Below are 71,689 nucleotides of genomic sequence, written 5' to 3'. Positions count from 1 at the left end.
CCTCCCTCCCTCCCTCCCTTCCTTCTTTCCTTCTTTCCTGCCTGCGTGTCTGCCTGATTGCCTGCCTGCCTGCTTGCCTTGCAATCATAGTTCACTGTGGCTATTTTGTTGTTGTTGTTGTTAGAGACAGGGTCTCATTATGTTGCCCGGGCTGGTCTCGAACTCCCAGGCTCAAGCGATCCTCCTGTCTCAGCCTCCCAAAGTACAGGTGTGAAACACTGCCCCTGGCTTAGTGCTTTATTCTTGACTCATTCAATCCTTGATGGGAGGGAGAACGCTGGCTCTGGAGACAGGTAGCACGTTGTGAGGAAGGAACCCAGACCCTGTGGAGAGGCACTCAGCTAAGGTCGCAGGGGACAGCGAGACCACTCACCCAACACATAGCGAACGAGCCTTCAGAAAACTCCATGCCCAGCTAATGCCAAGAGAAGCAGAGATGAGCTCTCTGCCAAGCTCTACCCAAATTGTACATTTATGCACACAGTATGTGTTCCTGTGTTAGTTGTTATGTTATGGGTTTGTTATGCAGCAATAGATAACTGGAATAAATAACCTTGAATCTCAGCCCTGCCTTTTCCAGCTGTGTGAGCTTGAGTAAGTCACTTAACATCTCTGAGTCTCAGTGGCCTCAACTGTGGAATAATACAAATAATAACAGAAGGAGAATCATGCTGCTATAAAGACACATGCACACGTATGTTTATTGCGGCACTATTCACAATAGCAAAGACTTGGAACCAACCCAAATGTCCATCAGTTATAGACTGGATTAAGAAAATGTGGCACATATACACAGTGGAATACTATGCAGCCATAAAAAGGGATGAGTTCATGTCCTTTGTAGGGACAGGGATGAAGCTGGAAACCATCATTCTCAGTAAACTATTGCAAGGACAAAAAACCAAACACCGCATATTCTCACTCAGGTGGGAATTGAACGATGAGAACACATGGACACAGGAAGGGGAACATCACACACCGGGGCCTGTTGTGGGCTGGGGGGATGGGGGAGGGACAGCATTAGGAGATATACCTAATGTAAATGATGAATTAATGGGTGCAGCACACCAACATGGCGCATGTATACATATGTAACAAACCTGCACGTTGTGCACATGTACCCTAGAACTTAAAGTATAATTAAAAAAAAAAAAAAACAGAAAGAAGATAGATATCTCATGAGAAATTCTCATAATACCCAGAAAGGGGAACTCATTTGTGAAACATCCCCCAAAGACAGCAAGCAGAGATGTGCAGGCTTGAGCCCGAGGTTTGTGCAATACACAGTGCAGGGGTTTTTGTTCAATACTCTGAAACACTCCCTAAGGATCCAAGCTGGGTTGTTGTGGTGTTGGATGTGGTGGTGTCTGAAGAAATAGTCAGTATCCAGAGGCTTAGTGCTTCCAGGCCCATGATCCTGAGCCGGTTCACCAAAGGGCCTGCCTCCCCAAGCCATGGCCCAGGTGCCATGCAGGCCCATCCCACCGCAAGGAGCTCAGGGCCTTGAAAACTTCACCTCTGGGACCACCACCACCATTGCGGTCACACCCTGGACTTGCAGTCCTTATATCAGCAGGACTCAGGGGGTATCAGGCCCACAAATGCTGTTTCTAATCACCTTCTGCTCACCTTCCAATTCCCACTGAACCCATTCTGAACCCTACCTAGGAGCTACAGACCCTTCACCCCTCTTCCAGCCACAGTGGAGGGGCTGTGCTGCAGACTCAACACGCGATACTGGCAAGACATTCACCAGGCTGTCTCATTTCCCTGATCTATAAAGAGGGCAGGGTGACCTTATTTGCGGCGTTCTCATCAGGATTAAAGATAATAATAACTACACAGTCGCTGGCCCTTCTAGTAGGTGCTAGAAAGCTGGAGGTCGGGAGGACTACACGGAAGTGCTCCTGCAGACGGAAGCTTTGCTTCCACGCCTCCAAGGACACTCGCCAGCCCTCTCCAGCACCCAGGCAGATCTGGGCTAGGCTGGAGGCGTGGGTCACCACCAGATCCCTTGCTGCCCACGGTGTGTGATGCTGGCTGTTGCCGAGCAACAGGCCTCCGCTCAGGCCCTGAGCCCCAAGGTCAGCTGCCCACCAACTGGCTTGCTATTTCTGGGCTGTGGGGGCTGCCAGTGCTCCTGGATTCCTTGCCTCGATGGAGCCTCGTGGGAGGAGAAGCATACCCTGGGCTCTGCTTTAGGAAATCCATAAGTTGCCAGGCCCCTTTTATTTTTTTATTTTTTTATTTTTTTTGAGATGGAGTCTCGCTCTGTCCCCCAGGCTGGAGTGCAGCGGTGAGATCTCGGCTCACTGCAAGCTCCGCCTCCCGGGTTCATGCCATTCTCCTGCCTCAGCCTCCCGAGTAGCTGGGACTACAGGCGCCCTCCACCACGCCCGGCTAATTTTTTCTATTTTTTCGTAGAGACAGGGTTTCACCATGTTAGCCAGGATGGTCTCGGTCTCCTGACCTTGTGATCCGCCCACCTCGGCCTCCCAAAGTGCTGGGATTACAGGCGTGAGCCACCGCACCCGGCCTGCCATGCCCCTTTTAGAGATGATCCGGGAGAGGCTAGAATGAGAAATCCTAATCTGTCACCAGGTTTGGGGCCCAGAGAAGGGGAGGGGCTCACCAAGACACAGAGCAAATCAGTGGTACAACATGGGCTGTGGAACATAGATCTGATCTCCTAATTCCCATCCCCACTGGCAAGATGATGCAGACAGCTCAGAGAGGTCAAGGGACTGACTCACAGTCATGCAGCAAGTAAGGGGCAAAGCTAGGATTCCAGCCAGGTCTGTCTATTCCAAGATGACTGTAGCATCCTTTATGTACCCTTGTGATTTGCAGGTGGGACTCCTTGGAGACTCAGGTATCTGCAGAAGTGTCTCAGGGCCTCGGAGGGAAGGTAAAAGAGACGCTGAGCTCACAAGTGACACTCTGGTATGCCGTCCTCATTTTCGTCTATTTTATTTGGGTCTCACAAGGAAAAAAAGAAAGGCTAAAGTGTTTTGGGGAAATTGATGATCCATTCAGCGCCTTAATTGCATCAATGTGAAAAATGAGGCTCACAGAGGGGAAGGGACTTGCCCAAGATGCACAACAAGAACTGGGAGCCAGCCAGGCACGGTGGGTGGCTCACGCCTGTAATCCCAGCACTTTGGGAAGCCGAGGCGGGTGGATCACGACGTCAGGAGATCAAGACCATCCTGGCCAACATGGTGAAACCCCGTTTCTACTAAAAATACACAAATTAGCTGGGCATGGTGGCACGCACCTGTAGCCCCAGAGACTCAGGAGGCTGAGACAGGAGAATTGCTTGAACCCAGGAGGCGGAGGTTGCAGTGAGCCGAGATGGTGCCACGGCACGCCAGCCTAGTGACAGAGTGAGACTCCATCTCAAAAAAAAAAAAAAGGAACTGGGAGCCAGGATCCCTGACCTCCCCGCTCCCCACCATGGGTTCCCATTGCTCCCCATCTTGTGGATTGGAAACAACACGTCCAGAGGACCTACATGCTGCCAGCTCCTCCATAGGGACTGTGCAGCAGCTACTAAATGCTGAATCACTCCTTTTAAACCGGCATCATGAGACTTCTTTCATCCCCATTCCACTCCCTAGTAGCATCTTGTCCCTTTTTTTCTCATGCATCTTGGACTTGGTGCACTCAGAAATGACCATGTGATTTATTGATTCACTTATTCATCGCCAGCCTCTCCCCAGCTAGAAGGCCAGCTCCAGGGGAGCAGGGACCAAGTCCCTCTTGTTGACACCTGTCTCTGCCTCGCCTGCACTAGGCTTGGCACACAGTAGGTGCTCAGGAAGAGAAATGATAAAGATGGAGCCTCACAACACCGCTAGAGGGGACAGTTGTCATTTTTAGTCACCCAGTATCCTACTCCCCTTCCTAATAGTGCCCTGATCTCCACATCCTGTGGAGTCTTAGTGATTTGCTACATCTCCCAAAATATAGTTCTCCCCTCCTCCTGCAGTATAAGTTAATAATAATAAATAATAATAATAACACTAACATTTATTGAGTGTTTTCTGAATGCCAGGTACTAATGTTCTAAGCACTTTACATAGATATTTCATTGAATCTTTACCATAACCTTAAGCCCAGACACAGATGCAGCTCCCAGCTCTCTTCCAGGGAAAAAGCAAGGCTCAGAGAAACAGAAACTTGCTAGGAGGTAGCAGACTGGGATTTGAACTGAGATCGACTGGTTCTGGGGGTGCCAGGCCTTTTTACTCCCTTACGAGTGCATTTGCCTTAGGCCCTGCCTCTCACTGCACTCATACAGCCGAAGCGAGATGTGTGACCTCACCATCTCGCCATATGGGACTTTATCGTCTGAGTGGAATGATGAAGGGTGGGAGAATTAGTGGAGATGCTAATCCCATAGTTGGGGTCCTGACAATCAGGTAACTTCTTTTCTGGTTCCTGCCTGATTCCAAGCCTGCCTCTCCAGCCTTTGCATCAATTTTGTATTCCCTAATAATCTCCCAATAAATTCTCCATTCTCCCAAGAACCAAAGATTCTAACAGGTACAAGAACAAGAGGGGACGTGTCAGTTAGCTCCTATTGTGCAACGAAACATCCCCTAAATTTAATGGATTAAAACAATAAGCAGACCAGGTGAGGTGGCTCACGCCTGTAATCCCAGCACTTTGGGAGGCCCAGGCGGGCGGATCACCTGAGGTCAGGAGTTCAAGAGCAGACTGGCTAACATGGTGAAACCTCGTCTCTACTAAAAATACAAAAATTAGCTGGGCGTGGTGGCGGGTGCCTGTAATCCCTGCTACTTGGGAGGCTGAGGCAGGAGAATCTCTTGAATCCAGGAGGCAGTGGTTTCAATGGGCCGAGACAGCGCCACTGTACTTAAGCCTGAGCAACAGATTGAGACTCCCTTTCAAACAAACAAACAAAAACAATAAGCAATTATTTCTAACAATTGCATGGATCTTCTGTTCTAGACCAGCTCATCTAGGATGGCCTCGCGCATCTGTCTGGCACAGCTGGGAGGGCTCACCTCTGTCTCATGTTGCCTCTCACCCTCCAACAGGCTAGCTGAGGCTCATTCATGGTGGTCTCAGCGTTCCAAAGAGCGGGGTGCTTCCAAGCCTCAGCTTGCATTGTTTGTTATTGTCGCCATTGGCCAAAGCAAGTCATGTGGCCATGACCATTGTCGGGGTAGGAAGAGATTTCCAAAGGGCATAGAGAGAGGAATGGGATCGCATGGCCATTTTTACCATGTACCACTGCCGGGAATTACTGGAGGTGGTGCTGTGCTGATCACTACTGTACAAATGGGGAAACTAAGGCATGGAGCAGGAAAGCGGCTCTCCCAGCAACACATGGTGAGTTGGACACAGAGAGGAGGCTTTCGAAACCCTGTGGAATCTCTAACCTCAGCCACTGTTTAAGGCAGGGCTTGGTTTTTCTCACTCTGATGGGAAACAAGCTGGTACAACAATCTCTCTTGCAATAAGGAAAATGCAACAGTGAAACATTTGTTGTGCAAAATTAGAGTCCCATTTCCTGTGGGAAGTGCTGACCTGGGATAATTGCCTTTATGCGCGGAAAAATAAGAGAGGGACCTGAAAGTGTTTTCCGGAATCCAGAAAGGTGGCTTTCTTTAAAAAATCAATTACCTATTCCCACTTCAGAGAAAACACTTCACAGACGCATTTTACATTCTAAGTAGAATTCAGTGCTCTCGGCTGAATTCTACCTGAAAATTCTCAAGGACTGAGCGGCCAGACAGAGGCCCCCAATTACCTCTGCTATCGACGTTTCAGGTGCAGGATGCAGTGGCCATCTCAATAATGAACTGCTTTTTTTCATCCAGAGGAAAACTCAAAATTGTAAAATAGGCCTCGGACTTGGCTTTCCCTCCCACACCTGAACTGCAGTCGACCGGGCTGACGCCTCCCTGGCGCATGCTTAATGGTCACATAGGAAAGGCACTGAAGGGACTCCCTTCATCTAGGTCTGCTGCTTCGGTGTTGGGCTCAGGTTCCCTCCTTCTCATTGTGGGGAACTGGCCGATGATCCAGTAGCGCTGGTTTTCTCATCTGTAGAATAGGGGCAGTAACAACACACCTAGCAGCGTGCAATCGTGTCACAGTGTCGTGTCACAGTGAGGCTTTCCAGGCTGCAGTATTTTGTCTGAAGGCAAGGACGAGGGAGCTAACATTTGTCAAGCACTTCATATGCACCTTGGGCCTCCACCTCCCCACAGTCCCATCTGGGCTCAGTGGGCAGCGAGCGAAGGGTCAGGCTCAGGAGTAGGACTGCCCAGGTTCAAATCCCAGCTCTGCCAGTCACCTGCTGGCTGACTTCAGGCAAGTGGGTTAACATCTGTGTGCTTTGCTTTTCTCATCTGTACAATGGGGTTACCCATGGTGCCTAGCTCCTACAGCAGATGCCCGCAGCGAGTATGTTAATACCTGCCAAGGGCTGGGAGAAGCATATGCGTCCTTGTCCCCAGGGGACAGGAGGAGGAGTATGATGGAGGGTGGAGATGGGAGAGGAGGTTAGCTCCACGTCTCACCTGTTGAGCTGAGGTGCCCTTGGACAGGTGGGTGGAGGTATGGGCACATTTGGGGGAAGCGGGAAGGCACAGATGGGTAAAAGGCATGGAGATGTCACTGGCCCTGCAATAGGGTAGGGAAAACCGTGATGGGCGCCCATCTTCTCAGAAGAAAGTACTATGTGACTCTAGAGAAAACAGTTTGAGATGCTGATGGGGTGGAGGTGAGCCCTGGCCTCAACCACAGCCTCTTTATAAAGGAGGTCTCTGAGAAAGGGAAGGACGACCCTCATGCTGGTGCCTAGGCTGAGCCAGCAGCCCTTGGTTCAAGTCATTCCCCACTCATCGAGCCTCAATTCCTTTAAAATGAGGACCACAGTGTGTGGTTTCAGGGGGGGCTGTGGAGATTAGAAGTGCACCCAGTACATCGGGCATGACACAAAGAAGGTGTTAAGAGTCAACAGCTGTGCTCCCAACACCCCATTCTCCCCTCCTCCCCAGGACGAGGGAGCTAACATTTGTCAATCACTTCCTATGCACCTTAGGCCTCGACCTTTCCACAGTCCTGTCTGGGCTCAGTGGGGCAGCAAGTGGAGGGTGAGGCTCTGCAGTAGGACTGCCTAGATTCTATTGTCATGGCCAACCTGTCGGCCACTCCTGGAGCTCTCCAGGCTCTGGCCACTTCTCACGTCTCCACCCTGACAGCCCGGCCCAAGAACCTCCAGCCCTTCCGAGTTCATGGGGCTCCTCCTGGCCCATCTGCCTGCTTCTTCAGCCATCTCCATCCCAATCTATTCCTAATATAGAAGCCAAGGGGCCCTTTGAAACTGGAAGCCAGATCCTGCCACTCTGCTCAAAACCCTCAAAGTACCCCTCCCTACTTTGGAGGAAAAGCCAGGGACCATGCAAAGGCCTGCAAAGCCCCTGATCTGATGCCTCCGACTTCCCTTCTTCCCCTTGCTTCCTCTGCTGCAGCCAGCCTGGCCTAGACGCCCCCAACCCTCCACTCAGGGCCTCTGAACCTGCTGCTTCCACCTCCAGCCACTGCCTGGCTCACCCCAGCTCCAGTCAGGGCTCTGCTCAGCTGTCACCTCTGCAGGGAACCCACCCTGACGGCCTGGCCCTCCATATCCCATGACCTGACTTCTCTCTTCAAAGCTCTCCCTGCCTGATGTATACGTATATGTTTGTTTACGTATATGTATCTCCCTGTACCGGGCTCCACGTGCCGACAAAGCAGGGACTGGAGGGATGGATGATTCTGAACCCCCAGGAGCTGGCATGGCCTTGCTCACCATGGACCCTTGGGGACTGTGACTACAACAATGGCTGTCACTCACTGACCTTTGAGAAGGAGCTGGACTCCTGACATGCACCGTGTCCCCATAACTCTGAGAGGTCAGTGACAGTGCTAGTCCCCGGTGGACAGAGGATGAGCTGCCCTGAGACACTCTCTGGGTAGGAGGAGGCACCTGGTTGTGCCCACAGGGGCAGCTCAGGCCGTGAGTCCAAGCTCAGGAAAGCTCAGAAGGCAGCAAGGCAGCGCCCAAGGGAGCACCTGGAGCCCCGCGCGTGTGCAGACAGGAGGACGGGGAGGCTCAGCCTCACAGGGTCATCATTGCCTGGGTGGGGCTCAGGCCCCAGGCAACAGCATCCGGAACATACCAGGGCCTGGGCTCCTCCCAAGCTCCGAGCGTCACCCATGCAGGCTTCTTTCAGAGCCAGTGGGCCGGGTGAATGGGTGGTGGGACCTGTCAGGGCAATTAGAGAGCACAAAGCTGAAGAGCTGGCAGCTTAGGACATGACCTGGGGAAGTTTCTCTGGGCAAACACAGAATAAAGGCTTTGCCTGCCCCTCACTGCTGCCCGGTGCCAGATTATGTAATGTGTTGATGCTGCAAGTGGCGTCCTCACAGCCCTCTGAGAACTCTGCCTGCACCCCAGGAAATGAGTCCCAGAGGAATGACCCAGCTGACTGGACACCCCCCAACCTGCCCAACTGACACGCATGCACACACACACACGCACACACAGACACCACTGTCCAAGGGAAAGCAGAAACCTGGCTTTGGAGTCATTCACTCACAAACTCTTTACTGAGCACCTACCATGTACCCTGCACCCTACTAGATGCTGGGGATATGGCAGCGAACACAGTGGACAAAAATGATGCCCCTGGGGAACTGGCATGTGGGGGGAGAGACAGACAAGAAGCATGACACGCAGGTGGGATGTCACATGGTGATGGTGTCCTCTGGAGAAAAACAAAAACAAAGCCAGCAAGGAAGACAGAGGCAAGGGTGTGGCTGGGCAGACATCAGGGCAGGGGCAGGGGGAAGCAGTGCAGGAGAGTGAACAAGTGCAGGGGCCCTGGGGCAGGCCTGTGTGTCCTTGCCATAACACAGCAGCTCGGGGCAGGGTGGGGGTGTGGGGAGGCTGGAACGGCGTGAGTGAGGGGAGAGGAGAGTAGAGGATGTATGCATGGTGAGGACTCGGAGGGATGGACACCACTGCAGGCTTCCAGCCAGCAGACCTGAGGGCAAGTCTGGTCCTATCAACGTGCACAGAGTGGCGGCTGCAGGTCTCTCATCTACAAACAGATCTGGGGTCCCCTACCTCCTGAGGCCATGCTCCCTCCCATCTGCAGCCTGCCCATCTATTACTTCTCCATATTTGCTCCCTCCCCTGCAACTCACCTGTGCTTTCATTCTGAGCTATGGGCAGGAGGAGGTGACCTCCTGCTCCCAGTGGTCCAGGTCTGGCAGGATGGACAGCACCATGGCTGCTGGGAGAAGGAAGATGCCGCCAGGTGGGCAGGAGGGGCCCAGGTACTGGCAATCAAAGGTCAGAGCTGGTAGCAGACTCCTGGAGCTGGAAGGACCCTTCTGGACCAGCCACCCCTACTTTTCCCCTCCAGCTTTTATTTGTTTATTTAAATGATGTCTCGCTCTGTCACCCAGGCTGGAGTGCAGACGCACGATCTCAGCTCACTGTAGCCTCCGCCTCCTGGGTTCAAATGATTCTCCTGTCAGGCTCTTGAGTAGCTGGGATTACAGGTGTCTGCCACCATGCTTGGCTAATTTTTGTAATTTTTTTTTTTTTTTTAGTAGAGATGGGGTTTCACCATGTTGGCCAGGCTGGTCTTGAACTCCAGATCTCAAATGATCCACCTGCCTCGGACTCCCAAAGTGTTGGGATTACAGGCGTGAGCCACCATGCCCAGCCTGCCCTCTAGCTTTTAATTTGAATATTTTTGTACTACAGAGAAGTTAAGAGAATCATGCAGTGAATACCCTTACACCCTTCGCCAAGGCTCCCCAGTTAGCATTTTGCCACATTTGTGCTGTTCTCTTGGTAGGCAGGTATGTGGCTGAGGTGGGGCAGGGTGGGAGAGAGCGAGAGAGATATCATAAAGCTTCACCCCTAAAAACTTGGGCATGCATCCGTGTATCAAGCAGAATACTAAAACAAGCGGCATTCTCCCACACAACAAAAATACTAACTAAATACCAAAATAACCAAAATGTTTAACATTGTTACAAGGCTGTCCTCATACAGCTCATATTCTAGTTCCCCAAATGTCTTGATAATGTCCTTTATAGCAGTTTTACTTTTATTCTTTTCAGTACGGGATTCCATCAAGGATCAGGCACTTCCTTTGGTTGTTACATTCCGTTAGGGTCTAATCTGGAATGAATAGTCCCCACTGTACCATCCCCCCCACCTTTCTTTTCCTTTCATGACATTGACATTTGTAAAAGAGACAGCCCAGGTGTCTTGTAGAATGTTCCTCAATTTGAGTGTGTCTGATTGTTTCCTTGTGATTAGACTTGGCTAAGCCTTCTGGGCACAAAATCTGCAGAGGGGAGGCTGCGTCTCCCATTGTGTTATATAAGGAGGGGCCTCCTGCCAGTTTGTCCCATCATTGGTAATGCTAGGGTGTGATCATTTGACTAATGCGTTCCCAAAGATCTCTCCATTATAAAGCTAATCTTTCCTTTTGTACGTAATAATTCATCTGTGTGATGAATTATGATATTTGAGATATGTGAATATCCTGTTTCTTCACGAAATTTCACATAGTGATTTTAGCAGCTATTGATGCCTTGCCTGAATCAATTATTGCATTAGTAGCTGCAAATACAGATTTTTCCATTATCCTTTCTACGTTCTTCTGTAAAGTTTTCCTCTCCCTTCCCTCTCCCCTGCTTTTGTAGTATCATCATACACAGATTAAAAAATTGTTATTATTGTTCGATGTGTTGTAAATCCATTATCATCATTGTTCTTATTTGATGCTCAAATTGTTCCAAGTTTGGCCTCCAGGTAGGGGCCCCTTCAGGTGAACTCTTATGTCCTTCCTACTTTTTAAAAACAATTTGATTGAGGTAGAGTTGACACATAATGAATTGCCCATATTTTAATATACAACTTAATAAGTTTTGACATATGTGTACACGCATGAAATCATCACCATATTCCAGGGAGTGAACACACCCGTCACCCCAAAGTCTCCTCAGGTATCTTTGTTTTCTTGTTTTGTTTTGAGATGGACTCTTACTCTGTTGCCCAGGCTGGAGTGCAGTGGTGCGATCTCAGCTCACTGCAGCCTCCGCTTCCTGGGTTCAAGTGATTTTCATGCCTCAGCCTCCCTAGTAGCTGGACTACAGGCGCCCGCCACCACGCCCCACTAATTTTTGTATTTTTAGTAGAGATGGGGTTTCACCATGTTGGTCATGCTGGTCTCAAACTCCTGGCCTCAAGGGATCCACACACCTCGGCCTCCCCAAGTGCTGGGATTACAGGCGTGAGCCACCGCCCCCGGCCCTCCTCAGGTATCTTTTTAATAGTCCCCTGCAGCCCTTCACCATCTTGAAGGAACAACTGACTAGCTTTCAGTTACTATAGATTGGTTTGCATTTTTTAGCGTTTTATGTAAATAAAATCATACTTTTTGTGTCTAGTTCCTCTCCCTCAGCATTGTTACTTTGAGACTCACCCATGTTACTGCATGTATGCCTAGTTTTCCTTTGTGTTCTTGAGTAGCATTCGGCTGTGTGGATATACCACAATTCTTTTATCCACGCATTGATATGCGGATGGACAGATGGGTTGTTTCCAGTTTGGGACTATTACAAATAAAGATGTACTTATCTAAGTCTTTGCATGTACATGGATTTCCTTTTCTTTTGAGTAAGTACCTGGAAGTGAAATGGCTAGAGTTTATGGTTAATTTTTGGAAATTGCTGAAGTGTTTCAAAAGTGGTAATACCATTTTCCATCCTACCAACAGGGCACAAGAGTTCCAGTTCTTCCTCCTACTTACCAACATAGGTGTGTAGCAAGTAGCACCTTATTGGAGATTTGATTTGATTTTTTTTTTTTTGAGATGGAGTCTTGCTCTGTCACCCAGGCTGGAGTGCAGTGGTGCGATCTTGGCTCACTGCAACCTCTGCCTCCTGGGTTCCAGCAATTCTCCTGCCTCAGCCTCCTGGGTAGCTGGGATTATATATGCATGCCACCACGCCCAGCTAATTTTTGTATTTTTAGTAGGGGCGGGATTTCACCACGTTGGCCAGGCTTGTCTCCAACTCCTGCCCTCAGGTGATCGGCCCACCTCGGCCTCCCAGAGTGCTGGGATTATAGGTGTGAGGCACCGTGCCTGGCATAATTTGATTTTTCAATTTAAATTTAAGATGTATATAAATTAAGTATAAAACAATTAAATTTAAATTTAAAACTTTTAAATTTAAGTTTTCTTGATGGCAAATGATGTTGAGCATCTTTTTATGTGTGATTTGCCATGCTTATGGTCTCTGGTGACATGTCTGTTCAAATCTTTTGCCAGCTTGTGGGGGGATGTTTTATTATTATTCAATTTTGACAGTTCTTTATATTCTTGATACAAATTCTTTATTAAATATATGCTTTGTAAAGATTTTCTCCCAGTCTGTATTGTCTGTTTATTCTCTTAACAGTGTCCCTTGAAATGCAGAAGTTTTTAGGTTTTTTTTGAGACAGAGTCTTGTTCTGTCTCCAGGCTGGAGTGCAGTGGCACTATCTCGGCTCACTGCAACCTCTACCTCCCGGGTTCAAGCGATTCTCCTGCCTCAGCCTCCTGAGTAGCTGGGACTACAGGTGCGTGCCACCACACCCAGCTAATTTTTGTATTTTTAGTAGAGACGGAGTTTCACCATGTGGTCCAGGATGGTCTTGATCTCTTGACCTCGTGATCTGCCTGCCTCAGCCTCTCAAAGTGCTGGGATTACAGGCATGAGCCACTGCGCCCGGCCGAAATATAGAAGTTTTAAATTTTGATGTGGTTCAATTTATCCATTTGTTCTTTTATAAATTGTGCTTTTGCTGTCATCTAAGAGATATCTGCCAGTGCCATCAGGATTTTCTTCTATGTTTTCTCCTAGAAGTTTTGTCATTTTATACTTAATCTTTGATCCACTTCAATTTAACTTTTGTACGCTGTGTGAGGCATAGTTTGAGTTTATTTTTTTAAATATAGTGATCTGGTTGTTCTAGCACCATTCGTTAAAAACGCTAGCCTTTCTCCACGGCATTGCCTTTGTAACTTCGTCAAAAATCAGTTGTCTAAATATATGTGGATCTAATTTTGGACTCACTATTCTTGTCTATTGATCTATATGCCTATCTTTATGCCAAAACCATGCTGTTCTGATTAATGTAGCTTCATAATACTTCTTCAAATCAGATGGTGTTAGCCCTCTGTTCTTTTTCAGAGTTGTTTTGACCATTTTAGGCCCTTTTATTTTTTTATATGAGTTTTGAAATCAGCTTGTCGATTCCTACAAAAAAAGCCTGCTGAGATTTTGATGGGGATTCCAGTGAATCTATAGGTGAGTTCAGAGAGAATTGCCATCTTAATGACTTTGAGTTTTCTGGCCCATGAACAAAATATGATTAATTCTTGTTATTCATGGTAGTTATGTTTTGTAAAGTGTCCATGAACACTGAATTAGCAAATACTGAACCATTGATCCCAGGGGAAGTACAGAGTGCAGTTCCTATGAGCCTCTGGTTCCAACATTCTCGTCCACTGATAATACATTACTTTGCTTTGTGTGCGTTTCTCTTTAAAGGCACCTTATGTAATAGCTATTTTCTTTCTTTTTTTTTTTTTTTTTGAGACGGAGTTTCGCTCTTGTCGCCCAGGCTGGCGTGTGATGGCATCTTAGCTCACTGCAGCCTCCACATTCCAGGTTCCAGCGATTCTCCTACCTCAGCCTCCTGAGTAGCTGGGATTACAGGCATGTGCCACCATGCCCAGCTAAGTTTTGTATTACTAGTACAGATGGGGTTTCACCATGTTGGTCAGGCTGGTCTCAAACTCCTGACCTCAGGTGATCCACCCACTCGGCCTCCCAAAGTGCTGGGATTACAGGCGTGAGTCACTGTGCCTGGCCTATAACAGCTACTGTTGATTCATCCACATTCAGCTCACATCCAACAGCACCATAATTCCCCCCTGAATTGAGCTTTCCTAACACATGTGTCTTCTCCATGCGGCACACCGCAGCCTGCTTGTACGTGGGAACATGAGGCAGCACTTGGGCACTATGCACAGGGACAGTTTAAAGTCACCAGCGAAAAGAATACATGTGAAAAACATGGCACTAAATAGACTGTGGAAAGGATCCTTGTCAACAGTTATAAGACCTGAATCAAGAAGGCAGAGAGTTGACTTCAGCTGGGAACGTGAGCATCTGGCTACTCACATTTTTGCTGCCTGTACATGTCTCTGAGTGACTGCTACAGCACTGTGGTTACTGATTTGGGGGTTACAAATAAATTTTAGTGAGTAGGTTAATTTGCAAATACAAAATAGTGGGGATCAACTTATATTTCCTCATTTATTTAAATTTCTTTAATTTTCCCAGCAATATTTTGTAGACCGTGCAAATCTTTGATTTCTTTTGCCAGATTTATCCATATGTAGTTCATACTTTTTGATGATATTTTAAATGGGTATAATTTTTTCCATTTCAATTCCTGATTATTTATTGCTAGCATATGGAAATACAATTGATTGTTGTATATTGATCGTGAATCTGGCAACCTTGCCAAATTCACTTAGTTCTAATAGCTTTTTAATAGATTTCATTAGATTTTCTACATAGATGATGTTGTCATCTGCAAATAAAAAGTTTTACTTCTCTTAATCTCATGCCTTTTATTTCTTTATTTCTTGACTGATAGCACTGGCTAGAAACGCTAGTACAATGTTGAATGATAAGGGTGGACATCCTTATTCCTGATGTTAGGGGGAAGATATTCAGTCTTCTACCATTAGTGTGATGTTAGCTGTAGTATTTTCATAAATGCCCAAGGAAGGACAAACTTGGAAGGAGTTTGGACTTAATTGGAAAAGCTGTAGTTCAGCCACTGGATAGCAGAGAAGTTTGATGGTGTAGCCAGGCTGGAGCTGGCCTGGAGCTGCTGGGTGAGCAGTAGGCCCTCCAGAGTGTGGTTAAGGAGACCAGGCCTTCAGCAACCACTGTTATGGGCACGCAGCATCATGGACATGCAGTGGGAGTCCAGGCACCAGTGGGAGCAAGAAGTCTTTAGACACTCAGGGCTGAACATGAACTTGCTCTGCTGCTGGGGATGTGAGACCCCAGCCACAGTCAACTGTGTGCAGGCCACACGAGGACTTTGGTTTTATGAGGCTGTAGAAAGGTTACCACTAAACTAAGGCTGCAGGGTCGCAGAGAAATTGTGTTCTGGGCCTATGGCTAGGGTAGGAATCCACTGCAGACCCCTCCCCACTCCCCCATGTAGGATATTGTAGGGAGCCTTTTCCTCCTGCAATGTCCTTCCAGCGTCCTCCTAGTGAGGGCTGTAAACCATGCATAGTGGAATTCTGTTGCTTACCATGGAACATATATTGAAGGAATGCTTGGAACTGACACAGTCGGGCAGAACTCGCTATTTTAACTGTTCTCCAAAGCTGGCTGGAGAGTGGGTGTGAGACTCTCAAAGGACAGTCCAGGGAAGCGAGTTTGGGGTCCTGAGAGCAGAGCACTGGCTGGGTTCTGGGGTGCAGGCAACTGGCTCAGCTCGTCAGGCATCCATGGCTAATCATCTTTTGTTCCCAGATTACTGCTCATTTGATGACCCAGGAAAATACAGTACTACTTTTCTGTGCTGGAATTGGGTGTCCTCCTCTCCCAGGCCCCATCTACAGGTCAGGCTTTGCTGCCTGTCCAGAATTATGCAACACAGATGTCCACACGCTACCTCCCACCAACAGAGCTGGGACCAGACCCACCTCTCTTAGCCCCTTAGATCCCTCTTGCCTGGAACAAAAGTTCTCAAGGTATGTCCTCAATATATCCCACACCTGCCTCCACAACTCTGCCAAGTCTCTTTCAGTATTGTCATCTGGTGCATGGAGTTTTGCACATAGAAGAGGCTCAGGAAACATTTGTGTGATTAGGGGATACAGGTCTACATGCATTTCATCTGTGAATCCCCAGTACCTAGCAAACTATGGGCTCAGTGAATACTTAAGGCAGGCAGGGTGAAAGCAAAGTAAAGCTTTGTAAAAGCAAAGCAAGCTGCTCCACGGACCCATGGAGCAGCTTTATGGGTCCATTGAAAGAATCAGAGCCTTCTCCCTCCCAGTATTCAAAGCGCTTTATTTGTATTAATGTATTTCACCCTGAGAATAATCCTGTGATGGCATTCTTACCATCTTCCTCATCTTAGAGATGAAGACAACAAAGCCCACAGAAGTTACATCCATTTCTCAGGATCACATAGAAAGTGGCCAACATGGGGCTCTGACCCAGGCTCTGTATTTCAGACCCCACTCTCTCCATCACAAGATACTGCCTCTTCCCACATCTCTTCTATTTTCCCAGCCCTAAAAGAGAGCTGACACGTAGATGCCATGCATATTTACTGAATAAATGGTACACCAACAGACAAGTCCTAGGCAGTTTTCTTGTCTTTGCCTAGGTCTGCAGAGCTAATATTAATAATGATAATACCTAGCCGTTATTGGAATGAGCCAGGGGCACACTCCATGTGGCAGAGCAGCTAGTTGCCTACCCCAGCGTCCAGTCTCCCCTTGGCCTTTGTGACAGGACCATTGCCCATTTCCTGGCTTCCTTGGCTTCAGATGCGGCCATGTGAGCAAGTTCTAGCCAATGAGATATAAGTGGAAGTTTGGTTGCGTCTTCAGGAAAGTTACTTAAAAAGAGGGGCAAGTTCTCTTCCTCTCTCCCTTTCTGCTGCTATTTGGGATGAGGATGAAATGCCTGAAGCTCCAGCAGCCATCCTGGCCCAGGAGGTGACCTTGAAGATAGAAGCCACTTGTTGAAGACCAGGAGATGGGATCCTTGAAGACTCTGGGTAACCAGCATGAAAGTCCTGGATTGCCACCATTTCACATGAGAGAGAAACCAAGCTCTAGCTTTTTCTGCGGCTGCTGTTTGGGGTCTCCCGTTTGTCCAGCGGTACCTAATCCTCAAAGACACAGGTGCAGTTTCCTGTTGTTTTATTTTACTATTTTACTTTATTTTAGAGACACAAATAAAAAGCCCGTAGTTTGCTAGGTACTGGGGATTCACAGATGAAATGCATGTAGACCTGTATCCCCTAATCGCACAAATGTTTCCTGAGCCTCTTCTATGTGCAAAACTCCATGCACCAGATGACAATACTGAAAGAGACTTGGCAGAGTTGTGGAGGCAGGTGTGGGATATATTGAGGACATACCTTGAGAACTTTTGTTCCAGGCAAGAGGGATCTAAGGGGCTAAGAGAGGTGGGTCTGGTCCCAGCTCTGTTGGTGGGAGGTAGCGTGTGGACATCTGTGTTGCATAATTCTGGACAGGCAGCAAAGCCTGACCTGTAGATGGGGCCTGGGAGAGGAGGACACCCAATTCCAGCACAGAAAAGTAGTACTGTATTTTCCTGGGTCATCAAATGAGCAGAGCTCTGGCACCAAGGCTGGAGTGCAGTGGTGTGAACATGGCTCACTACAGCCTCAGTCTCCCACGCTCAAGGGATCCTTTTGCCTCAGGCTCCCAAGTAGCTAGGACAACAGGCTCATGCCACCATGCCTGGCTAATTTTTTTTATTTTTTGTAGAGACGAGTTCACCCTATGTTGCCCAGGCTGGTCTTGAACTCTTAGGCTCAATGCTCCTCCTGCCTCGGCCTCCCAAAGTGTTGGGATTACAAGCGTAAGCCACCAAGCCTGGCCCAGGTACAGTCATTATCCCCATTTTGCATATGAGGAAACTGAATCCTAAGGAAGTAGAGTAACTTGATTCGAAGCCGGGCAGTCTCATGGCAGAGCCCGTGTACGGAACCACTAAATGATAGGTGCTCCCCAAAAGAATGCTAATTGCACGTATTAGGCACTGGGTAAACACTAGTTGGAGGGTGGCTGGGGTCTGCCAGTGTGGGAACTAGGAATGCAGGGGTTTTGGCAGTGTCTGTGGTCTGCTGGCTGGGGGAACTGCACTCTGTGTTCTTACAACATTCAAGTGGTTGAGGCCTGGGCCCTACAGCATTTTGGCAGGGCACTCACTGCGGTTATTAAATTCTTCATATTCTGTCTGTCCTTAAGGAACAGTAGACCAAGCAAAGGCAATTTTTGGAGGCTTCCACAAGAGGAAAGTGATTCTAGCCCCATGTGAAAACAGGGTGGGGCAGCTAAAGTCCTCAGAAAGGGAATTAGGATTTTAGAGCTGCAAAGATGATCTTAGTTAGCATCTCTCGAAGTGGGCTCTGCAGCATTTCCCCCAAAACACTAGAATTAGAAGATGTTAATAGGTGTTCAATGTAGAAGCATCACGGATCCAAGAAGCTTGAGAAACTGGGTTATTGCAGGGCTTCTCAGAGCCGTTAGCATGCATTGGCACCTTCTAGGAAGGCAAGGAAATACACAGTATTCCTTAACATCACTTGAAGTTGGAACCCTTTTATTTGAGAAGCACTTCACAGGATGTCTTTCTGGTTTTTAAAAAATACTATCAATAGATAATATTTATGAATAATTTACTGCATGCCAAGTATTGTGTTATGTAGTATATATGCACTATCTCATTAATTCTCAGAAAAATTTATGAAGTGGGTACTTGTATTGCCATTTTATAAACGAGAAAACAGGCTCAGAGAGTAACATGGCCAAGGTCACAAGACTAAGTAGTAACGCAGAGGTCAAACCCCTCTGTCTGATTACAGAATCCGCCACGCTGTTAGACTCAGGAGGTAACTTGCCATATCCAACACTGTTGGCAAGAGGCCATGATGGATCTGGATTCAGGTATTTTGACTCCTTTTCCAATTACCGTTTTGTACTTTGCTGCTTCTAGGTCACGGATGTGCCAGATGGTGGGTGATGCCCATCTCCCTACAGTGTACTTCTCTCCCACACACCCAGAGCTGTGGCCAAGGGACCAGCTGGGGATGAAGCAGAACCTCTGGGCCTGCCCATCACCAACATGCACATGGCCTCTCCTTCCCCCTATGGACCTGACACGTGGACTAGTCCCTGAACTGAACCCATCTGTCATGGGCCATGCTGTCCAGAAGCCAGCACTCAAAAGCAAGCCCTGCACCACTCTAGGTGTGTGGTTTTTACATTTTTAAATGGTTGAAGACAAACAGAACAATATTTTGCGACAATTTGGTGAAAACTATGTGAAACCCAAATGTCAGTGCCCATAAATAAAGCTCTACTGGCACGCAGCCCTGCTCATTTGTTTACATGGTGTCTATGGCTGCCGTGTGTTGGGACAGCAAAGCTGAGGAGCTGCTGCAGAGGCCCTATGGCATGTAAAGCCTAAAATATTTGCTTTTTGACCCTTCACAGATAATGTTTGCTGACCCCTGTTTCCAGATGAAAAAAATCAAAGCCCAATAATATAATCATTCACATCTGGTGATTTCTTTCTCAAGTAGCTGGTTTTATTCCTACTTACCAGGGGTTGGCGGGAATGAAGTGGACTGTGACTAAGCCTCAGGAAAGAAGAGAATTTGCAGGCCAGGCACAGGGTGTGGGCCAGGGCTCAGGAGGCCTAGATTCCTGTCCTGGCACCGCCCTCTACCCTGCAGGTACCCGAGGAAGTTTCTTCTACTGGGGCTGTGAACTAGCATGCTCTGATATGATATGCAATCAATAAATACATATTACACATTTACTATGTGCCTTCTCAGGCACTGCTTAAGCATATCTATATCTATCTCACATACATACACATAGATTTATATACACACGTGTATATATACAATATATAAAACTTTCTGCTAGTGATAAGTGCTATAAATAAAAATAAAGCATGCTGAAGAGGTGGTGATGGTGAGGTGTTTCTTTAAATAAGGGTGCCGGGAAGGCTCTCTCCGGTGAAATGAGCAGAGACCTGTATCAGGCCGTGAAGAAAGAACGCATTCCAGGTAGCAGAAACAGCCAGTGTGAAGGCCCTGAGACGGAAGTGTCCTGTGTGCTTAAGCAATAAGGTCAAGATGGCTTGGAGGCAGAGCCTGAGGGGGTACTGGGTAGGAAATGGACCTGGGAGGCCATGGAGAGGGGGGTCTGGAGATTATCTTAGGAGTAATAGGAGCCTACAGTGTCCTGTGCCACAGCATGATCTGTTCTGATGATTTAAAATGAAATCTGTTAGTTGGAGACTGGATTGAGGAGTGGAGCTCAATGCCTCAGGATCTCTTTTGGATTCTCAGGGTGAGATATCACGAGGTAAAGACCCCCTGGGAGGCCAGCACACCCTGCAGCTCTCCAAGTTGAAAGGCTCAAACAGGGTGAGGGCGCCATGCCCACGCCTCAGAACAATGGGTAGTGAGCAGTCTGTCAGGGGGCACTGCAGGCTGAGGGGCAGTGGCATGGCCTGGAGAGGGGCAGGCTCAGGTCAGGCAACAGGGTGGACTGAGTGTGGCCCTTTAGACCTCGCCTCTTCCAAAAGTTTCCCCGAGGGCCCTTGGGTTGCAGTGGGGCCTTCTCCACGCTCCATAGCCCCTGGAGCTTCCCTCTCTGTTATACCTGGCATGCTATGAGGATGTACCCGTCTTCTGGCTCCCCTTCCGTGGGCCAGGAGCTCCTTGTTGGCAAGGCCTGACTCACAAGCACTGAGTAGGTGGCTGGGAGTGGGTATTAATCCAATGACTAAGGCAGAGGCTGGAGCTGGACAGCCAGCAGCAGCTTAGGAGAGGAAGATCAGTGAGGGCCCGGATGTCTAGTTTCTTCCACTGGCACGGACACTGGCCTGGTTCTGTATTCCAGATCCTTCCCTCCAGGGTCTGGGTGACACACCTCAGACCTTGCATTACAGTGATACGTCCCACGTTCCTCACCATTTATCTTTGAACCCTGCCCTAACTCCGTAGGACACAGGGAAAGGAGATGCTCACTGAAGGGGTGCCCGCCAAGCATTTTGCAGGGAGAACCATTAGTCCTGCGAAGTGGATATTTACTACTTTGTAAATGAGAAAATAAACTCAGAAAGGTGATCTGTCTCAAAAGGAAGAGCAGAGTCAGTTTGTGTTCTTTTAACCCTTCTAGGCATAGGCTATGCCCCAACAGTTGCTGGATCCATCAAGTGTCTGGGTCAAGAGTCTACAGCATCTACTGTCCATTCTCCCCTTACCCGCTATTAACCTGTAGTACAATGGCGTAGACCTAGCCTGTAACACTTGAGACCACTTTACACCCACTCAATTGACTACAATAAAAAAGACAATATAGCAAAAATGTGGGGCAACAGGAACCCTAGTGCATTGCCAGTGGGAATGGACAACGGTGCAGCCACTCCGGAAAAGCCTGGCAGGTCCCAAAAAACTAAACACTGACTATATGACCCGGCAATTCTACTGCTTGGTATGTACCCAAGGAAATTAAAAACATGGAGGGCTAGGAAGTGACTGCCAGCGGGCATGGATTTTTTTTTTTTTTTTTTTTTTTTTTTTGAGATGTTCTGGAATTAGCTAGTGTAATGGCTGGCCAACTTTGTACATGTACTGAAAACCACTGAATTGTACTCTTCAGAAGGATGAATTCTCTCGATAAATCTGTTAATAAGAAAACAAATTTGTGGGCTGTCCTTCAAGCTGCAGGTTATCGCGCAGGCTAAGGACAGAAGTATCCTTTACTAGAAGCCCCATCCCCAGCAGCCACTGGACACCAACTCTGGGTGCAGAATGTAGCTTATTCACTCACAGATTAGGCAAGCCAGTCTTATGTCTTCCTCTAACTCACACCTTCCTAAGTCCTGACTCTATCCTCCTGCAGGAGTTTTATTTTTCCTGGGTTCCCCGGGTCTCCCTGGGAGAGCCCCTGAATGATGCGCTCCACAGTAAACATCAACCGTCACCAGACTGGGAAGCCTCACCAAGGCTGCACGATGCCAGGAGTCAGGGCTTAGTGCTCAGCAGACTCCGGGAGCATCCCAAACCTGTCTCTTTGGGAAAATCAAAAAACCATTTGAGTGCCTACTATGTGCTGGGCCCAATATTAGGTTCTTATTTAGCCTGCAACTTGTCTGAAGGTAGCTGTCATCACCCCCACTTTCGTTGAGGAAGTAGATGTTCAGCAAGGCTCAGTTACCTGTCCCGGCTGGCAAGTGGCGGGAGCTCTTTCCCCAGCTTGCCTGGCACTCACCCAGCAGTCTTGATTTCTCTGGGTTTTAGTTCTCTTATGCGTAGAGGGGCACACATCACACCTACTATGCAGTACGATGGTCACAAAAACATCTGGCTTTTCATAAATTCCAGTCCCTGGTCCTCATGGAATCCGGCTTTTGTTGGCCCAGGCAGAAAGGGAGATGGACTATGTGCTTTTTCCCATTCCCAACCCAACTAGGATGGCCTGGCTTGATTGGACCCTTTTGCTTTTTGGACATGGATGCTACCAACCTCAGGCCACTGAGCTGACCTCTGACCTCTGATGGAACCGACCTCTCTGCTGAGCTTTTCCAAAACTTGATCCTTATACCCTTGCTGCTGTGGTATGGAGACCCACCCTTTTTAGCTCTTGTTAAAACTCTCTCAAAGGTAGAACTTGCAGAATCACAGGGTTGGGGGTTGAGGGGGCTTCTGAGATGTCTGGAGGAGGGGCCCACAATGTTTGCTTAGGCCCCGGACCCCCTGAAAGGGCAGACTAGGCTTAGTTTGGATCCAGGATCCCCCAGTCGCAGCTGCACAATTTCAGATAGCTTCCTGTGCTTCCAAGTGCTGGTTTCTCAGGTGTAGAACGGGAAGGCCAGTCAAAGGCCATCAGGCAGCTGCTTCAAGCACGTGGACATGGAAACGGCCAAGGATCCTTCTCTCCCACCACCCACCGGCTGGGATGGGGGGGCTGCAGCATGGGCTGGCTTTGCCGCCCTCCCAAACAGGGGCAACAAACCACAAAACACTCTTTTTCAAATCACATATGGCTTCTTTGACCCCATCAAATAACTTTATTCACACAAACGTCCCTTAATTTACAAAGCCTCAGTCATTCATACACATTAGGGGATCCACAGTGTTCAAGGAACTTAAATATAATGTATCATACCAACCCAAGTAAACCAAGTACAAAAAATATTCATATAAAGTTGTTCACACGTAGGTCCTAGATTACCAGCTTCTGTGCAAAAAAAGGAAATGAAGAAAAATAGATTTATTAACTAGTATTGGAAACTAACTTTGTGCCTGGCTTAAAACCTCCCTCACGCTCGTCTGTCCCACACAAATGTTTAAGAAGTCAGTGAAATGTACTCCCCGGCTCTGATGAAAAGAAGCCCCTGGCACAAAAGATTCCAGTGCCCCTGAAGAGGCTCCCTTCCTCCTGTGGGCTCTCCTAGAAAACCACCGGGACGGCCTCCCTGCTGATACCGTCTATAACCTTAGGGGGCCCTCGGGCAGACAACGGCAGCAGACTCATCTCTTGGTGATGGCTGTAGATGCTAACACTGGCCAATTCAATGCCACACCTACTAGTTACCCTTTGAGGGCATTTCTCCAGACAGAAGCCCCTCGAAGCCTAGGGTAGGGCAGGATCAGAGATACACCTGTGTTGTCTCGAAGGCTGTGCCACAGCCCAGTATGACAGCTTGGCAGAGCCAATATCTCTGGACTTCTGCCTCCAAAACCCAGTGGCCTAAAGAGCTAAAAAATGTCAGCTTGGCTCTTCCAAGGTTGCCAGGGCCGAGACTCCCAGGAGCTACATCTGTCTGGGGGCTGCTAGACAGGCCTAGGAGGGAAAACCAGCCAAGGGGAGGGATAGTCTGAGACCCACCTAGAGTAAGTGCCACCAGCGCCCCCAGATGTGGGGGGAAGAGGGGCGTATGGGCAGGATGGAGAGTGGGAGCTGCACTTGGTGGGCAGGACTGGAAGGAGCCACATGGAACCAGGCAAGGGCAGAACGTTAGGGTCCCTCCTTAAGGGGTGGCAGCCTGACTCCTGCTTTTCTAAGTTTCCAAAAGATACCCCAAGGCTAAAACCCAGACATCCATCCTATTAAGATGTCTTCTAAGAAGGTAAACAGCTAACAGCATAAAAAGAAAATTCCCACAATGCCAGCTCTTTTCCTTCTCTTAGAAAAAGATTCAAGCAAAAATAATCATCTTATTGCTCCAAACACTGGTTTTCTAGGCTAAGAGACAACTGATATGTTAAGGAGCTGAGATCTTGGAGGAAGGGAATGTGGAGGTGGGGAATGTGCAGGGCGAGGAGGCCGTAAGGAAGGCGGGGAGTGGTCCTAGCACCACAGGGTTGGGAGCAGAGGGAGCGGAGGGCGTTTGCCCCTGCCCCGGGCATCTCTGCCCTCATTCGCTCTGGGGCCCCCCTGGCAGTGCCACTAAGGAGGCCAGGCCCTGTCCCGAGTCAAATCTCCACCCAGTGTTGGGTATTTCTCCTCTGGCTGTAAACAGGGTGTTTCTTAAGTAAACATTTAATATACTCCCTCAGAAAGGCAGCCACAGGGGCAAACTATGTCCAGGTGGGAGGAAAAAAATTCCCATTCTCCTGACCCAATGCCTCTGGGATGAGACAAGGCTAAGGCCTGCAACCTTAGTCCCCAGCGCCCAGAGAGGGTTCAGACAGGGCCAGTCTCGAATGAACAGACTGAGGCATCCTCCTGGCTAGAGGTAAGAGGCAGAGAGTGTGCACCTGTCCAAAGCACAGTTTTTCTGTCCTGGGCTATAGCTGCGAGTGAGTGCCCTGGTGGTGGTGGGGAGATGTGGACCTGGCTACAGCCCTCAGGAAGAGGGTGTGGGGGGTGAGAGAGTGATCCCTCCCCTGTGGCTCTCTGGGAATGAGAAAGACAGTGAAAGAGCAAGTGACAGAGGACACAGATAGGGAGAAAGAAGCCATGCACTTCCAGCTGAGCCAGGAGGCCTGGCCAGGGGAGGACAGTGGAATAAGGCACTACGATCTGTCCTGCTGATTCTTCTGATGGGAAAACCAAGTTCAGATCCCTAACAGCCGAGGTCAAGAGTCCCCCTCCAAAGGGCTATCCTTGCCACAGAGCCGAGGAGAACGAATGACTGCCGTTTTAAGGTTTCAATACTACTAGAACTTGGGCAGGTCCTACAAACTTGGTGGTGTTGAGATGATGCACCAGAGAGCTGCTGGCAGCCTGAGACCCAGTGAAGACGCAGGAGTGGGGACGTGACAGTGAGTGGAAGCCAATCCACAAGGGGACAGTGGAGAGTGGCACTGAGACTACAGGTGCTACCCGGGGCTGAGCCACGGCCAGTTCTCTCAACATGGCGGAGCCCGCTGAGTGCCTGAGATGGGCAAGTGTTTGAGAAAGCAGGGGAGGGATAAGAAGCAGGGGCAGGCACTTGGGGCTAAAACGGTGGCCTGCATTTATGCTACGGGAAGAGGTCGTGCCACTAAGCAAGAACTGGAAGATGAGGGGGCATGGAGGCTGGCGACCCCTACCGGGCTGCCCACCTGTCACCTACAGGGGTGCTGTTTCTTGCTGCTCTGATAGCAAGAAAAATAACAAAGGGGGAGCACGATGGCTCCAAGAACTTTTTAGTTAGAGCTACGGGACCTGGGGAGGGAAGAAGAAGAAAATAAGGGGCTCATTAGGCTGGAGCCTCACTAGGGATGTTACAGTGTGGGCTGCAGCCAGGGAGAGGGGGGTGCTGGGTTTGGGGACTGTTTTTTCCCATTTGCTCATGTACAGACAGACAGCTGCCCCCAAGAGAAGGCAGGGTGGCAGGCGGAAAAGGAACCGTGTACTGCAATTAGGGGATGCTGCTATTCCCACCCTCTCGGATACAACTCAGTGCACTCAGGAGGCTGCCTGAGAAGTCAGAGACAGGAGAGACAGGCAGTCACAATGGGTTTTGGCCTAGGAAGGGAAGGGCCTGGTTATCACCTGTGGGATCCTGCTAACAGCAGCCAACCTTCCACTCACAAGGAAGAAAGTCTGGTGTTGAGGGGGGTGAGAGAAGGCTGAAAGAATGTGAGCAAACATATTGCTGAGCCTGGCCTGATGCACTGTTCTCTCCCAAATTCTCAGGGCCAAAGGATTGCTGCTTAGTGGGTAAAAGCCCCTGCCTTGGTCACATAGAAACGGAAATGCCCTCCAACCGTCTCCCCTATCAATCCTATGCTGGTTTAGGTGAAACAATAAACAAAAATGAACACAAAAGGATTCCCTTCCCCCTCCCCAGTGGCCCTATACTATTTGGCCATAATGGGGTGAAAAGCCTTCAGAGTGTCCAAGCGTGTCCAGACAGAGGGACAACACAAGAGCATTGCCCCTTCTTGCAGGGGGAGAACAGATGGGCTCAGAGCAGCAGCCCAGGGGGAGGGAAGCTTCCCCTAGGGAGGTGCGAGAGTGTCGCTGGAGAGTGCGAGGATGGCTGTAGCAGACAGGCATGGGTGGCGAGGCTGAAGTGTCATGGCTGGGGAAGCCTGAAGGTGGCGAGCCCGCAAATGGGCCCCTAACGCTGCAGGGGGTCTACCCAGTTCCACAACACCTCCCTGCTCTGGGCAGGTCCGCTGTTTTCCCATTGGATACGTCTATACTGAGGGCAGGCACCTAACAGTAAGTCTCCAGGGGTGAGGGAAATGGCGCTTGACAGTGTGTGTCACTGCATATGACACCACGGACCCCGGCACACAGGGCACGCCCTTCACTGTGAGAACACGACAACGGCAGCCAGTTCAGGACACGCTGTTATCATGGCAAAGTCACAACCAGATCTCAGGGCCTCAGGCCGTCTCTGTGACACCTGGACACTATGGGACACATCTGGGAAGATGACAATCCAGGAGGCAGTTAGGTGAGAAGTGCTGACCTCACAGCAGTGACAGATGCCTGCTGAAGACCCAGCTGTGTTCCACACAAGAGTTTGGCACAACAGTTTTTCCCGACAGAAAGGCAGGGATGGCTGCTCCACCGCCAGCAAGTGCGAGATGGTCGCCCTCCACCCTTACCTCCTAGTTCCCTGCAACACAGGGCGGAAGAGGAATGGATTCGCACCACTGTAAGTCCTGGTGTGGCCTGGGGCTCCCAATAGCTTAAACAGAACAAAGCCTGGAGTTGAGACCTTCTTAGTTCTCCTGGCCAAACCCTGGCCTTCCTCTTCCAGGCGGTTCTTCGCTTCTGATCATCTCTGAGGCCCAAGGGCTAGCCAGGGCCAGCCCACCAAGGAGACCAGGAGTTCCTGCATCTGGTAGGGAGGCGTGGCCCAGAGGCCTCCTTGTGTCCTCATGCCCCATTCCAGAAGAAACCCCCAGATTCCCTATGGGGAGGCAGGCCTTCTCTAGGGAAGTGAGGTGTCGTTAAGTAGAACTGAGAGAAGTATAAAGAAGGAAGACAGAGGGAAAGTGAAGGACAAAACCAAAAATAGCTCCCTAACCCCTTATAAAAATTAAAAGTGAAATTTATACATATGCCTTGCCCATATTGAATTTCTTTTAAGAAATTGGTGCCTGTCCACAGCATTGCGTCCTGCTCTTCTGAAGTCTCAACGGTTTAAATTAAAAAAAAAAGGGAAGACGAAAAAAAAGAAAAGGAAAAAAATAAAGCAAAACTAAAAAGAAGCGGGGAAACCCAAACAAAAGCTTCACATTGCCGGATCCAGCTGTCGGGAGATCGCCAACCGGCCAGGCCACCACCTGTACCCTCTGCCGTCCTCTGGAGGAGACGTGGTGAGACTGTGGGTTCCGAGGAATCGACCTGGAAGACAGAAGGCAGATAAGGGGGGACATTGGTCAGCAGGCCTGGGCACCAGCCCTCAACCCAGAGGAACACTGAAGCTGTGTGTGCTGGGGGCTGTGGGGCAGAGCTCTAAATAGATGGGGTAATAGATGGGGTAAGTCTAGCTTCACAACCTCCCTGGTCTAGACACACATGCTTATTTTTCAGATAGGCAAACTGAGGCTCAGGTTAAGTAACTTACCCAAGGTCACACTGACTAAGGGGCAGACGCTAGCTGGGAACCCAAGCTTGCTGGCTCTAGCTGTCAAACCAATCGTGAATCCTGGCTTCCCCATACTATTAGGAGCAAGACACCGCAGGGCCCACCCTGGAGAGTCTGTCCCCACAGACCTTGCCAGCATTGCTTCCACCCATGCTTTCTTCCCCACTCTCTGTGACTAAGTGTGCTGTTTGTTATAAACGCCACAGCAACCCTCTCTAGGTTCAGTAATCCTGTTTTACAGAAGAGAATAGTGAAGCTCAGGCCTCTGAGAATCTGAACCAGGCTACCCGCTAAGGTCTTAACAAGGGCCAGAATCCCACACCCAGGGGCAGGGGTGGACTGGGCCTGCACTGTCTGCTGCAGTGCACTGTGGGGGTTAAGAACGAGGGCTCTGGAGCCAGAACGGGTGACTGAGTAAACAAGAGCTGCCACTCGACTGTGGGGGAATTTAAGTCCTCTGTTCCCTGGTCTCATCACCTGTACCTGCATCACAGGCTATTATGAAGATTAAATGAACGTAAAACCAAGAAGAGTGCCTGATTCTATCAGTATTGGCTATTATTTGGAAACTGCCTTAGTGCCAGGCCTCAGGAATAAGACAAGAAGCCTGCCCTTCAGTGGCTTATTCTACTGCAGGCCTAGAATACAAGGGCCCACAGAGATTAGTCTTGGGCAGCCCCCGCTCTGAGCTATCGGATCAGTGCTAAGCATAGTGCTGTCCTGGGCAGGGCAGGCCATCTAGGGCAACAGTGCTCCAGCCTCGTTGCACATGGAATCATCTAGGAGGTTTTTTGAGACAGGGTCTTGCTCTGTCACCCAGGCTGGACTACAGTGCCTTGATCACAGCTCACTGCAGCCTTGAACTCCTGTGATCAAGTGATCCTCCCATCTCAGCCTCCCTAGTAGCTGTGACTACAGGGCACATGCCACCATGCCAGGCTAATTTTTATATTTTTAATAGAGACGAGGTTTTGTCATGTTGTCCAGGCTGGTCTTGAACTCCTGGGCTCAAGTGATCCACCTACCTTGGCCCACCTAGGAGTTTTTAAAGTGCCTGAATGACCAAGGCAGACAAGTCTTTCACTGTGCGTGCAATCCCCCAGTGGCTTCCTTTGTCAGGCAGAGCCAGCACCGTGGCTGCCATGACTTGCCACCTGCGCAGGCTGACACCATCAGCTCGTTGTCCTCAGCTCCTGGGAAGGGACCTGGCTAGTCCTCCCAAGAAGCAGCAAGATAGGACAATATTGGATAATTTACTGCCTGCTGGCCTCAGTTTCTCCCTCTGAACACTGGGGACTCTTGGTTGAGGTCTGAGTGGAATGACTCAGGTTCCTGGCCCACAGCAGGGACGAACATACTCAATGAGTCCACCCCTTCCTAGCCATCTGTCCCCAACCAGAGACTATAAACCTGTTAAATCTGAACAGGCCATGGTTCTCAGCCACGCAACCATTAAAAGTGTTTCTGGCTGGTGAGGGTGCCCTGCACACTGCTGGAGGAGGGGATCAAGCTTCTGGAAGGTAGTCTGGCACTGTTTTTAGGGCTTCAAAGGTGTTTAGATTGGTGGCTCCCTGAAATTTCACTCCTGAAAGCCAAGCTTAACAGATAAACCTAAATATGAAAAGAACTTTATGGATAAAGAAGTGCACTGAAATATTTAAATTACAAGACAGTAACTCACAAGTCCAAAAATAAGGATAAAGTAAGCAAATGATCCTTCAACGCATTGATATACTACAGAGGAAATGAGATCATTGCATGACATTTGAAGATTATGACAAAAGCACTTCCCTGGGGTAGGTGGAAAAGAGTAGGTTACAAAGTTGTGTAGCGCACAGCACGACCATAACTATGTAAAAACACAAACCCCTCAGTGTAGGAAAATCTGACAAGAAATACACCAACATGTTGTGCTTGTTGTGACTGATTTTCCTCTTCCCTCACTTATGATTTTTAATGCTGAACACACACCAATGTCACATTTTACTTTTTAATAGGAAAAATAGGGTACTTTAACGAACAAGAAAAGCTGGCAGCTCCAATAGAAAGGTCCAGATGTGGGGTCTTGTCTGGACTCTTCCATGCCCAGCGGACAAAGGAGAGCTTCCACACTGCCAAATGGGAGGTTAGACTATGTGACTCCCTGCTCTACTGCCCAGGGAGCGGGTGACCAAGAAAGTGGGTGTGGCTGATCTGGAAAGGAAATACAGGATTTCTCGGGCCCAGTCTTTCACTCTGCTGCTTCTGTTCCTTGGTCTGTTAATTCCCCTCAAAAAAATCCACTTGTGGGTCTTGTATCCCAGTTTTTGACTTGGAAAAAGAAAATCATCATAAACATATTCCCTGATGATTCAGCAGCCATCTCAAACTCTAGCTCTATTGAGCATGCCTATTGCTTTCTCTCCGTGCCTTCCGTAGACACAGATCAACCTGAAGATGGGGGAAGAGGGTATTTAGGGTAGGCCCTCACCATCTGAGACATTAAGACCTTGTGAAATACGACGAGAAATTATACAGCCACATGTGATGTGCTAAAATAATCTTTGGGACCAGTTATGATTTTCCAGCATTCCTTTCCTCCCTCCCTGCTGACAATCTCCTGAAAAGGATGCCCATCAGCAGGAAGGTAGCATGTGGCAGCTGAAAAGCAGTGTTGGCAAGGAGGCAGGTTCAGAAACTAGAGGTTCTTTTTTACATAATAAACTAGCAGAACACAGTATGACTACAGAAGGTCAGACCAACAGCACAGCACTCTGCAAGAACTCCTGAGACACCAGCTTGTAATGACCGCTGTAATCACTGGGTCCCATGCCAGGAAGTGAAGCTGACATTTCCCAAAGGCTCCTCCCTGCTCCCTCTAGCTCTGGCACTGGCTCTGGCCCTCCTGTTGGAAGCCTCAGAACAGCCTACAGGTCTGAGTCTGGTTCTCTCTTGTGGGTACATAGAAGGAAAATATGAGGGCTCTCTATTGGGGAGAGCATCTTGGCTTGGGGTTCTTTTCCAGTCTGCCATCACAGAAAGAAAGAGCACTTTTCCCAGGGAGCTAACAGCACAGTAAGCTCACAAAAGGTAGTGGAGGTGCCTTCTGTAGCTATGAACAGGAATGGCTCAGACCACATGGTTCTGAGTTTAAGCAGCAGACCCTCCCAGGTACTTGTGGGCACAATAAAGGGTGTAGGTCTCAGCCCCAGTGGGCCCTTGGGGAGGCCTTAGGCTTGTGGTGCTTCATCCTAGCAGATGCCACATCTCAGCTTCCTGACCGCTCAGGCTGTGCCTGACTGCCTGGCTACCAGCTTCTACCAGGGCTCTTCTCATCCCTCTTTGTTGAACCCCTACCTCTGACCAGAGCCCGCTCCTTGAGGGCAAAAATCACACCTGCTAAGCATAATGAAAAGTGGTGATGTGATAAACCTGCAACTGACATCTGTAGTGCCCTTCCATGATTACTGTGAGGAGGGATTTGGCCAGTTTTCACAAGAAAACAGGCCCAGAGAAATGGAGCAACTTGCCCCACACCAGAGTTGCTGAGCAGTAGAACCAGCACTTAATCCAAAGTTTTCCAGCTTCACTACCCAAAGTCTCTGCACTATGACAGTCTTCAGTCAGTGCTTCTAAAGCCGGCTCAGTAATGCTTCCAGTAGCTTGCACCTGAGATGATCTTGGGGGTGGAAGGTGTCAGTGATCTGGGAAAATGTGCTATGAATCCTTACCTTTCTCATTTCAGCTCTTGGACCAAGCTCTCTCAGTGCATCCCACCTTCTTATTTCTCTGTAACTGGCATAACAGCAATCACTTATTGAGCAGTCTGTATGTGCAAGTTCTAACTGTGTTATAGGGAACAACCTCGTAAAGCAACACTGCTTTCCAATCACTGTTAAAGGATCGAGTGTTTTACATCCATCGCCTCATTTCACCCCAGCAACCCTAAGAGGTAGGGGTTATTGTGCCCCTAGTCCTAGAGATGAGAAAACTGAAGCTCAGAGAGAACAGCCTCATAGCCAGTAAGTGGTAGAGAAAAGGGTTTAACTCAGGGCAGTCTCACTCCAAATCCCCTGCTTTTGACATGTAACGATGCAAAATCCCTTCCTAGAGCAGACAAGAAGAGTCTTAAGTGGAATTTAAAACCCATCTAATCCCTTCATTTATAAATAGACTCACTCAGAAAAAAGGCTCATGGAAGGCTTACGTGCCTGTGCACAGGTCTAGTGCTCGGGGGACAAAGGGGGACATGGTGCCAACCAGGCAGTGAACAGTCTTCCAGCAAGCTCCTCTGCCAGTCAGGCAGGTGTCTGGTCTGTTTAAGGAGACTGAGAAACTGAACTACTTTCATAAAGGCCATTAGCAGCTTGGAGAACAGAAGCCTGGGAGATCTGAGGGGAACATGCACAGGAGGATGGGGCTGGAGACAAGGATGGCACGTGTTCACCTCCTTCCCCTACTCCTCAGCCTGCAGGCACAGAATACCTTGGTGATTATCCCTTACTCTAAAAGGATGGCCTTCCTACTTTATTAGTGTCAAAATGTCATTACCTTTTGCTTTCTTTTCTAAGACACAGGGTCTCACTCTGTCACCCAAGCTGGAGTACAGTGGCACAACCATAGCTCACTGCAGCATTAAATTCCTGGGCTCAAGCAACCCTCCTGCCTCAGCCTCCTGAGCAGCTAGGATTATAGGCACATGCCACTACACCTGGCTAGATTTAATTTTTATTTTTGCAGAGACGGGGTCTCATTATGTGGCCCAGGCTGGTCTCAAACTCCTGGCTTCGTTCATGCAATCCTCCTGCCTTGGTCTCCCAAAGTGCTGGGATTATTATAGGCATGAGCTACCATGCCTGGCCTAAAACGTCATTTCTTTGATGAAATGATGATGAAAGCAAGTAGGAATGGTTTTAAAAATTGCTTCCCTCCTGGACCTGCCTCCCCAGTTTTTAAAATTGCACTGTCTTAGGAAATGTGGAAGTCTGGTAACCACGAGGTTTATCGTCACTCCAGTGCTCTCTCAGGGAAGAGCACAGGCTCTATGGCAGACAGTCCTGGTTCAAATACAAGCTCTGTCATTTACTAGCTATTTCCATGATCTGAGTCTCCTTCTCCTAAACTAGAAAATGGGCATGGAACTCTTTCCTCTTCAGGGGCCTGCTGTGAAGAGTCAAGAATTCTTCAAGTAAATTGCCTGTCATGGCACCTGACACAGGGTGGGGCATTCAGTAAGATCGATCTTGCTGTTATTCATGTTAATGGTCATTTTGGTTCTTACGGTATCATAGACTGGGACTCCAAACCCAAAGCCCAGTTTTCTCTTTCTATCCTGCCTCTCAGATCTAGTTAACAGAAAAGAAAGTCATCCCATTGGCATAGTCATAGAATAAGGCACAGTATAAACTCAAAGTGGGTATTATTGGGTGGCTAGCCAAGAATTCACTCCTACCTAAATTCACCCGCAATCCTGTGTAGTGATATTATCACTGTAGCTAATGATACCTATGACATGCTAGCTGCCGTGCAAACTTAATATGCAATACCTCATTTGTCCAAAGGACCATGTAAGAATTATCCTCATTTTACAGATGAGCAAACTGAGGCTCAGGTTATTAATTTTCAGCACATCGTGCTGTGGAGCAAGCAGGCCTCACAAGGGCACAGAGGGAAAGTCATCTGTCGGGGTCACAGACGGCAGTCCTCTCCTTCCTCTAAGTGGGGTTAGTCATTCTTCACTTGTTTAATACACCAAAGCATCTGGCTTTTCACATTCAGACATCAACATGCCAGCCCTGGGGGTTCGGTGGCCCCAGCACGAATGTCTCCTCCAATCACTCGGCGGCACCGAGGCCACGGAGTCACGCTTCCTGGTGCATCATTCCTCTAAGGCTGCGCTCCCAACTGTGGTGCTTAAAAGTAGGGCAAAAACAGGGATGACTGTGCTGTGAACGTGCCTGTTGTCAGGGTCGAAGGAATGGGAGTACTGACAAATGGGATAACACTGTTTTCACTCTTCGGGTATACAGAAGGGGCAAGATGTTAGGAAAAGGAGGAGCAAGAGGGCAGAGATTATACAACACATACAACAAGAGCTTCGAAGTGCTCCATGACAACCCAGAAGACCACAGGTCCACCACGCCTTACGACATCTGAGCCCTGACCAGGAGACCAAACCAAGGCAGCTCACCCACAGGCAGATATCTAGGGGCAGGCCCCAAATGCAGAGGAGGGTGGCTCGGAGGTGGTGTTCTCTCAAGGCATGGGCTTTGGAGTAGGAAGATCCAAAATTTACATCCCAGCTGACCTTCACCAAGTCAGGGTCTCCCAAGCCTCAGTTTGCTCAGCCTAAAATGAGGAAATGCCTACTTTGCTGGGTACAAAGACCAGTGATAGTATACATAGCAGGCAGAGTGAGGTGCACAGGAGGTACCTTAATAAGCTACGACAGTGGCTGCAAATCACATCCAAAAAAACACAAAACCAAACCCACAAAACCTCACTGCAGTCACTTGCCGGGGCAAAAATTCCAGACAAGATGCCGTGGCCTCAAGTTGATCTTCTCTTGAGGTGACAGCCTCCCTCCTGCTTTGGGTCTTCAGCTCCTGCTGGTCTGGCTACCCCAACTCTCACCCCCTATCTGTCACTCAGATCACACTCACCCTTCGGGTTCCCATCCACACACCTTCCCCAGGAAACACTCCCAGAGGGCCCAGTCTCTATGGGAACTCTTCTGTCCCCCAGCCCAGTGAAAAGGCATGGATGACCTCAGATCCCACTAGCCTTGTTGTGTGCTCCAACCTTACCATCTTAGACCCTAAGCTTCCTGCAGGACAGAGTCTGCTGCTTCTCTTAAGCCTCTCAGGTGACCAAGCAGCAGTATTGGGTTTTTAGGAAGAGCTCAAATACCAGGTGATTGCTAGAAACTGGGAATTAGTACACAGCAATAAAACTTCGCAGAATCATTCATTCCACATGATAGGGTTTTAACATAAACACATGATTATAAAAAAAATCTCTGCCTTTGGTTGAGTTCCTGCGTCACTGCCAAGTGCTCTGCACACATTCCCACAGAAAATCCCGGCAAGCCAGGTGTGGACAGTGATGCTGAGAGCTGGGCCACTTCTCCAAACTCCAGCAGCTGGTAAGGGACAGAGCTAGGACTGTGTCCAAGTCGGAAGCCCATGCTATTTTTCTACCATGCTACAGGGTGCTGCTCCCCTCTCTCACACCTTCAGAGCTGGGTAAGAGAAATGAGGCATGCAGGGATTGCAGATTTTCCTGACATTATATAGCCTATCAGTTACACAAACAGGGGGCTCCTGTCTCGATTTCAGCTCTCTCCACTACTATTCCCCTTACTTCTCAACAGGAGGCCTTCTTTCAAGGGGAAGACGACGGCCAACTTCGGCAAATACATCTGTTTTACGTGGAGGGGTTCCTTGAAATCCAAGTGTGGCTATTTGGCGAAGGCCCGGCCTCAGAATGTGTCCCCTGAGTCTAAGTTAGGTATGGTAAGAGGTTAATGAGAAGAGTAGACTTATGACTGGAACACTGTGGTTTAGTCTGAAGGTATGGACTTCTCAAGATGTCTTTTTATTTTCTGAGATAGAGCTTTGCTCTGTCAGGCTGGAGTGCAAAGGCATGATCCTGGCTCACTGTAGCCTTGACTTCCCTGGCTTAAGTGATCCTTCCACCTCAGTTTTCTGAGTAGGGACCACAGGTGCATGCCACCGTGCCCAGCTAATTAGTCTTATTAGTCTTGCTGTCACCCAAGCTGGAGTGCAGTGGTGCAATCTCAGCTCACTGCAACTTCCGCCTCCTAGGTTCAAGTGATTCTCCTGAGTAGCTGGGACTACAGGTGTGCACCACCACGCCCGGCTAATCTTTGTATTTTTAGTAGAGACAGGGTTTTGCCATGTTGGCCAAGCTGGTCTTGAACTCCTGGGGTCAAGTGATCCTCTTGCCTTGGCCTCCCAAAGTGCTGGGATTACAGGTGTGAGCCACACCACCCTGCCCAAGGTCTTAAAATGCACAAAGTCTTTCTAGACCCAACCATTTGTAAAATGGCAAATACATCCTACAAGTCTCTTTAGCTAACAAGTGGTCCAGGAGGTGGAGTCCTGGCTGAAGTGCTGCCAGGTATGGTGGGGCTGGTGGAGGACTCCTATATGCCACATTCGTAACACATGGATTGTTGAAAGAGGTGGCTGGGGCAGCCCTACAAGGAACTGAGCACCAGCCCGTGCTCAGCAGGGGTCCACCCTTTACCTAGCCACCCCCTGCCGCCATCTTCCACATTCTGTTCACCCACTTAAGTGTATCCAGAGGAAGCCAGTCCCACGGATTCTCTGAAAGGCAGACTGTCGCCCAGGCTGTAACAGCACAGATGCAATCATAGGAATGTGCTCCCAGGAGGCAACCTACTGAGAGGCACTGAAGTGAAACACGGGAAGATGAAGGATCTTGCCTGGTGCTAAGAGTAAAGGTGGCAAACCTGGTTCCAGGCCCCTCTAGCTCTCTCCCTACTCCCCTCTGGAGACTTCATTTCTTCACCTGCCAAATGAAGGACTTGGGGCCAGCACAAGGGTTCTTAACCTGGATTCCTTCTAACCCCAAGGATGCACAGGCTCTGCAAAGCCCCTGAGGGCTGGGAAGTTTAATGTACATCCCAGGCATTTTTTTTTCTTTTTTTTCTGACACAGAGCCTCACTCTGTTGTCCAGGCTGGAGTGCAATGACACAATCTCAGCTCACTGCAACCTCCACCTCCTGGGTTCAAGCGATTCTCCTGCCTCAGCCTCCCGAGTAGCTGGGATTACAGGCGAGTGCCATGATGCCCGGCTAATTTTTGTATTTTTAGTAGAGATGGGGTTTCACCATGTTGGCGAGGCTGGTCTTGAACTCCTCACCTCAGGTGATTCACCAGCCTCGGCCTCCCAAAGTGCTGTGATTACAGGCCTGAGCCACCACACCTGGCCCCAGGCATTTTTTTAATGGTAGAATAACACACCATTCAGATTCTGAGAAAGGAACATGGCACAAAGAATAACGAGAAGAGGCCCTTTGTAGGCCCCTTATTTATTAAGGCAAAAACTAACTGGACAGAGGCACATGAGTGCTCTAAACAGGGCACCCCCAGCACAGGTGAGACGTACAACTTGTGTGGCTGGGGCTGAGGGAAATCACGCCAAAGAGTGTTTGGAGGGAGGCAGACTTCAGCTCAATGCACCAGAGCCCTTTCTAACAGGGCAACAGTGAGGCCCTCCTCCTCCTTGAAAGTTTCTAACAGAACCTGAGACCCGCCCCACCTTTTTTTTTTTTTTTGGGGACGGAGTCTTGCTCTGTTGCCCAGGCTGGAGTGCAGTGGTACCATCTCAGCTCACTACAACCTCCGCCTCCCAGGTTCAAGCAATTCTCCTGCTTCAGCCTCCCTAATAGCTAGGATTACAGGCGTGCACCACCATGCCCAGCCTGAGACTCCCCTTTAAAGTGGATGAATGTTATCAGGAGGAGACAGGCTCCATGCTGCGTCCCTGAAGCTCAATCCATGCCCCACTTATACAAGGAAGACACAAACTATTGCAGCAACAAGTGGCAGGCCCATGTAAGGCCCAGTAAGTCAGCAGGGTATGACTTACTGAGGGAAAGGGTCTGAGAAAAGCTTAAAGCCGAGACAGCATGCTGCTGCAAAGAGATGTCAGCTGTATCTCAAGTGTGCCAGAAAGTCAGGGCAGTGGAGCAAGCAGTTACTGTGAAAGCTCCTAGACATGAAGACTTGCTTAATATTGTTTTAAACAATTTGATTCCTTGGAGTATACTGCCAAAAGTGCTAGTATTAAAAAGTTTGCCAAATGCACACAGAGAAACAGTAGGCAAGACTGCAGATTCTGAGATTTAGAGGTCTCTGTGGTGACCAGCAGGCAGGGCTGCACACTGAGTCATCTCGTCTGTGTCTGAGAACCCAGACTCACTTAAACCTCGTCTTTCTGGCCTTGGGAGGTCAAGAGGCAATAGGGCACTGGGATGGTAGTTCCTCTAAGCACTTTAGTTAGTACACAGGCACTGGGTGAAACCCAACACCAACTAAGGGGAACTATTTGTCTCTAGAAACAACCCGTGTAATTGGCAGTTAGCTGTGTGGATACCCTAATTCCCTTCCTCAACTTATTAAGTGTGGGGCTGAAAATAAAAGCTGCCAACTGCCTCAATTGGTCCCCAGAGACAGATTCAGCTGTGGCTGCTGTGATTAGCAAAGAAAGAGCCCAAGGGAAAGGCTGAGGTCCTCAGGGCCCTTGCCAGGAGGAAGATGCTGAGGTGCCATTACTAGCTAAAGGGGAACGGTCACTCTTCCATATGGGGACAGAATAATTTGTGGTTATAAAAAGAAAGATGCCAACAAGGTCGTGCCTACAGAGAGGTCCATATGGACTTTTGGTTACAACAACTAGTTAAAGCCCACTAAGCCAAGGGGAACTCACTGGAGGCACTTGCTAAGGGGTTTGGAGATCTCTTTGGGGGAAAGAATGCTATCACAAATTGTTAGTGAGAAGCAAAGTGAAAATGTATGATTAGCCTATGAGGATGTGGCAAAAACAAACAAAATAGCAGGATGGGGGCAATACACAGAGCCACCATTGACTCAACTCTAATCAGGAGCTAGGAACTGTGCCGGACACAGCCTACAGTGAGGAACACTTACTGCACTGACCAGACAAGGAAATGGGGGCCCAGGGAAGGTAGATCACTTGCCCAAAGCTGCCCAGCTAGTTAAGTAGGAGAGCTGCTGTTTAAACCTAGATTGACCAGTCCAACAGGTTCAACAGCAAGTCTCCTGATGTCTTGACACCAATATAGAAGCAAAGGTTTCTCATCTTCCTATTTAGATGCTACCCTTTCTACCTTCCCATGTGCTCTGGAAGGTGCCTGTGCTGTCTCACACTTTCCGGAGACATGTACTGCCGGTGTGGCATCTCATCTTCCCCTCCTGGGGGACTGACAGTTCTCCCCTCATTGTTACTGACTCACCTGCCTAAAATATAGCCTTGCTCACCACCACCCACTCACCCTCGTCTTTTTTGGCAGGATGAAGTTCATTCTCCTCAGGCTGGCATTCAAGGCTCTTGGCAACTTAGCCCTATTTAGCTTTCTACTCTAGCCTCTGTGTGAACCCACCCAGGGATAGGCACTCTCCACAAATTCCAGTGTTCTGTCTTTGGACGTGCTATGGCCCCTGCTTCAAATATCCTAATATGTTCTTCTTTCTTCAAGGTCCATCTTAAGTCACGTGTCCTCTACTTTGCCATCACTTCCTTCTTCGGCAAAAGCCAGCTCCCTTCTCTGAGCTCCTGGTGGCCCTGAGACAGTGTGGTGCACCTGGACTTGCTCACATGACCACTCTTTGGTAGCTCAATGGAGCGCATGAGCGCTGGAGCTCTGGCCCTTGAGCTGGCATGAGCTAGCCACGTGGCCAGTGCTAAATCACTTCCTTTCTCTGGAGTGGGAGTTGGGGGGACAACAATACTCAGGATGCAGGTGAGGATTTCACAATATTTAAAAAAGAGTGGGGAGTACTGACGCCAAGACTGCACAGGCCTAGGCTAATGTGTGGGTTTTTGTTTTTAAGCAAAAAAATTTAAAAAGTAAAAAAAAATACTTTTTTAAAATAGAAAAAAGTGTACAGAATAAGGATATGAAGAAAGAAGGGCCAGGCACGGTGGCTCAGGCTTGTAAGCCCAGCACTTTAGGAGGCTGAGGCAGGAGGAGAGCTTGAGCCCAGAAGGTCGAGGCTGCAGTAAGCCAAGATCGTGCCACTGTACTCCAGCCTGGGTGACAGAGCACGACCCTGTCTCATGTTTGTGTTTTACACTAAATGTTAATGAATCAAGTTTTTAAAAAATTTTAAGTTTAGAAAGCAAAAAAGTTATAGTAAGCTAAGGTTAATTTATTTTTAAAGAAAGAAATTCTACAATAGTGTACAGTAATGTCCTAGGCCTTCACACTGACTCATTACTCACTCACTGACTCACCCAGAGCAACTTCTAGTCCTGCAAGCTCTATTCATAGTAAGTGCCCTATACAGGTATACCATTTTTAATCTTTAAAAAAAAAACAAAAAACTTTAATATAATTTTGTAGAGATAGGGGTCTCTCTCTGTGGCCCAGGCTGGTCTCAAACTCCTGGGCTCAGGTGATCTTCCTGTCTCGGCCTCCCAAAGTGTTGGGAATATAGGCATAGGCCAGCAAGCCCAGCTATTTTTTACCTTTTATGCCACATTTTCACTGTACCTTTTCTATGTTTACATGTTTAGATAAACAAACACCACTGTGTTACAACTGCCTATAGTATTCAGTACCACAACATGCTGTACAGGTTTGCAGTCTAGGAGCAATAGGCTCTATCTACCATATAGCCTAGGTGTGTAGGAGACTATACCATCTAGGACTGTGTAAGAACACTCCATGATGTGTGCACAAAGACAAAATCGCTTCACAATGGATTTCTCAGAATATATCCCCATCATTAAGTGACGCATGAGTATATAGTGAATGCAAGATGATCGGCAAGCTCCTAATTCTCAGCAACCATTTGCTGAATTTGTATAAAGACCTAGGTCCCCAGGGGGTTCCAGGGAAGGGGGTCTGGTGAGCAGGCAGATGACCCAACCTCTACCCACTCCCTATATTGTCATTCAAACCACGGTGTGACGGGATGGCCAAAGGAGTGACTCCGAAGCCCCTTCCCCACTGGCTGACCGTCCCGATAAGGTTGGAGGGCCACCCCTCAGCTCCTGGTGCTTGCACTTAGAAACCTGAAGATCACTGAAACCAGGGACTACAGACCTTCTTCCCCCACCTCCCTCCCCTGTATGCCTTTCCCTAACCCAAAATAGAAAGTATTTCCCAATTTACAAATTAAAGTAGTTCTCAAAATCAATTTTACAGCCAGCAATCATGACTCTGATGTTATATAACTAGTAAAAATAAATAAATAAAGAGAGAGCGAGATGCCCATACTGGAGAGCTGCCCCGTGACAGGATCACCAGGCTGCCCATGTGACAAGACCCTGCACAGGTTTTCAGCTCTAAAAAACAACAAAACGCCATGTTCTTGAGACACAATTACAGCAGAGTACAGATGCAAATAAGGACAGAAGAGCAACACATCATAACCTAATGAGAAGCTGATTACCAAGAAAAGAACAAAACGCAGCAAGACTCAGCCATGAACGCAGCCCCGAGTCCAAGGGGCCATTCTGTGCCTGTGAAGGTGCTCTTTGTTCAGCAGCAAAACTGAGATCCAACAATCCTCTAAAAAAACCCAGATAAACGGGTGCCACTTACCACAAACACCCACGCAGGAGAGAGAGCACAGTCTCATGTCCGCCCGTCCAAGACACATTTATGTATCTCCCTACTCCCCTAAACCCTCTCCTGCTGCAGCATTCACTCTTACATGGCTCTGTCCCCACCACCCAGTCACTCAAGCCACAGATGATGGAGTCAGCTCTGAGCTACTCCTTCCTACCTTCCGAATTCAGTCCATCTGAGAGCCCTTTTGAATCTCCAAAATGTACCTTGAATTCACTCCCACTTCACCATCTCCCCTAACCTAGACAGCTACAGCCTCCTACCTGGGCTCCCTGCTTCCACACCTGCCTCTCTCCAGTTCTACTGGCCACAGAGCAGCCAGTGACCTCCTCCTGGCCTCCCACGCCTTGACCACTGCACTCCAGCCAGCTCCCTCCTCCTCTGCTTGGCAGAGGCCTCATCCTTCAGGTCTCGGCTTCAATGCCACCTCCTCAGAGAGCCTTTCTCTGACCGCCTTGGGCAGGTCCTCACTTTCTGCTATTTTCTTCATTTACACACAACAACTGAAACTGTACCTATGGTACTCTTGTATGACATGTCTCTCAAACTCAGTGCCTCAAGGGTGAGGACCATGTCTGCTTTCTTCACCCATGTGTTATTAATAGAGGCACCCACCACAGTGCCTGACACACAGTTGATCAAAAAATTAACGGGCCCCCTCGGGCACACGTTTTCCTTTTTATTGGTGGGGGAGGGGGAAGCACACGAGCCTGCACACATTCTGAGATGCTAATTCTCGCTCTGCCACCAGCATGCCTGAGAACTGGCATGAAAGGGCAGCAGGACCCAACACCTGTGTGGTACCTGCTGCATGCCTGGCAGGCCTATGCCAGCTTTTCATTCACGTTCTGTGTAATCCCCACGGCAATCCCTCCAGGTGTTAGCAACCCCCCTTTACGGAGGCGGACTCGGAGGCTCAGAGAGATGCCCAGGGTTTACATGGACTGAGGATGGGAATTCTCATCTCCATGGCCCAAACCTGGCTCACAGCGGGTGCTCAATACATGTCTGTGGAACAGAAAAATGAAGTTTGCTAGTCACGATTTAAAGTCATGTTTAAGATTCCACTTAGAGGCCTGGTGCAGTGGCTCAAACCTGTAATCACAGCACTTTGGGAGGCCGAGGCGAGTGGATCACGAGGTCAGGAGATTGAGACCATCCTGGCCAACATGGTGAAACCCTGTCTCTAATAAAAATATGAGAATTAGCTGGGCGTGGTGGCATGCACCTATAATCCCAGCTACTCGGGAGGCTGAGGCAGGAGAATCCTGTGAAGCCAGTGAGCCGAGATTGTGTCACTGCACTCCAGCCTGGCAACAGAGCGAGACCCTGCCTCAAAAAACAAAAACAAAAACAAAAAAAAAACCCTACAAAGATTCTACTTAGAGACCTAAGTTCCACCTGTGCCTCGGAGGGACTTCCCTGTTTCCTATGCCCTGTTGCTTCTCAATTTCTCCTTCCTCTAGGGGTGACCTGCCTATCATTCAGACTTCACAGGAATCCTGTGGTTGCCCTGACAGTACTCACCTGAGATCACCTTGAGACATTCATCATTATTATGGCTCAGAAGTCCACTTCCCCAGGGAAGCCCACGGAGAAGTTAAATTGTTTCCTCCTACTCCCAGGAGCAAGAGGCCACAGGGCTTCGCCCCATCCTAAAGACAAATGCACTGAGAGAGAGCCTGAGCGGGAGTCAGTTGTCCCAGGGTCCCAGAACCACATCCACCATGGAACTAGGAACATGCCAGGGCAGAAGGAACGGGGGAAAGGGAAAAGAGCGGTCCTTCAGGTACCTTGGTTCTCTGGAGGATTGACTTGTCCAAGTCACAGTGCTAGGTAATTATACAATTACTGATGGAATTATAGAGGCCAGGACCTTACAGGCCCTCCCGATTCTCACGCTTAGGTCCAAGCTTTTTGAAGGTAAAAGGATAAAAGGTGAGGGCAATGGTCTGCATGTCTAAAAGATGGCAGGGTGGCTGACTGCACATTTACCCTCTTTTGCCAGAGCAGTTCTGAAGCTTTTGTGTTCATCAGCCATCACCTGGAGAGCTGATACAATACCACTCCCCAGTTTCCAACTCAGTAGGTTGGTTTGAGGTGCAGCCAGAAATATGCATTTTTAACAAGTTCCCAGGTGATGCTGCTGGTCTGGGAACCACATCTTGAGAACCACTGGTGCTAGGGTTTCTCGCTGACACTGTGTGTTGGGGGGTGGGATTGAGTGAGGAGGAGCAGAGAGGAGACAAGGGCTTGAAGATATCTTCACCAACACTCCTTACTCATAACATCCTCTGTTCCTGCTGCAGATAAAATAAAAGCAATCTTTTAACCATGGTTAAACTTCACCCAGGTTCATATAATTAGGCTGAAGACTCACATCTGGGTCTCCCTATGGCAATGATCCCAACTCAGTTCTAAGAGCAGGAGCGAGTCTGGTATTATCGCGACAGCTGTTGTCCTGCTTACAGGACTCCAGAGCAGCAGGAAGGAGCTATGTGCTCTCTGAAGACTTTTCCTGCTATACCTGCTGGTACTCTGGCCCTAAGATGCTCAGGTCAGAAGAGGGAGGAGGACCTCTAGACCATGTCAGTGGTGACATCTGGATTTCAGTTTAGGCACTTGGCCTAAACTCCAAAATATTTTTAAAAGTTAAAGTTAGCCTGTTTGTCTGGGGTGTGGTATAATCACTTATTTCTGCTGTTCTATGCAAACCAAGGGTTCCTTCCAAACGTCATCAGATCCAAGATGCAATCTGGTTACTAACAACAGAGTCTTTACTTGTGACTTCCAGTTCTCTTTGTGTCTGGTACAAGGCCGGGCTGTGCTGGTAATGCCCGCACAACCTGCCAAGATCTGACAACACTATACTCCCAACTCCATGCCTTAGATTTGCCCTAGGCACACCTAGCTTTCTGAGAGGGCATGTCTTAAGCACATCCAAAAAAAGTAGAAAAGAAAAAACAAAGGGGTGCTGTACATGGTGAAGGGTTTTCTTTCCCCACAAAGATGGAAGTAAATGCACAATGAGTCAATTGGTTCACATCATCTTTGTGATTTTCCCAGTAAAATAGATAATCAATACTAAAACCCAACACGATATAACAAAGCCAACCTGCCTCCCATTACAGCTACGCTACCATGCCTGAGTTCAGGGGAAAAAAAAATAAAGGTGACCATTCATAAGGTGACTTCCCCAAGCCCCACATCAAGATGCTTTTTGCAGCCTGGGAAAATGGAAGCATTTTCATCTTCTTCACTACGGCCTATGGAGTGCCTGGGTGGCCCTAATCCATTCCTCCCATGTCCCTAGACATCACTTTCTTTAATAAAGAAACAAAATATAGAGTTCTGACCTGTGTACGATGCAGGCTGAGTTATAGCTTTCCCCTGGCACCTCTGAAAGTGAAATTTCTTTAAAGTTGGGAAATTCATTGCAGTGTTTTATGGTATTGATTTATTTTAAACTTGCTTGGCAGTTTTAAGGCCTGCCATGCCTCTGAATCCTAGAAACGCTGGAGGAGATCTCCATTTCCTCTGATTTTGCAATACCACGGTGGACTCACTAGTGGAAATGAAAAGAGGGGCTGGGAGCATGAATGCGGCTGCCCTAATCAAGACAGAGCCTTGGGCACTCTCCCTAGGTCCTGGGTCCACAATATATCTCCAGTTGGGAATTTCAATACCTCAACAGTAGTACCCTTTCCTCCTGTAGCTGAGAATACTGTAATCAAACCAAACCTGAGTATGTACCCTGAGATGTGGCCCCTGCGCATCTCACCTGGCTTACAAGGTACCCCTAAAACCTACCTTCAAGAACCAGCCTGGAATACCACCTCCTCCACTCTTTCCTGTCTTCCTGTATCTCTACTGAGCCATCTATAACCCATTACAACCAAGTGTCCATATCTCATCTGCATAATTAAACTAAGTTCCTAGGAGACCATACTGGGGTCTAAACAATCAATGCCTCCACTGGGCAAGTGCCTACCATATGCCAGAAGGGCTCTTGCCCACCAAATCTGACTTGGCCCCAGAATCCTTCGACACAGGGCTATGGGCAGCCACATCAATTGGAGTAAGCATGAGTGACGGAATCCCTTGCTTAAGTTAGGATTCAATGAGTGAGCTGGAAGATTTGTCAGGAAGAAACAGAGCAACCGCTGCCATTCTGCTGGGTCCTCATCAACTTTAAATCCCTGGGTTCACTCAGAATGGGCTTCTGCCAGGGCACCAGGACCACAGACACGTATGATGCCTTTGGCTCTTACTGGAGCCCTTTCCTTGTAGCTGGTGCCAGACGCTGGCCTAATGACAGCATTCCCTCAGTGCCGGGTGCTTTACCAGCTGCCTGTGGGTGGAGGTGTGCTTTGGATCTCCTACTTTCCAACCTTTTGGCAATTTTGACCTGGCTGCATACGTGGCTCCTGCCTTCTCTGCTGCCAGACCTTGGTTATATGGGCACCTCACACTATCCCAGCCTTGCCTCCTCTGCCAATGTTTGGGGCAGTCATTGTAACACAGGAGGAATCCACATGCAGGCTGATCTCACCTGAAGGGATGGCTGATGACCCTGCCACAGTGTGCCTGTGCTGAAACCAGTGTCAGACTGTGAAGGACACCCATGGCAGCCCTGGGTGCTTTACTGTATGGTGCTATTGGAGGGGAACCCACCATCTGCCTCAGAATAGAAACTCATTAAAAGTGGCTTTAAGAGGCTGTAGAATGCAGAATGGAGCAGTAGAATTTCCAGACAGATACACCTTGTCTCAAATCCTGGCTCTCAAAACCTTAGGAAAGTGATTTTCTGCTTCCTTATCTGCAGAAAAGAGGGCACATAACAGAATAGCTAAGCAGATGATGTATGATAATGATACGTGTAAAGTTAATTCAGGGCTTGGAATAAAAAGGCAGGGTCTCTGCCCTGCACAAGTCAAGGGGTCCCTCAAAGCAGGTTTTGATAACCAGCAGCTGTTGGTGGGAGTGTCTTTGCTTCCCTGGGGTAAGAGGAAATGGGAGTTGGAAGCACCCCTGAACCATCAGGCAGCTTTGCTCACAGCTGGACGATTACAAGAGCCACTTTGATTTGCCCAAAGGGATGCTATCTAGGTTAGGTGGAGCCAAGGATGCCACGAAGGAAGAACATGTGAGCAGCAACTGGGCCTTGACGTCAACAGCCCCGGGCCAGGCCTGTCCCTTCATGGATACTTTCATGTCCTGCAGAGCTGCAAGGGACAGATTATCCCTGGGGGGGCCATCGGCCCCGTTACATAACTGATAGCTCAGCTTCCTGCTGTTGATGCGGCAGAAACAATCAAGAGATGGCAACAGCAGGTCACTGGGGAGCTTGTGGGGACTTACAAAAAAATTAAAATACCAGCCTTCCCCACCTGGAGAGGAAAACTCCTCAGAAAACACCAGCAGAGAGATGAGGCCCCAAGGGACATGTCTCTTTGTATACAGGTATCTAGCGTCACTAGGGTCTTCACAGTTGAAGACTGAGCTTCAATTTCCTGAGAGAAAAGAGAACCAAACACTGACTCTTCACTCATAACCCCCACCTCTTGTGAAGCTGTTTAGTGCTAGTGAGATGGGTTGTGGCAAAGCTGTGACCCCTACTATATGGGCAGGGACTCAAAGAATCTCAGGGGTTCTGGATCTGCCTGGATTAAAGAATTGATCATCATCAAGAGACACCACCTCGACCCCATGATCTCTCTGCTCTTAATAACACCTCCATTCTTACCCACTTCAGGGTACAGCTTAGCGTTTCCCTTTTCCCATCCTCCCTTTGGGAAATTCAAGGCTCCACCAAAGACTAAGTAGGGATCAGCTTCTGGGGTGCAAAACCAAACCACTGACTTCGACCCCTTGGCAGTTACACCTTCCCATGAAGGAAGAACCTTCCTTGCTTCTACTTTCCCTTGGGCTACCTGGCTGCTTATCACTATATTCTGGACCTTTTCAGAGTAGGAGAGGAACTATCTCCTCTTGAAGCCTACTAAGTGTTCCATACCATGAATCTCATAATGCTCTGGGCTTGGTGGGCAGGAAATTCTATCTACTTTGATGCTCAGTTATTTGTTGAATTCAATTAGGAAAACATTTTAAATTTAAAGATGATTCAATGAGGCAATACACCAAACTGGTTAAAGCCATGGACTGAGTCCTGGGTTCAAGGCTGGGCTTTACCCCTTCTTAGCTATGTGACCTTCAGGAATTTACTTGAAAATAAGTAAATGAATTATTAGTCATAAAGCACTCAGCCAGCCCAGGGACGACCATGAATCATTGCCGTTTTGGTCATCTTTGGCGCTGCTGTCCTTCTTCACAGCCTAACCCCTCAGGCTGCCACACTCCTCAGCCAGGCACCAGGTACAGGCAAGGGAGGGCAGTCCTGTAAGGCAGGAGCTAGTTCCTGGCCATCCTGAGAGCTGGGCCAGGAAGTCATAGAGTGGACGTATCCAGTACTGGGGGTCCCAACTTCTCACCTAAAACCATTTTAAAATTTACCCTACAGAGACTGTTTTGAATACTTTGCTGTTTAAAACAAACCATGTTAATTAAGCATTTCTTTTCCAGTTTTTAGTATCATTGCTGATTAACTTGACAGCTACAGTGTAACAACATAGTTTGTGTGTAATTCTAGCCCAAAGCAAAAAATTGGTCATTGAATTGGGCTTCTATGGCTTCAACAGGCAAATATATTCTTGCCTGTCAGATAAGCTGAAAGGGCTTGTGAATTCCTGTCTTTGATTAGGGTCATACTAGGGTTAGATCTTGCAAAATAGAAGTAAAATCTGAAGCGCAGGTCAAGGGGCCAACGCAGGTCACCCAGTATGTTAGCCAAGAGCCACATCTTAGGACCCCAGGCCAGGGATAAATGTATCAACTATTACTTCAACAGAAATTGGGCCTGATTTCCTTCTCTGATGTTAGGCAGCTACTAAGATCTCATATGGAACTAGAAATACTTTCTGTGACCCCTCAGGTCACACCAACATCTGATTTCCTTCAGCAGGCCTTAGCTGCCCACTCCAAAAAGACGTCATTCGAGGGCTTTGGCTTCAAAAGGCCCTAGTAACGGAGGTTTGTATATCAGACAGCAGACTTGGCCATGAATGCAGATTCCCTCATCCCACAACACTCTCCCTGGTAACACGTGGGTGGAGGCACCTGGAACATCAGTTTGGCTGGCTTCCTGCTTGGGATAAAAGGCTGTGGCTAGCTGGTAGGAACCATTAGGAACTATTAAATATCTTTTGCAAGTGACAAATAAGAAAGAGATCAGACCCACCATTGAATGGTCTTTAAAAATAGATATACTTTTCTGGAACAAGTGATTGGACAGTGTGGGCCTTGACTACAGCTTTGTTTCAAAAGAAAAGCTATTTGGCAATCCACAAAAGTGAGGCTACCAAAGATCACTGTCTTCAGAGGGAAATGGAAGCCAACACTTCCACCTAGGCCAAAGTATGGATCTAAACAATGCTACTGTATTACAATTAATTCAGACTGTTTACATAGGGCACTTTCACAACCTCTTGTGATTCCCCCCAACAACCTCAATAAGATATACAGGATCAACTCCATTTTATAGATAATAAAACTGACGCCCTGATAAGTGGAATAATTTGCCTAAGGCCACACAGTCAGGAAAACGCAGAAATAAGACTCCATCCCTGCATTGTTACTAGACACCACTTCTTTCAGGGGAATCCCAGGTTTCCAACCCAAAATGCATTTCCTTTTATTTTTGCAAAAAACTGAAACTAGTTAGTCCTGACTTAAATGCGACTCTGAAATCTACAATCCTAAAACATTGAGGTGTTTTTTCATCTTGGTGGTATAGGGGTCAAGTGTGTTTACTTATGCAACTGGAGTTTTTTTGTTTTTTTTTTGAGACAGGGTCCCTCTCTGGCGCCCAGGCTGGAGTGCAGTGGTGCGATCTTGGCTCACTGCAACCTCTGCCTCCCTGGTTCAAGCAATTCTCCTGCCTCAGTCTCCCAAGTACTGGGCCTATGGCATGTGCCACCACACCTGGCTAATTTTTGTATTTTTAGTAGAGACCAGGTTTCACCATGTTGCCCAGGCTGGTCTCAAACTCATGAGCTCAAACGATCTGCCCCTACTCGGCTTCCCAAAGTACTGGGATTACAAGGCATGAGCTACCACACCCCAGCCTATTTTAATTTTTAATAGTACAAACATCCACAGATATAACCCAAAACAAAAGCTCTTTGGAGTCCGTAAATTCAAAATGTAAAGAGGCTTTCAGACCAAATACTTTGAGAACTACTGGTCTATTCTTTCACTGTCTCCAATTCCTCTCCTCTTCCCCTCTCAAATCCACCCTAGTTACAGGTTTCCCCATTACTCCACCAAAATTGTTCATGAGTACTGATGCTTTCCCATTTACTAAATCCAATGATCAATTCCTCTCAATCAACTAGCAGATGATGCCACAGCTGGCTCCCTCCTCCTCTTGATGTCTTTTCCCCTCTCTCTGGCTCCTTTCTTTCTTCCCACCCTCAATGTTGCACCACCTGGAGCTCAGTCCTCTGACCTCCTCTTGTCTATACCCACTCCAGTACTGTGGCAAATCTCTAAATTTGTATCTCTAGGCTGGACCCCTCCCTTGAACTCCAGACTCATCCAACTGCCTACTCTACATCTGTAGTTGGATTCTAAATAGGCATGCCAAACTTTCAGATAACTAAAACCTAACTTTCTCCTGCCAACCCTATTCCCCCAATGTCTTCCCTATCTTATTTAATGGCAGCTCTATTCTCCCCATCACTTAGGCTGACATCTTGAAGTGATGATTAATTCCTTTCTCTCACACCTCACATATGATCCAGCCGGAAATCCTGCTGGCTCTGACTTCAAAAAAATACCCAAAATCCAATAATCACTTCTCTGTTCCATTGTTTCAAGTCATCATCATCTCTCACCTGGATTACTGCAACAGCCTCCCATCTTATCCCGTTATTTCAAGATGCAAAGTGATCCTTTCAAAAGAGCAGATATCACACAGCTGAAAACATCCCCATGGCTTTCCATCTCATCCAAAAACACAAGCCAAAATCTCTACAGAGGCTTACGAGGCCTATTTGGCTCCTAGTTATCTATCTCTTCCTATATACTCCTTGCTCACTCTAGCCAACTTTCAGGACCTTCACAGTGGCCATTATCTCTGTCTGAGATGCTCTTTCCCCAGAAATCCTTGTGACTCACTCCCTCAACTCCTTCTAACATTCGCTCAAAGGTCACCGCCTCTGGGAGACCCACTCTGATATCTTCCATTGAAAAGTACAACCCCACCCCTCCCCAACACCCAAGCTTCAGATCTCCTCTACCCTGCTCTACTCTTCCCATCCTACCCTCTCACCGCACCCAGCACCGAGCACTTTCTTATACATTACCTATGGGTACTGTCTTCCCAACAGAACGAATGTTAAGCTCCACACTGCAAAAACTTGTCTGTTTTGTTCACTGATGTATTATCTGTGTCTAAAATGGTACTTGGAAAGAGTTTCCAAAGAACATGTTGAATGAATAAATGAAATTATCTTGTCCATCTACAAAACTTGGCAGGGGAAAGCGAGGTCGGACTCAATGTTCTTCCCAACTCAAGCCTCAGATTCTCTGACCAGCCAGATACGGCGCATCTACAGAAGCTGATTTGAAGCTTCTGGCAACACAGGGTTTGGCTCTGGTCACAGACCTGGGCCCAGGCCCACAATTCTAAGTGCCCACCTAAGACAGGGGAGGATAGGCTATGGTCAAATTGGCACCACCAGTACTGTAAAGATTAGCTGTAAGAACCACAAAATGAATTAACAGAACAGCCTGGGACACTCACCAGTAACCATATTCCTAATCTTTTCCCCTGTTCTCAAGGTCGCCTATTTCTCCTACATGAAGGAATCACTCCAATTTAGCCAAAACTGCCCTGCAAAACAGCACAAATCTCAAGTGTGGATATCCAAATGGAAGCCCTGATCTCAATTAGTTATGACAACCCCATAATCGTAACCTAAATTCAGGTCCCTCTTCCAATGACAACCTTCCTATGCCAGAGCAAATCTGAATTTTAAGAGGTCTTTCAAAAGCAGAAAGCATGAGATAGAAACGGGAAGTGACAGCACAAAATACATTTAAAACACTGTCTAGCCAACCCTTTTGGTTTCTAATACAGCACTACCCTAAACCTAGCTTTGGGGAGTGCTGTTCTCCTACCCATGGGTGGTAGGACCAATTGGTTCAGCACCTGGAATACATGTTTGCGGAATGAAAGAATTAAACCTAAGTGACTCACTCCAGAAATACATTCACTGAGAACACGACACATGAAACCAAGCTCAACTTGGTATGAGCCAACCCCACCTAGAAACCAGAGGATAATGAAGAGAAAGGGAGGGAACCCACCCAAGTGATGGAAAGCTCCGTGCCTTATGGCTCCTGAGGCTCCTTGTGACCACCAGGAGGATCAGCGCTAGCTCCATCACCTCGTCAAGACTTCAGCACAACGTAAGAGCAGCTTACTTCTAGCTCACCATATTAAGGGAAAAGGGGGTGGGGGATGCTTGAATAAGATATACCCGTCCTTAACTTAGTAGGATCTGGGGTAAATTACTTAATCCCTTGCAGGGTTGTAAAGGTGAAACAAAATGGTTCACGTGAAACTACCTAGCATATATGCTGGTCAATTTTTCATCTTATTTCTCTTACACACACATCAAACTTCAGTCCAACTATTCTGCTGTTCCTATAAACACCTTTGGGTTTTCCAGTTCAATTTCTGTCTACACTGTTCCCTGTCCTCTCTAATTTCCATGTCTACTTTCCTCACTAACCCAAATTGGTCTAGTTTCTCCAACGTGCCAGGCTCCCTCTGGTTTCAGGTCCTTCGCAGAGGTTGGTCTGTCTATCTGGGATGCTCCCTCACCCCCAATTCCCTCCTCTTGACTCTGTGCATCAACACCTGAAAGGTCAATTTCCCTGAATACCTATTCTCCTTAAACAGCTATAAAAAAATTATGATTTGAAGAATTAGACCTAATGACTCACTACAAAAATACCTTCATTGAGAATACTACACATGAAACCAAGTTCAACTTGGAGTTTCTCTCCCTAATTAAGATGCAGAATTCATGAAGATGGGGAAAGTCTCTGATTTGGCTTATCATGTCACCCCAGAGCCTAGCACATACAGTCATGGGTCGCTTAATGATGGGCTGCTTAACAATTTCTGAGAAATGAGTCATCAGGTGATTGTTGTGTAATGTCAAGAGTGTACTTACACAAACCTAGACGGTGTAGCCTACTATACACCTAGATGACATGTATGGCCTATCATTCCTGGACCACAATTCTGTACAGCATGTTACTGTACTGAATACTATAGGGAGTTGTAACACAATGGTAAGTTTTTGTGTATCTAAACACAGAAAAGGTAACACACTGCACCATAATATGCACTATAACATTACAACAGCTACATCACTAGGTAATAGGAATTTTTCAGTTCCATTATAATCTCATGGGACCACCGTCATATAGGCCATTCCTTTTTGACCAAAACATTGTTCATGCGGAGCATGACTGTACTTGACAAAGGAAAGCTCACATTTTTTTTTTTTTTTTTTTGAGACGGAGTCTCGCTCTGTCACCCAGGCTGGAATGCAGTGGCACGATCTCAGCTCACTGCAAGCTCTGCCTCCCGGGTTCACACTATTCTCCTGCCTCAGCCTCCCGAGTGGCTGGGACGACAGGTGCCCGCCACCACACCTGGCTAATTTTTTGTATTTTTAGTAGAGATGGGGTTTCACTGTGTTAGCCAGGATGGTCTTGATCTCCTGAACTCGTGATCCGCCCACCTCAGAATAAATTTTTTAAATAAGCAAAGACTTCTACATAAATATTCACTAATACATTATTTAAGTATCTAAAATGGAAAAAATCTGTTTTCTGAAGTAAGAGAATGGTTAAATTATGGTACATATAATAGGAATGTCATACAGTCCCTGAAAAGCCATACTTCCAAAGTATGACATGGAGGAATGCTCAGATTAGTAATGAGTAAAAAGAAAAAGACCTCGACCAACTAGGGCAAGATCTAAACTATGTGGAACTGGATGTGTGAGTAGGTGGGATACAATTAGAGATAGGGTTTATTCTCTGAAAACCTGCCTACCTCTTATGCACGTTTTCTACAGTGAGCATTTATAATGATGAGAAAGAGCATTTCTAAAAAAAGGGAGACTCGGCTTAAATGCAACCTCCTCTCAGAAGACTTCTCTAGACTTTCCAATGTGTACTCAGATAATTGCACATTTCTCCCATCAAGGCATGGGGGGGATCTTTGAAAAGAAGCATTTCGTTTTCTTCAACTTTGTATTCCACTCCAAGTTCACAGGGCCCATGCCAGGGTCCAGAATGAAGAACCCAGTCCAAGAAGCGGGCATACAGAAAAAAAAGGGAGGCTGGGCATGGTGGCTCACGCCTGTAATCCCAGCACTTTGGGAGGCTGAGACCGGCAGATCGCTTGAGGTCAGAAGTTCGAGACCAGCCTAGCCAACATGGTGAAACTCCATCTCTACTAAAAATACAAAAATTAGCCAGGCACGATGGCGGGTGCCCGTACTCCCAGCTACCCAGGTGGCTGAGGCACGAGAATCGCTTGAAATCGGGAGGTAGAGGTTGCAGTGAGCCGAGATCCTGCCACTGCACCCACTGCGCTCCAGCCTGACCAACAGAGTGAGACCCTGTCTCAAAACAAAAAACAACAACAGAGAGCACTCACCTAGTTTAAAATCACCCAAAATGCTTAGCCCTGAATTTTAAGCAGCACATGTGACCTGGTCCATTCTGGTTTCAAGTTCAAAGGCATCAGGCCGGTCCTGTGGGTTAGCAGCTAACATATCTTTCAAGAGCTGCTTGATCCCCTCAGACATGGAAGTCCTGCGTTTTTGGGGGATGTGCAACTCCATCTTTGGGTTTTCTAGCAGCGCCTCACCAACAGGGACGATCTCAGTCCCCTGTTTAATGTAGGTCCCCAGGAGCTCCTTCTTGGTCTCAGAGTCAATAAAAGTGATTCTTTCTATCATTGCCCAGATGATAATGCCCAGGGCAAAGATGTCCGCCTTGGCTGTGTAGTGTCCCTCCCAGACTTCAGGAGCCATGTAGAAGTCCGAGCCGCAGGCTGAGGACAGCCAGTACTTATTCACATTCACATTTTTGTTGTCTTGATTGCCCTCTTTGCCTCGGGGTGCCAGCCCAGCACAGACCTTGCTTAGTCCAAAGTCGGCCACTTTGAGGATGGGGGTGCCAGACCGCTCTGTGATGAGGATGTTGTCTGGCTTCAGGTCCCTGTGCACAATATGGTTTTTGTGCAGGAAGGCAATGGCGCTCGTGAGCTGTAGCATGAAACTTTTGTTGGTGGCCGGGTCCGGCCTCCGGGACAGGACATACTGATTCAGGTCTCCACCTTCACAGAACTCCATGACAAACCAGAGATAGCAGGGCTCCTCAGCATAACCCAGGATCCTTTCTCCTAAATCAAAGAAGATAGGAAGGAGCTTGAGTGAAATGGACACAGTCACACTTCTTTTGAACTAAAGGATGCAGTGTATTCAAGAATGACATTGGTGACAAACAACTGCTCCAAGGGGACCTGCACAACTGACACTGAGTCCCTTTATAAGGTATGACACAGGCACCAGGGACTGGTATCAGGCACCTGGGTTTGGAATGAGGCCCAGGTGGAAACTCAGGTTTACTGCTGTCTGGTTGACTGCGAAGCCTTTTTGTTTCATTATACTGTCTCCAAACAGGCAGTGCCATACCACCCACACCTCCCAAGGCTGCTGGGCAGATGGGACAAGGGAAAGCATGCAAGAAGGCTGTCACGGGTCTTTGCTTCTAATATCATTGTTACTCCAAGCTGAGCAAATGACTTTTCCTCTCTTTTTTCCTGACTTGTAGAAGGATTCTTGTTAATGAACCTAGAATGGCACTACAATTTCCTTTATTTCAGAAGCACACTCCGATCCATCAATATTTTCTGTAAGCCTACCACATGCCTAGCACAAGTTAGGTACATAACATGCCCCCATCTCTATGAGGCTTAGTTTCAAGGAGATGAAAGGTATCCACAGCAGCAACCATCAAAAGCTGTACATCTCCATCAGGGTCAACTCCTACAAATAGTGAAGTGGGGGCAGGAGCCACCAGATCTGAATGCACATCTCCATCAGGGTCAACTCATATAAACAGTGAAGGGGGGGCAGGAGCTGCCAGATCTGAAGGTGTCAGAGGGGGCAGGACTGAACTTACCCTGTAAAAGGCAGGCAGTAGATCAGTGGGGGAGCAGGAAGGTAATTCTAGGCTGAAAGATGGAATGGATGATGGAATGCAGGACAAAAAGACCAGAAAGGTGTAAATTGGAAGTCTGGTGGGAACAGTGGAGTCTAAAGTCGATGTACAAGACAGATTTAAATTGTGTGGGCTTGAAACTCTAGGAAAGCTGGTGACCAGCCTCTCCAAGCAAATCTCAATGTTCTTTATAAAGCAACTGACAGTCCAGTGAATCTTTATGTGGATGTTATCTGATGACTACAACTGCTCCCAAAGCTAAGCCTAAGAAGGCAGATTATTTTATCTCACTGATGAGGAGAGGCTGGGTCTGCAAATGTGCTGGCTTGTTCTGGGTGGTCACAAGGTCATTTGTAACTGAGCCAGGACCTGAAGAGAAGTCCTCTCTCTGGCCCCAGTATGGAGTATGCATCCTACCAAAAATGACTGCACTTCCTCAGACAGCTTCTGGCAGAGGGTTCCTTTTACTAGTCATTTACTCTATTATAAAGAAAACCAGTGATCTGGGTGAGACTGCTAACCCAAACAGCCCTGAAATTACTAAGGCACACAGTCTACTAAAGTCAATGGTCTGAGAGTTCTGGGTTCAGCCAAGATGATGTGACGTACAAAACAAAAGCTTTACGTTTCTGATCACAATCGGATAGACTTCACTTCCCTTGTAATTATATAATTTATTTGCTTATATTACTCACAATCAAAGTAATACAGGTAGAACCAGTTTAGGGCAGATGTTTTTTGTTCTTTTCAAATCAGTTATTTCCCCTCTCATAATCCTCTATCTAGGTCATGGGCAGAGGCCCTCTATGTAAAAATACTGCACAATGAAGCATCAGTCGGAAGCCCAAGTCAATCCAGATGCTAAAGACCCACAAAAAGGAGAGCAAGAAATGTATACTACAGGTAGAACCAGAAAGGAAAAGATTAAAAAGCCATCCAATTCCTTTTGCAAAGGCCACATCAGAAAACACTGAAACTTCTGGTGGGGGAATAAAGGAAGAGGAATGATGATTATTTTATATACAAAGTTAGTAACTATGGCAACCTAAGGAAAAAGAAAACAAGTCTGCAAAACAGACTATAATCTAAGTCCAGGTTATGAGAATCCAGGGAAAGAAAAAACGGTAAAAAAAAGAACCCAAAGTTTGTGAGTGGTTGGGGGAGACTGGACCTTCTGACTGAGGAGCTGCTCTGAGGAAGGAGCTAGACTCAGGAGATGCTACAGGAGGGGCTGTTTGTTGAGAGGAAAATTCTGGACAGGAAGAAGTATTCTCAGAATCACACCCAGCAACAGTGGGTATGACAGAATGGAAAACTGGGAGCGCAGCTATTTGTCCCAGATACAAAAGTGTTATTATTTTTACGAGTCAAGGTTTCACTCTGTCACCCAGGTTGGAGTGCAGAGGTGTGACCATAGCTCACAGTAGCCTCCAACCCCTGTGCTCAAGTGGTCCTCCCACCTTGGCTTCCCAACGTACTTCCAAAAGAAGTACTTTTGAGGCTGGGTGCAGTGGCCTCAATAGTCCCAGCTTCTCAATAGCACCTGGCCTCAAAAGTACTTCTTTGTGCAGGAAAGGCCTCTGGACTTACTTCATGAGAAGCTGCAGCGTGTGCTTTCACACACGAACTCCTAGCTGCCCGGGAGAAAACAAACATGTCAGAATTCTAGTCCTTTACTCCAAGCAGACTGGCTAACGGGGTCTCAGCTACCTCACGACCAGATGGAAGGAGGGGACATGGATGATGCCAGGCACTCGGAGGCACTTGGTGAAGTTAACAGGAAAAACACAGACCAGGAAACAAAGAGTTTGGGTTTAGACCCCAACTCTGACCACTGCCTCACTGAGTGGATTCTTTGTTTCAAGGAAAACACAGGGAGACTGAAGTGTGATGAAAAGATGGCCAGAACCCTGGGCAAGTCCCTGAACCTCTCTGAGCCTCAGTCTTTTTGGTACCTCAGTCCTCACATCTATCAAATGAGAGAATGAAACTATACCACATGAGTACTGTGAATTAAGTCAGATATGAACTACATTTGGCAGAATGTAAGATCTTTTTGGGGAAATGAACCACTGACCATCACTAACATCATCATTCCCACTCAACCCCAACCAAATCCTTGGAAGTCACCGATTTCAATAATCCCAGTGCTGTAGGCCATACAAGTAAGTTTTTACATGTTAGGCAAAAGATGAAATTTAGATCTTAGAATGAAAGTGTATTATTCCATCTAAGACATCACACTTCTTAGGCTGTAACAGCTGAAACCCATGTTCTAGGCAGACCAGGTTATTCCTATTTGAAGTGAGCCCTCTCCCTAGGCCCGCTGCCCCCACAATCTCTGCAGGTACAATTGAAATGTGCACCTTAAGGCTAGCTGCAACGCCAATCTATCTTACACTCACCTGATTTCCCAGTAACTTCCCTCTTCTGACCAGCCAAGGCCCTAGTTTCATATTTTTATTTTAGTTTTTATTAAATTATACCAGATATTCTGGTTAGCAATCTATGGCTTAACTCTTCTACTTAACCCTGAGAAATGCTGGCTCATTCTGCAGATGTTTTGAGGTCGGGGGACTAGATTTCTTACTCAGTCTTCCGGCCTCCCCAGGGAGACCTGCAGTCATTTCCAAGGTGCCTGTGCATTGAGGAAGGGAAAGTAATCGAACTTTAGGGGATTACTGAACACCAGTTCCAAAAAGACACTAATTCCCAAAGAACCAAAGTGTCACTGTGGTCCACCAGTCAGAACAGGACTGATGGAGGGCAGGTGATCCATGGAGTTTCAGCTCAGGCCCATCTCACAGCGGGCTCCCGACCCACCCACAACTGCAGGTATTTCCCCAGTTTCAGGATATATAGTTGGAATAGACATATGCAGCAACCACTAAAATCCCCATGTGAAATTCAGTTTTTTGAGCTGAGAGGAACAAATAAAATTTACTTAAGTTTTATAATTCCCTTGTCTGGTATAATCTGACAGTTGTATAAGATTAATAAGAGTTACAAATTTAGCTTCCTTCCCAGAGAGGGAGAAAACAGGCAGGTTATTTGGAGATAGTAAGGATTTGAGGTAAATTAGCCTGTGAAAGCCTACTGGGTTCCAGGTACTATTTTAAAAGTTTATTATGTGAGCTGTCTCATCTTACCAGGCACTGTTTTACAGGTGGGGCAACTAAGGCTGAGAAAGGCTTCAGAGTCTGCCCGAGGGCCCTACCATGAGTAACTGGGGAGGATAGGAGAGAACCCCCACAGCAAGTCCTCCCCCCAGACCATGCTGTCTCCCAGCTCAGAGGGCTAAAAAGTGTACTTCCAAGAGAGGCAGGCCTGCCTTTGGGGACAGTTTTACTACCTTTCCCTCAAGTCTGACAGGTGACCACAATATAAATTATGTATTTCAAAACATATCCTATGCCACAGTTCACAGGGAGAGAAGATGCTTAAAGTAAACCCAAGAACAAAACCAAGCAGGTGTCTTGCATCTCATTAGTCATGGAAATTGATCAGTAGTGCTGAAGTTCCCAATAAAAACATGGCTTGCTTCGCTGAAAAACGTGAGGCCAGCAGGCTCAGCATAAGGACAAGCCAGTAGGAGCTTTGGAAAGACAGGCACTTCCTGGAAAGAAATACAAAATGCTCTAGATTTTTACAAGCCTATCCTCAAGCCTTCTCCAGAAGTTAGATTTCCAGGTTTTAGTCAGTGCCACTTAAACAATTTCTGAGCACACATTGCTCTTGAGACAGAGGTGCGGTGAGATGAGGGGCATCCCTGCCCTTACATAGGCTTCTGGTCATTAGAAGCAGAATGACTACAGCTGTGAGAACTAGGAAGTGGGCCCGGATCTGCCAGAAGAGTCCGGAGAGAAGCTGGGATGAGAGGAAGGCAGGCTGAGAATAACTGCGAGAGGCCCTGCAGCTGCGTCTCCCAGAATGAGGGGAGTGGGCACAGGAGCACGTGGGTGTGCGCCAGGGACACGAGTAGTCTGGGTAATCACAGAAGAGTTTCTGTAGATGTGCCGGAATGAGGCTGGATATCTTCTATGGTGGATTTAGACTCCAAGAAATGGGAAGTGACTGAAAGTTCTTAATATATTTTATTTATTTACTTATTTTGAAATGGTCTAGCTCTGTTGCCCAAGCCAGAGTGCAGCCAATCACAGCTCACCGCTGCCTCTACCTTCTGGGCTCAAGGGAGCCTCCCACCTCAGCCTCTCGAGTAGAGTGGTGGGAACTACAGGCATGCGTCACCATGCCCAGCTATTTTTTTCTATTTTTAGTAGAGACAGGGTCTCCTTATGTTGCCCAGGCTGGTCTTGAACTTCTGGGCTCAGGCAATCCTTCCACCTCAGCTTCCTTAAGTACTGGGTAATTACAGGTATGAGCCACCACGCCTGGCCACTGACGTATTTTAGAGATATATTGCTTACAGAATCTACAAGTCACCAATTTTAAGACATACTACTTAAATAAGCCATATAGGCTGCTGACAACGCTATGGGCACACCACTGACTAAGTCAACTGCTGATTTCAGAGATGTTAAAGTGTGAAAGAGCATATCTTGGACAATGAAACAAGTTCCTTATGGAGGCATGAGGGGTTGGCGATGGGAGACAGACTAGTGGCCGACGGACTTATCAAGAGGCTCTGAAACCTGGTGAAGTGAGGGCTGGCAAGGGAGGAGGTGAGAAGAGGATGTGAAAGGTCTTAGAAGTTTAGGATAAATAAAATTTAATAACCTGTCACATAAGATGGAAAGGAAGAATTCAGAGAGTGCTCTGCCATTCCTCTCTGGTTACTCGAAACTGCTATCTATTCAGATAATAATTACATTTCCTCTCACAGGTGAGGAGACTCAGGAGCAAGTTGAGGGCAGGATCTTGAGTTTCCATAGCCTAGATTCTCAGCAGAAGCACTGTGACTGCCTTAGTGCCAGCAGCAAAATCGCACACCTGGATGTGCTAGTTCCCACAGCGGACTCTGATGCGTGCCCCCAAGAGTTTAATGTTCATCCAGTCCCTCGTGATGGTCCAACCACACAACATGCAGATCTTTCAGCAGAGGACTAATTAGGACTTTGACTTACGTGCACTTTAGCAATTCAGCAATACATATACGAAGTCTTAAAAATGCTCGATCCATTTGAAAGCAAAATCCCACTTGAGGAATTCATTCCAAAAGTGTCAAAAAGACACAAAACAAACAAGCCTCCCCACCCAACAAAAAAACACACACCAAACACCAGAAACACTCAGAACTGGTATTGCATACAGAATAAGCCAAAGTGGAGGATTGGAAAACAACTGTTCAAGAATGAGAATGAGTAACAGTTAACTATGGTAATACCAATTGGCTGAAAGTTTTAAAGGACCATATTATACTTCAACAGAAGTTTACTTAAAAAGCCAAAACAGAAAGTCACATAGCATGTGATAAGCAAGTTTTAATGTGAAGGGGGGGAAAAAGGCAGAATATTAAAATTATAAAGTTATGTCTTAAGAAAAAGGATGAGGGAATCCTGAAAAATGAAGTTTGAATAAATTATGACTATAGCCATCCCTGTTTAATTAGGAGTTGTACATTAAAATATTTTAGTTAAAGACCTAGCTCAGCCGAAGATCTGTCCTGAGAAGCTAAAGACACGGACTCATCCTGGCACATCTTCCCAAAGAAATACGAACATGCGGACCAAGAATTGGTCCCATTCTCAATGATTTTGGGCTGTTATGTCATTATAAAGAGGCTGGGTCCCATAGCAACACCACAGGGTGTGTCCAAAGTACTTCCTAAGATTAACAGACTTGTTCTGCTGGCTGCCAGGGCAAAACACAGTGTCCAAAAGAGGACAAGAGTAAACCCACCGGCCGGACAGGGGTTGTAAAGCCAGCCAGGCCTGGGGTCAACATTCCCTCTACTACCTGCCCCCGACTCCCCAATTACATAGCTATATGATCCTGGGCAAATTTCTTAGGACACTAAGAATCTGTTTAGTTTTTTATAAATTGAGAAGAAACACCTACATCACTGGACTGCTCTAAAGCTTAACTGTGACATACAAAGCACCTTGAATGGTGCCTGGACACTAGAGCAGACTGCTACTGGGTGTGAATTATGCTAATGTCTCTGGACACCACTGGCAGCTGTCCAATACAGTCACAAGGCAGCCTGTCAAGAACATGGACACTGGAAAGAGCATCTGGATGTAAACCTAGGCCTTGACCTTTCTCTAGTGTCGTGCTGGACAAGCAACTTGACCTTGATGGATATTGATTTTCTTGTCTGTAAGAACAAGTTATATAAACACCAACTTTACAGTGGCGATGATTAAATGAGACAAGGAATATGAAAATACTACGAAACGCTAGCTATTACTACTTGGAACATTACAGGGGTTTGTAAAAATGTAGAATCCACCAGCCAGGCAGAGAGTTGGGGTACTCCTAATCAATGGCAGTCCAGGCTCAAGTATCTCTCTCCATATGCATGGGCCTTGTCACACACCTAAGCCTCAGCTCTTGCCAGGGTTGTTTCTGATTTACCCTTTTACAACTCATCCTTCCTTTTGCCAGATTTAGTCCACATTCCTGGCAGCTGATTCACCCAGAGCACCTCTTACAGGCTACAGTAAAGTAACATCTCTTGTACTGTAACCATCTCTTCCGTTAGACTGGGCACTCACGGTGGAATGAAATCAAGTCTCTGGGTTCCCCACAGTATACCACACGCACACCTAGGTGGTCGATAAGAGGGTGAAATAAATCAAGATAAAAGTCATGAGCTGGAGAGGTGTAAAAAGAGAAAGAACATAGAAAGTAGTAGTAGGGTATGCAGAATATGCAAGTTAAAGACAACTGGGTCAGGATCCAGAATTTAGAAGTCACTAAGGAGGGTTCCTAGCCCTACAGATACCAGCAAAGGCCACATTTGAGGTGAAAATGAGCAGACTACTTCAAGTTCTACTTAGGAAGCACTCCTCGAGAGTTTACACTATAAAAAGCCTTACCCAACGCAACCCCAATTAACCAAAGCTCTCAATTAAGGAAGGGCTGCTTCTATCTCCTGGGGCTGGTATCTAAAATCCCCAATGCACATAAAAAGCAGTCGGTCAGGAGCAAGAAGTCTGTGTGGTTGCCCCAAGTCATTCAAAAGTAGAGCAGAGAGCAGGTGGAGTCCCTGGCAGCTGAGACACACAGAAGGAACCAACAGAAATCAGCAGTGCCACAAGCACTGATCAATATACAACTAAAAACAAAGAGGACCCATTAGTTTCTTTCTTTCTTTTTTTTTTTTTTTGGAGACAGTCTTGTTTTGTCGCCCAGGCTGGAGTGCACTGATGCGATGTCAGCTCACTGCAACCTCTGCCTCCCGGGTTCAAGTGATTCTCCTGCTTCAGCCTCCCGAGGAGCTGGGACCACAGGCGCCCGCCACCATGCCCGGCTAATTTTTTGTATTTTTAGTAGAGACAGGGTTTCACCACTTTGGCCAGGCTGGTCTCGACCTCCTGACTTAAGGTGATCCGCCCACCTCGGCCTCCCAAAGTGTTAGGATTACAGGCGTGAGCCACTGCACATGGCCCGAGCCATTAGTTTCGGAGTAAAATATGATTATGCCCATTTTACAACCAAGAAAAACAGAAGAACCTAGAACTTAAGCTACCTGTCCCAGCAGTAACCCACAGCGGTTAAGAAAGCATACTCAAGTTTGAATGTCTGGCCTTGAATCCTGACTTGGTTACTTGCTTAGCTGTTTTACATTGGACAATTTCACTAACCTTGGTACCTCAGTTGCCTCACCTGTAAAATGAAGATAATCACGGTACTGACTTCACCTGATACATAGCAGCCTGCAAGTTTCAGCTCTTATTTACAGGGTGAAATTGGGATTAAAACTTTCTGACTCTGAGCCTAGCATTTTATTGTATTGTGTTAACTTGTATTTCTCCAATGCCAGCCAGCTCTCTGCCTCTTGACCTGGCGGCTCTCTAAACTCTTGAGACCCAAGCCACAGAAGAGGATTCAGAGTTGCTTTCTAAGGGCCGGGGAGGGAACAGCCTTGCTCTGCTCTGAAGGTCCCCTAGGCACTCCACAAGTTGGGGAAGTTTGCGGGCTGACAACCCATCTATTGCTAAGACCCTGGTCTATCCTATGCTATTATAGTTCCTCCCTCAGCTTCTTCCTTCCCCTGCATCCCCCCAATGCCCCTAACTAAACTCCCAGACAACTGTACTGTTTTCTAAGATGCTACCACTTGTGACCCTGCATTATGTTCACATGGGCATGAGTCCTCTGCATGCCTCATGGAGAAAAACTCTGCATGGCCTCTTATAGTAGCCTGGCTCAAAGCCACTTGGTGTGCAGGCAAGATTACTTTCCAAGGCCTTGGTTCCCAGCCACCTAAAGGCATCAACATCAAACAATTGGTAAAGAACAATTGGTGTCTTACAAGTTGAGTGTAAGCTAGGCTCCCAGCTCTTCCAAACTTCTAACTATTCTGTTGTATGAGTCTTGAGAGTTTGTCCTGGATTAGTGTGTGTGTGTCCTCACTTGCTATTTGTCAGAAGAATCAGTGTGTACCTTAGACAAAGCAACAGAATTTCTGACTGACAATGACTCAGGCTTGCCCGCTGTCTAAGTGGCAGTAATCTTGAACTTTGTTTTAGGCACATTCAGGACAGGCATTCTCGCAATGGAGAACAAGGGGATAAAAGCAAACTGTTGATGCCTTCACCCCCCTCTCTTTATGTGAGAAGTATTTCAAAGTTAAAAACATAGGCACCAACCCTTCAACCAAATAATTTACAGGATTGTAAATGTGGTTTTAAAAAGCCTGGGAGGCTGGTTTGAGTGCTATCACTAACTCATTGTGGATAAAAATTTTGTCCCTTTTCTGGGCTTCAGTTTCCTTCCTTGTGAAACAGGCAGCCAGGTCACACATCTAAGACCTCTTTCTATTCCTCCAAAGCTTCTGCTGTCTTAATGCTTCTGGGCAGGAGACAATGCATTTAAGGCTATCAAACAAAATGGGGTAAGACCAAGAACAGCATTTCAAGACATTTCTCTTTTTGATACTGGATTATTTTATTGGCCAAATAGTGAAACGGACTACCTTTGTCTCTTCACCTATCCACAGTCCTAGGCACCCTACTTTCAAGCCCACCTTCTCCCTAACTCCTGATTCTCTTTCCTCTTAATTCTTGTACAAAGCCCTTGCTTACGAGTTGACTGGTCATTTCCTCCAGTGATCTTGAATAGCATTTAAGTCTTCTTCCAGTTCTCAAACTTTTCAAATGTAAGTTCCATTGAGGCAAGGTGTGGTGTGTTTTGCTTTGCTTTTTTTCTTTCCCTTCAAATACCACAGCAGGGACTCAGCATTAGGTTTAGTTGAGACTTCAAGGCAGATTCACACTTTTTGGCCTGTTCAAAATCATTCTGAGTTTTAGGAGGCAGGGCCAAGGGTGACTGCAAAGGACTTTTCTATTTAATGAGAGAGCTGAACCAGATTATCTCTAGGATTCCTTCCAGCTTTAACATTACTGGGTGGTATTTGCATGCTGTAAACCCAAGGCCCCAGGACAGATCAAGACCTCTAAATTTTGTAATCCAGAATAAGGAAAGTTTAACTTGGAGTAATTTTGGTCTCTGTTCTCTATTTTAATATTAAGAAGCAAAAATGATTACCTATTTACTACTTGAAAAATCAACATATTGCAAGTCAGCTTGAATGTCATTTTCATAAGCAGAAACACACATTTTCTTCACTGCTCTGTCTCTGAGTGCTGAACACCGTAGAGGTTCAAATATTTTAAAGACTCCAAACAACTGAAAGGGACAAATCCAATCCAGTGTATGGCCTAAAGCAAAAGATTTCATTTTTCTAGGTCTCGGTTTTAGTTCGCAAAGAGAGGATGAAAACACCAGTGTTTCTGTCAACTTGGTGTGCCTGACAACACAGAAAACAAGGTGTGTTCTATGATGAAACAAGTTTGGGAAACTTGAGCAAGAACAATGTGAATCTTGAAGGGGGTGAGGGTAGAAGAGTACAGAACATGGTGTTAACTTATGTAAGGCAGTGAATTCCTCCCTATGTGAAGCATTTGCTGACATTAACAGTTTGCACAGTGACCCTATGTACCTAATGTCATGGGTACATACCCACTATCTTACAATAAAGGAATGCTCCTCACAGGGTTCAAACAATTTGCTCCATGTTTTGTGCAGTCAGTCCTCAGATGAGCCAGAGGGTCTAACCCCAAAGTCCATGGTACTAACCACTATGCTATGCTGCCATGGGGTCACTTCGGAATTTTGACGAATTCTTCAGGTGAGGAAAGTCTATATAGTATTTATATGTTGAGAGAGTAGGCAAGAGCTTCAAGCTGAGGTTGAAGGTTCGAGACTGGCATCAATGAACTGAGGACACAAGGAATAAACATTTGGCAAGGCAAATTCCCACATCCCAAGGCAATCGTGCAGTAGGAGGTCCAGACCATTCATTGGCAGTAAAGGAGAAGACTAAGAGAAGTCTGAGAATAGAAGGACTTCAAAATAAGTGATGCGCTCCTAGAATATAGGTAAGATAAACGAATCCCCTAGGGAGTCTTTTTTATTTTTATTTTTTGAGATAAGGTCTTGCTCGGTCGCCCAGGTTATAGTGCCATTGCACGATAATGGCTCACTGCAGCCTCAACCTCCCAGGCTCAACTGATCCTCCCGCCTCTGCCTCTCAAGTAGCTGGGACTATAAGCCTGTGCCATCATGTCCGGCTATTTTTTTTTTTTTTCTATTTTTTTGTGGAGACCAGGGTCTCACTTTGTTGCCCAGGCTGTTCCCAAACTCCTGGGCTCAAGCCATCCTCCCGCCTCAGCCTCCCAAAGTGCTGAGATTACAGTCGTGAGCCATTGTGCCCGACTGGAAGTCTTTTCAAAACAAAAACACTCTACCCTCGGGAGAGGGTAGGCTTCTCAGAACGGATGGGGCAGGGATGGACTTTATAAAGTTAGACATCTATTTAAAGGACTCTAGGTGATATTGATTCATGTTTCCAACTCCACTGTCAAACAACTGATTTGCAATGGGACAAAGCATTCTCTTGGGAAAGACTTGGGGGATCTTTAAGTTGTGCAAAAGCTCCAAACAAGATTTTGGGAAACCACCCCCTCCAAACTCATCCCAAATCCTACCCACTCTTAAAAGTTCATCCTCAGGGTATGGAAAACAGCATTACGCCTTTGAAAGGATCCAGGCCTTGAATCAAGACATATCTGGGTTCCCCGTCACTTAAGCTCTGAGAAATGTAAGGAAACCAGGAGTACGGTCTAACTTCCCTTTCAAGCGGATTAACCCTGATCAAGTTATTTGTTCACTTCTAAGCCTTAGTTTCTCTATTTATAGAAACAGGATAGAATTTACTTTTGAAGTTATTACCTAAAAATCACTTCAGCACTGAGACCACAGCTGGGACTCGGATTAGTAAACTTTCTTCCCCTGGATCCTCCTGCCTCAGAAAGTCTCCTCAAACTTTCTACCGCCCCTCTCCTCTCCCAGCAGACACTTAGCTACCGGTAGTATGAAAAAGGCTTGTGGGTACTGAGTAGTTAGGATGAACACATTCCCTAACTGCAGTTAAAACCCGGAAACTAAGATAATTAGTTCTTCCAGGACTGCAAGACCTCTTGCCTCAATGAACCCCATTTTCCTTTTAAGTAAAACCATTTCCCAGCCAGCCTCTGAGGTTAAGAAAAAGATTAAGAATGTAAAACGGAGGGAAAAGATGCTGGATGCTTTGTTATGTGACAGCTCTCAGGCCACCTGTGAGGGTTGTCAGCCTGCATCCCTCAGAGGACCAAGCCAGAAAACCGTCAGTTTGCTTCGCTGCCTGGGATGAAGGGCTGGGGGCCTCAGAGGAAAAAGCAGACGAGGAAGCCACAAGAGTTTGGGGGTTGGAGCTGGAGGGTGTCAGGAAACTTGGAACCAGACAGGGAGAGGGTGTGGGTGAGTCCAGTAAAGTTTTTTCTTTTTGTTTGCTTTGGGAGGGAAAGAGAGAGGCCCTAGGGGGGTGAGGAGGGGGGTGAGGGGGCTCCGCAGTTCTGCTACTAACTGAACCCAACCCCTCCTCCACTCCCCGACCGATCTTAAAAATAGAAGACGTTTAATAACCATAGCTCACAATTATTGAGCACTTATTAAGTTAATGGTTAGCACTTAAACGAGCTCTTGTTATGGAAATACCAGCCAACTTTAGGCCCAGGGACTGATCTCGGGACCTGAGAAGAGAGGGCCGAATGCCTGGGCCCAGGAAAGGAGGGTGTGTCTGGGCACAGAGTGTCAGGGACCAGGTCTGAGGCCTAGGAAGGCCGGGAACAGTTTGGGCCAAGCCGTCCGGAGAGCAGGGGGTCCAGGCCCTGCGTGGGTGGAAAGGCCCGCGGTGCTCCTACCTTTGAGTGAGGTCTCCACCAGGCGCAGGTAAAGCTGCGAGCTCTTGTTGCCGTGACTCATGCGCTGGGCTAGCCCGTTGCGCTGCAGGACGCACTCCTCAAACTGCACGACGTTCTGGTGGCGCCGCTTGAGGCTGGTGAGGGCCCAGAATTCAGCCAGCGCCAGCTCCACGTTCTCGGGGGCGTCGCAGCGGATCTTCTTGACCGCCACCCGGGCCCCGCTGCGCCCGGCCACTGCCTCATAAACCACGCCGTAGCTGCCGCGCCCGATCTCCGCCAACAGGCTGTAGCGCGGCCGCGCGGACCCGCCACCGCCCTCAGGCCGCCGCCGCGCCAGGAAGGCCTCGCCCGGGGCCTCGGCCGCCACCGGATCCATGGCCTGGGCCGCCGCCGCCGGCCTCAGCTTCGTGCTGGGCGCCCGCGGCACTGGGCTTCGCCTTTTCCGCTCCGGGCTTTGTGTACCTCTACGGGCGCCGTCCTTCCCCGTTTCCATGGCTGCGAGCGGCGGGGGGAGCAGCAACGGCGCTGCCCGGGCCCCCCCTGCCTCATCCCTCCGTCCGGCCCTGGGACGCGGAGGAGCCGGACCTTGGATTGTGACCTGCGGGCGAAAGAATCGGTTAAACGGCCAGGCCGAGGCGGGGAGGCCAGGAGCGTAGGCCGAGGGGCGTCCCACCTCCTCCTCCCCCGGCCGCCGCGGCCCCTTTAAGACGGAAGCCACCACGCTGATTGAACGGGGGAGGGGAGGGGAAAGCGGGAACGACCGAACCACTGGGCAGCGGTTCAGAGGGGGAACCGGAAAGAAAAGCACAAACTCTCCGCTCTCTCTGTTAGCTTGTCAGGTAGCGATAGGAAAAAGAAGAGCCAGCAAGCCGCACGCCTTCTGAATACCGCGTAGAGACGCGATTTGGCCGGCGGAAATCTTTTTCTTTGCTTGGCCCGCTCTGTGACGCTCCTCCCCGCGCCCCGCCTTGTGTTCGCCCGGGTGTAAACAGTCCATTGAATTAAGCCCTAGCGGAGCCCAGCGGATCGACCCAAGTCCCCGAGGGCGACGGGTAGAAGGGATTGGCTGAAAAATTCGGCTTCTCGGAGCGCGACCGGCCGAGGACCCGATTTCCCTTCCCAAGCGCGGAGGCAGTGGCAGTAACTCCAGCCTCGGCGCTGGCCTTGAGTCCTCGAACTGCGCCCTTACCTGGCCTGCGCACCTCCACTTCCGGGCGGCCCGTTTCCCCCCTGGAGCCCCTGCCTGGGGATGGTCCGCTCCGGGCCCGGGCTGCCTCCGGGACCTAGCAGCGCGGGAGGTGGTGGCTCGAGTCCGGCGTGCAGCGGATCCTTCTGCTGCCGCGGCGCTCGCTGGGGAGGCCTGGGCTCGTAGGCTCCCGTGGCTTTCCACGTGTTCGCGCCAGCTGAGCCCTTTACATAACCTCTTTACATAAGCTGCACCTCCCGCCGGCGCTCGGGCCAGCGGAGACTCCTGGTGGCCCATCCCCTGGGAGGCCAACCGAGTGAGTTCTGCACCGCCGGGTCCTGCCAAGGTCGACGGAGCAGCCGCAGCCGAGCGCACCGGCACGCCTTGCCGGGACCCAATCACCGGCGAGAACACCCAGCCAACAAAAAATAGGCGCCAAATTCCCGTGATCCGCGGCGGGCTCCGGGTCTCCGCAGCGGCCCGCGCATCACTACCCCTTCTCGCCTGACCTGCGTAAAGACCAACCGTCTGCAGTAGGCGCCTAATAAATACTGATTGGGTGATTGTCTTGGTCGTTTTATTCATAGCTCGGGCCTGGGAACCTCAGGGATTAGGTTGGAATCCCGACCTTCCCTTCTACCAGCCCAGTGATCTTGTGCAAATCATTGACCCACCCTGAATATCCGTTTCTCTAATGATCCTCTGCAAAATGGATAGAATGGGCTTTAATTCTCATGATAGCCCCAAATGAAATACCTAGATGGAGGCTAATTGGGTTTTGGGGCTGAGTGTTAGTACTCAAAGCTCTCATTTAGGCACAGATTTTTGAATATTTTGTTCTGTACTTTGTATTCCAATGTAGGCCTAGTGGGTGCCCAGTGTTTGTTAACTGAATCTACAGATGTTTATTGAACACCCGTAATGTGCTAGGCACCATTCCAAGTCGCTGGGGAAAGAGCATAGACAAGGCAGTTTCTGCCTTGGTTGAGGTTATGTGCCACTGCAGGAGACAAACCACGTGGGCGGCCTTGGGCAAGTTAACCAACCTTCTTGTGTGTTTGTTCCTTACCTGTAAGAAGATTCACAGAAGTTATACAGGTAAAGTACTTAGGACAGCCTTGCACACAATGTTAAGTATTAATAAATGCACAGGATAATTTTTGCCAGTGTTAAGTGTGATGGAGAAAAAGAATGAGCTAAAGAGTGCTCACTGGGGACAGGCCATTTCTGATAATGTATTTGGTCGCCGAAAACCTCTAACTTTTTTGTGATTAAATTTCAAATTTACACATAAATTTCAAGAATCGTAAAGATCATATACTTTTCCACTAGAATAACAAATTGTTATATTTTGCTGCATATCCATATCCTCTCGTGTATGTGTATATATATACACAAATACATATTGTGTGTGGATATCTATATGATATATGCCCCAAAAGAAAGGAAATCAGTATACGGTATATATTCACACACACACACATATATAATGTATATATTCTTTTTTACTACATCATTTTAGAGTTTCCAACATCAAGCTCCTTTATCCTAAATATTCGTGTGTTTCCTTAAAAAAAAAAGACATTATCTGGCATAATCTCAGTACAGTGGTCAAAAATCAGGAATTTTAACAATGATACAATTGTTTTATTTAATACACTCCATCCATATTTAAATTTTGCTAATTGTCCCAATAATGTCCTTTATAGCTATTCCCCAGGATCCAATTCAGGATCACACGTTGCACTGAGTTGTCATGCCTCTTTAGTTTCGTTTAATCTGGGAGGGCAGTTAGTTACCCAGCCTTTCTTTGTCTTTCGTGACCTTGACATTTTTGAAGAGTACTGGCGAGTTATATTGTAGAATGTCCCTAAATTTTTATTCCTCTGATGTTTTCTTATGATTAGTTTCAGAGTATCCATTTTTCTCTCCTCCCCCACCCCCCACCAACCCACCCCTTGCTATTCTGAGAGGGTATGCATTTTTTGGCAGGACTACTACTGAAAAAAGTTGTTTCCTCAGGGCCTTTATCAGGAGGCACATGGCATTGTGTTTGTCCCAGTATTCGTGGTGTTAACTTCCATCATTTGGTTGAGGTGGTGTAAGGGTAGTTACACTCCACCATAAAGTTACGATTTTTCCTTCTGTAACTATTAAGTATTCTGTGGGAAGATATTTTGAGACTATTTAAATATCCTGTTCTTCAGACTCTTACCCACTGGTTTCAGAATTCATGGTGATTCTTGCTTGAAACAATTATTACGTTTGCAAAATGGTGATCAGAAGGTCTTTTTAACCATGACCATTAACCATCCCCACATGCTCATTCCCCCTCCACCCTTCTCAGCCTCCGGTAACCATCATTCTACTCTCTATCTCTATGG

The 71,689-nt window shown here is 47.7% G+C and overlaps 1 protein-coding gene across 1 annotated transcript; it reads right to left on the bottom strand.

The window, feature by feature from the left end:
- Window positions 1–22,946: 22,946 nt before the first annotated feature.
- On the bottom strand, window positions 22,947–69,862 carry STK35 (serine/threonine kinase 35). The gene is made up of 4 exons (XM_003273432.3): window positions 69,309–69,862; window positions 68,120–68,717; window positions 54,118–54,867; window positions 22,947–27,716 (listed from the first exon to the last, which is right to left on the bottom strand). The coding sequence occupies exons 1-3, from the start codon at window positions 69,600–69,602 to the stop codon at window positions 54,155–54,157; spliced, it is 1,605 nt and encodes a 534-aa protein (XP_003273480.1). The 5' UTR covers window positions 69,603–69,862; the 3' UTR covers window positions 22,947–27,716; window positions 54,118–54,154.
- Window positions 69,863–71,689: the final 1,827 nt, after the last annotated feature.

Source organism: Nomascus leucogenys, chromosome 13 (assembly GCF_006542625.1).
Source record: "Nomascus leucogenys isolate Asia chromosome 13, Asia_NLE_v1, whole genome shotgun sequence".
Lineage (NCBI taxonomy): Eukaryota > Metazoa > Chordata > Mammalia > Primates > Hylobatidae > Nomascus > Nomascus leucogenys.
Note: the sequence above shows the minus strand (reverse complement) of the source record. Positions and strands in the feature narration are given on the sequence as shown.

What these genes read in the sequence shown, in the direction of transcription:
- STK35 (XM_003273432.3), bottom strand. Translation starts at nt 69,602, where the DNA reads ATGGGCCACCAGGAGTCTCCGCTGGCCCGAGCGCCGGCGGGAGGTGCA. An exon ending in AGTGGAGGTGCGCAGGCCAG is followed by an intron (nt 68,718 to 69,308) that starts GTAAGGGCGCAG and finishes TTTCGCCCGCAG; the next exon opens with GTCACAATCCAAGGTCCGGC. An exon ending in GGTGGAGACCTCACTCAAAG is followed by an intron (nt 54,868 to 68,119) that starts GTAGGAGCACCG and finishes TCTTTGATTTAG; the next exon opens with GAGAAAGGATCCTGGGTTAT.